Here is a 72,089-nt window from a genome sequence, read left to right as displayed (position 1 = left end):
AGTATTGCCAGTGTAACAGTATAGCTTCCATCCCTCTCCTCGCCGCTAACTGGGCTCGAACCAGGAACACATCGACAACAGCCACCCTCGAAGCGGCGTTACCCATGCAGAGCAAGGGGAACAACTACTCCAAGTCTCAGAGCGAGTGACGTTTGAAACGCTATTAGCGCGCACCCCGCTAACTAGCTAGCCATTTCACATCGGTTACACCAGCCTAATCTCGGGAGTTGATAGGCTTGAATTCATAAACAGCAGAGCTGCTGGCAAAACGCACAAAAGTGCTGTTTGAATGAATGCTTACGAGCCTGCTGGTGCCCACCATCGCTCAGTCAGACTGCTCTATCAAATCATAGACTTAATTATAACATAATAACACACAGAAATATGAGCCTTAGGTCATTAATATGGTCGAATCCGGAAACTAATTATCTCGAAAACAAAATGTTTATTCTTTCAGTGAAATACGGAACCGTTCCGTATTTTATCTAACGGGTGGCATCCATCAGTCTAAATATTCCTGTTACAATGCACAACTTTCAATGTTATGTCATAATTACGTAAAGTTCTGGCAAATTAGTTCACAATGAGCCAGGCGGCCCAAACTGTTGCATATACCCTGACTCTGCGTGCAATGAACGCAAGAGAAGTGACACAATTTCACCTGGTTAATATTGCCTGCTAACCTGGATTTCTTTTAGCTAAATATGCAGGTTTAAAAATATATACTTCTGTGTATTGATTTTAAGAAAGGCATTGATGATTATGGTTAGGTACACGTTGGAGCAACGACAGTCCTTTTTCGCGAATGCGCACTGCATCGATTATATGCAACGCAGGACACGCTAGATAAACTAGTAATATCATCAACCATGTGTAGTTATAACTAGTGATTATGATTAATTGATTGATTGGTTTTTATAAGATAAGTTTAATACTAGCTAGCAACTTACCTTGGCTTCTTACTGCATTCGCGTAACAGGCGGGCTCCTCATGAGGCAGGTGGTTAGAGCGTTGGACTAGTTAACCGTAAGGTTGCAAGATTGAATCCCTGAGCTGACAAGGTAAAAATCTGTTGTTCTGCCCCTGAACAAGGCAGTTAACCCACCGTTCCTAGGCCGTCATTGAAAATAAGAATGTGTTCTTAACTGACTTGCCAGGTTAAATAAAGGTATAAATATATATATTTAAAAAATAATAATAAATTCATCGGCGTCCAAAATTACCGAATCCGATTGTTATGAAAACTTGAAATCGGCCCTCATTAATCAGCCATTCCGATTAATCGGTCGACCTCTAAAAGAGATAGCCTGCAGAGTCTGTCATACTATCCAGGTCTATGGCCAAACAGCTCGAGCTTCTACTTTTAAAAATCCATCTCTCCAGAAATAAATCTCTCACTGTTGCCGCTTGTTATAGACCCCCCTCAGCTCCCAGCTGTGCCCTGGACACCATATGTGAATTGATTGCCGCCCATCTGTCTTCAGAGTTCGTACTGTTAGGTGACCTAAACTGGGATATGCTCACCACCCCGGCCGTTCCTACAATCTAAGCTAGATGCCCTCAATCTTACACAAATTATCAAGGAACCTACCAGGTACAACCCCAAATCCGTAAACATGGGCACCCTCATAGATATCATCCTGGGTCCGCGGTCAAACGATGACCCCTCGTCACTGTCAAACGCTCCCTAAAACACTTCAGTGAGCAGGCCTTTCTAATCGACCTGGCCTGGGTATCCTGGAAGGATATTGACCTCATCCCGTCAGTAGAGGATGCCTGGTTGTTCTTTAAAAGTGCTTTCCTCCCCATCTTAAAACTTCTTGTAACTATAGGGGGTGCTGTTCCGCATTAGCATTTTTTGGTCTCCAAATTAAACTGCCTCGTGCTCAATTCTTGATCGTACAATATGCATATTATTGTTATTATTGGATAGAAAACACTTTCTAGTTTCTATAGCCGTTGGAATTTTGTCTCTGAGTGGTACAGAACTACTTCTACAGCACTTTTCCTGACAGGGAGTCAGATTTCAGAAATTTTGACCCCTGATCTGGGGTCGGTTTTAAGGTGCCTGTAAATGCTATGGAGAAACCGACACTGCCTACGTCTTCCTCTGGGTGTCAGTACGTCATGACGTTTTGAATGGATTCGATTGCGCAATCAGAGCCACTATAAAACAACAAAACGTGGAAGTACCGTCCTTTCCCTTCGCGCGTCTTACGCAAGATGGACATCAGGCTTGCCTCCTTCCAAATGGTTGTTTAGCCAGTAAAATTTCTCCGGTCATGTTTTTACTCGTTATAGTTGTTGAAAACATCATAATGTAGTTAATTTGAACCGTTTTATAGCAATTTATATCCGTTTAGTGCGATTTTGAGGAATTTCTTTGTCGTGCACTTTGAAGCTTTGGGTACGTTTCGGGGTCTCGGTCGATGTTAGTGGACATTTCGAAGGACAGAGGACATCTATCGACCAAAAGAAGATTAGACCCAAGAAAGGATACATTGCCCAAGAATCTGATGGAAAATCACCTCATAGTAAGAAATATTTAATATGATAAATCGTTGTTCTGTCGAAATATTTTAAACGCATAATCCGCCATTTTGTTTGTTATCGCTTCACTTGGCGAACCCTGTATTGCACAGTAAGGATAATTTTAGAAATGTAAATCAGCGGTTGCATTAAGAACTAATTTGTCTTTCGATTCCTGTCAACCCTGTATTTTTTAGTCAAGTATATGATTAGCTTTCGATTAAACTAGATCACTCTGAAAGATGACGTCCGACATTTTGAGCCTTGATTTGCTAGTATTTTCATTGTATAACCACGGTTTTGTATGGCTAAATATGCACATTTTCGAACAAACTCTATATGTATGTTGTAAAATGATGTTACAGGAGTGTCATCGGAAGAATTCTGAGAAGGTTAGTGAAAAAATTAATATATTTTGGCGATGATTACGTTATAGCTCTCTTTGGCTTGAATCGATGCTCTGGTAACGTTTGCACATGTGGTATGCTAACTTATCGATTTATTGTGTTTTCGCTGTAAAACGCTTAGAAAATCTGAAATATTGTCTGAAATCACAAGATCTGGGTCTTTCCATTGCTATGCTTTGTCTATTCTTATGAAATGTTTTATGATGAGTAAATTGGTCATACACGTTGCTCTCTATAGTAATTCTAGTCGAGTTGTGATGGTCGGTGCAATTGTAAACTGTGATTTCTACCTGAAATATGCACTTTTTTCTAACAAAACCTATCCTATACCATAAATATGTTATCAGACTGTCATCTGATGAGGTTTTTTATTGGTTATTGGCTATCAATATCTTAGTTTAGCCGAATTGGTGATAGCTACTGGTGGAGAGAAAAAATGGTGGACAAAGAAATTGTGTATTTTGCTAACGTGTTTAGCTAATAGATTTACATATTGTGTCTTCCCTGTAAAACATTTTAAAAATCTGAAATGGTGGCTTTATTCACAAGATCTGTATCTTTCATCTGGTGTCTTGGACTTGTGATTTAATGATATTTAGATGCTACTATCTACTTGTGAAGCTATGCTAGCTATGCTAATCAGTGTGTGGGGGGGGTGGGGGGTGATCCCGGACCCGGGGTAGAGGCTCGTGAAAGGTTAAATAAGCATGCCCCTTTCAAAAAATGTAGAACTAAGAACAGATATAGCCCTTGGTTCACTCCAGACTTGACTGCCTTTGACCAGCACAAAAACATCCTGTGGCGTACTGCACTAGCATCGAATAGTCAGGAAGTCAGGAAAGCAAAGGCTAGTTTTTTCAAACAGAAATTTGCATCCTGCAGCACTAATTCCAAAAAGTTTTGAGACACTGTAAAGTCTATGGAGAATAAGAGCACTTGCTCCCAGCTGCCCACTGCACTGAGACTAGGAAACACTGTCACCACCGATAAATCCAGGATAATCGAGAATTTCAATAAGCATTTCTCTACGGCTGGCCATGCTATCCACCTGGCTACCCCAACCCCGACCAACAGCTCTGCACTCCCCGCAGCAACTGGCCCAAGCCCCCCCCAGCTTCTCCTTCACCCAAATCCAGACAGCTGATGTTCTGAAAGAGCTGCAAAATCTGGATCCCTACAAATTCTCTTCCTAAAATTATCCGCCGCCATTGTTGCAACCCCTATTACTAGTCTGTTCAACCTCTCTTCCGTATCGTCTGAGATTCCTAAAGATTGGAAAGCAGCTGTGGTCCCCCCCCTCTTCAAAGGGGGAGACACTCTAGACCCAAACTGTTACAGACCTATATCCATCCTGCCCTGCCTTTCTAAAGTCTTCAAAAGCCAAGTTAACAAACAGATCACCGACCATTTCGAATCCAACCGTACCTTCTCCGCAATGCAATCCGGTTTCCGAGCTGGTCACGGGTGCACCTCAGCCACGCTCAAGGTCCTAAACGATATCATAACCGCCATCGATAAAAGACAGTACTGTGCAGCCGTCTTCATCGACTTGGCCAAGGCTTTCGACTCTGTCAATATATCAATGATATATACCTGCTCTTGCTGCGGGTGATTCTTTGATCCACCTCTACGCAGACGACACCATTCTGTATACATCTGGACCTTCTTTAGACACTATGTTAACAAACCTCCAAACCAACCTCAATGCCATACAGCACTCCTTCCGTGGCTTCCAACTGCTCTTAAATGCTAGTAAAACTAAACGCATGCTCTTCAACCGATCGCTGCCCGCACCCGCCCGCCTGACTAGCATCACTACTCTGGACGGTTCTGACTTAGAATATGTGGACAACTATAAATACCTATGTGTCTGGCTAGACTGTAAATTCTCTTTCCAGGCTCATATTAAGCATCTCCAATCCAAAATGAAATCTAGAATCGACTTCCTATTTCACAACAAATCCTCCCTCACTCATGCTGCCAAACATACCCTCGTAAAACTGACTATCCTACCGAGCCTTGACTTCGGCGATGTCATTTACAAAATAGCCTCCAACAGTCTACTCAGGAAATTGGATGCAGTCTTTCACAGTGCCATCCGTTTTGTCACCAAAGCCCCATATACTACCCACCACTGCGACCTGTATGCTCTCGTTGGCTGGCCCTCGCTACATATTCGTCGCCAAACCCACTGGTTCCAGGTCATAAGTCTTTGCTAGGTAAAGCTCCGCCTTATCTCAGCTCACTGGTCACCATAGCAACACCCACCCGTAGCACGCGCTCCAGCAGGTATATTTCACTGGTCATCCCCAAAGCCAACACCCCCTTTGGCCGCCTTTCCTTCCAGTTCTCTGCTGCCAATGACTGGAACGAATTGCAAAAATCACTGAAGCTGGAGACTTACATCTCTCTCACTAACTTTAAGCGTCTGCTGTCAGAACAGCTTACCGATCACTGCAGCTGTACACAGCCCATCTGTAAATAGCCCATCCAACTACCTACCTCATCCCCATATTTGTTTTAGTTTTTCTGCTCTTTTGCACACCAGTATTTCTACTTGCACATCCTCATCTGCACATTCTATCACTCCAGTGTTAACTGCTAAATTGTAATTACTTCGCCACTATGGCCTATATATTGCCTTACCTCCTTCCTTCATTTGCAGACACTGTATACAGATTTTTCTACTGTGTTATTGACTGTACCTTTGTTTATCCCTTGTGTAACTCCATGTTGTTGTTTTTGTCACACTGCTTTGCTTTATCTTGGCCAGGTCGCAGTTGTAAATCAGAACTTGTTCTCAACTGGCCTACCTGGTTAAATAAAGGTGAAATAAAAAATAATCAACAATTTACGACAATCAGATGAGACTGACATGAGGTAAAGAATAATTCATTAATAGAATACTAATTGATCAGATATTAAAATATCTAAAGAGCTATATTCTGAAAATTATAACTTTGTAATCTGAAGATTTTTCATGGTACCCCAACTTCCTAGTAAATTAAATTTACATGATTAGTTTATTCGCGTAATAATTACAGAGAATGTATTTGATAAAATAAGTCTTCACCTTAATGATGCCAAAGACACGACAGTATATATACAGTGGGGAGAACAAGTATTTGACACACTGCCGATTTTGCAGGTTTTCCTACTTACAAAGCATGTAGAGGTCTGTAATTTTTATCATAGGTACACTTCAACTGTGAGAGACGGAATCTAAAACAGAAATCCAGAAAATCACATTGTATGATTTTTAAGTAATTCATTTGCATTTTATTGCATGACATAAGTATTTGATACATCAGAAAAGCAGAACTTAATATTTGGTACAGAAACCTTTGTTGCAATTACAGAGATCATACGTTTCCTGTAGTTCTTGACCAGGTTTGCACACACTGCAGCAGGGATTTTGGCCCACTCCTCCATACAGACCTTCTCCAGATCCTTCATGTTTCGGGGCTGTCGCTGGGCAATACGGACTTTCAGGTCTGGAGACTGGCTAGGCCACTCCAGGACCTTGAGATGCTTCTTACGGAGCCACTCCTTAGTTGCCCTGGCTGTGTGTTTCGGGTCATTGTCATGCTGGAAGACCCAGCCACGACCCATCTTCAATGCTCTTACTGAGGGAAGGAGGTTGTTGGCCAAGATCTCGCGATACATGGCCCCATCCATCCTCCCCTCAATACGGTGCAGTCGTCCTGTCCCCTTTGCAGAAAAGCATCCCCAAAGAATGATGTTTCCACCTCCATGCTTCACGGTTGGGATAGTGTTCTTCGGGTTGTACTCATCCTTCTTCTTCCTCCAAACACGGCAAGTGGAGTTTAGACCAAAAAGCTCTATTTTTGTCTCATCAGACCACATGACCTTCTCCCATTCCTCTGGATCATCCAGATGGTCATTGGCAAACTTCAGACGGGCCTGGACATGCGCTGGCTTGAGCAGGGGGACCTTGCGTGCGCTGCAGGATTTTAATCCATGACGGCGTAGTGTGTTACTAATGGTTTTCTTTGAGACTGTGTTCCCAGCTCTCTTCAGGTCATTGACCAGGTCCTGCCGTGTAGTTCTGGGCTGATCCCTCACCTTCCTCATGATCATTGATGCCCCACGAGGTGAGATCTTGCATGGAGCCCCAGACCGAGGGTGATTGACCGTCATCTTCAACTTCTTCCATTTTCTAATAATTGCGTCAACAGTTGTTGCCTTCTCACCAAGCTGCTTGCCTATTGTCCTGTAGCCCATCCCAGCCTTGTGCAGGTCTACAATTTTAACCCTGATGTCCTTACACAGCTCTCTGGTCTTGGCCATTGTGGAGAGGTTGGAGTCTGTTTGATTGAGTGTGTGGACAGGTGTCTTTTATACAGGTAACGAGTTCAAACAGGTGCAGTTAATACAGGTAATGAGTGGAGAACAGGAGGGCTTCTTAAAGAAAAACTAACAGGTCTGTGAGAGCCGGAATTCTTACTGGTTGGTAGGTGATCAAATACTTATGTCATGCAATAAAATGCAAATTAATTACTTAAAAATCATACAATGTGATTTTCTGGATTTTTGTTTTAAATTCCGTCTCTCACAGTTGAAGTGTACCTATGATAAAAAATGACAGACCTCTACACGCTTTGTAAGTAGGAAAACCTGCAAAATCGGCAGTGTGTCAAATACTTGTTCTCCCCACTGTATATATACACACGTACATACCGACATATTTATTTATACTCCGGACTCTGACATTGCTCATCCTAATATTTCTATTTCTTAATTCCACTCTTTTAGATTTGTGTGTATTGTTTGATATTACTGCACTGTTGAAGCTAGGAACCCAACATTTCGCTACACCTGCAATAACATCTGCTAAACATGTGTATGCGACCAATAACATTTGATTTGAGTAGTACTGTAGACTACTTTATCACCAACCTCAACCCAGAGTCTCTCAGGGCGTTTACAGTCAGTCAACTGACACCCCTATCAGACCACAGCAAAATCACAGTCTACTTGAACAAAGCAATAATCAATCATGAGACATCAAAACCAAACAAACTGCATACTATTAAGACATGCTGTAGATGAAGGAAAGTAGTGTAGAAACCTACCCAAAAACTATTAGTCAACAACAAATGCAATCCCTTTAAGACATCTTCCTGGGCAAAATGTTTCACTGCAATTGTGAAGGTGTTAACCTGGCAGTAGGACGCCTAAACCTAAACCCTTTCAGCTTCCCTATAAAATCATAACATTTCAAGCAGACAACGTAAGAAAATTAACAACAATGACAAATGGTTTGATGAAGAATGCAAAGCCTATGAAAGCAATTGAGAAACCTATCCAACCAAAAACAGACCCATAGAACCTGAACATACGCCTTCACTATAGTGAAACACTAAAACAGTACAGAAATACACTAAGACAAAAGAAGGAACGGCATGTCAGAAGTCATCTCTATGTAATTGAAGAATCTAACCACTTCTGGGAAAATTGGAACATATTAAACCAACAACACGAAGAGCTACAATATCTATACAAAATGGAAACCACTTCTTTTTGCCCTATAACAAAGAACAAATAGCAAAAACATATACAGTACATGATGAATTACAAATCTTAGAAACAGCCATTAAAGACTACCAGAACCCACTGGATTATCCAATTACATTGAATGAACTACAGGACAAAATACAAAAACTACAACCAAAAAAAGCCTGTGGTGTTGATGGTCTCCTAATTGAAATAATAAAATATACAGACAAATTCCAACTGGCTATACTTAAACTCTTTATCATCCTCAACTATGGCATCTTCCCCAATATTTGGAACCAGGGACTGATCATCCCAATCCACAAAAATGTTGACAAATTTGACCACGGCTACTTCCGGCATCCTAGGGAAAATACTCTGCATTATCAAACAATGTCAAATTGGCTTTTTACCAAATTCCCATGCAACAGACCACGTATTCACCCTGCACACCCCAATTGACAAACAAATAAACCAAAACCAAGGCAAAGTGTTGTCATGGTTTGTTGATTTCAAAAAAGCTTGTGACTCAATTTGGGATGATGGTCTGCTGTATAAATTGATGGAAAGTGGTGTTGTGGGAAAAACATAACATAATAAAATCAATGTACACAAACACATAAAATTGGCAAAACAACACACAAGTTTCTTTCTTCAGGGCTGTGGGGTGACACAGGGATGCAGCTTAAGCCCCACCCTCTTCAACATATACAGTGGGGAGAACAAGTATTTGATACACTGCCGATTTTGCAGGTTTTCCTACTTACAAAGCATATAGAGGTCTGTAATTTTTATCATAGGTACACTTCAACTGTGAGAGACGGAATCTAAAACAAAAATCCAGAAAATCACATTGTATGATTTTTAAGTAATGAATTTGCATTTTATTGCATGACATAAGTATTTGATACATCAGAAAAGCAGAACTTAATATTTGGTACAGAAACCTTTGTTTGCAATTACAGAGATCATACGTTTCCTGTAGTTCTTGACCAGGTTTGCACACACTGCAGCAGGGATTTTGGCCCACTCCTCTATACAGACCTTCTCCAGATCCTTCAGGTTTTGGGGCTGTCGCTGGGCAATACGGACTTTCAGCTCCCTCCAAAGATTTTCTATTGGGTTCAGGTCTGGAGACTGGCTAGGCCACTCCAGGACCTTGAGATGCTTCTTACGGAGCCACTCCTTAGTTGCCCTGGCTGTGTGTTTCGGGTCGTTGTCATGCTGGAAGACCCAGCCACGACCCATCTTCAATGCTCTTACTGAGGGAAGGAGGTTGTTGGCCAAGATCTCGCGATACATGGCCCCATCCATCCTCCCCTCAATACGGTGCAGTCGTCCTGTCCCCTTTGCAGAAAAGCATCCCCAAAGAATGATGTTTCCACCTCCATGCTTCACGGTTGGGATGGTGTTCTTGGGGTTGTACTCATCCTTCTTCTTCCTCCAAACACGGCGAGTGGAGTTTAGACCAAAAAGCTCTATTTTTGTCTCATCAGACCACATGACCTTCTCCCATTCCTCCTCTGGATCATCCAGATAGTCATTGGCAAACTTCAGACGGGCCTGGACATGCGCTGGCTTGAGCAGGGGGACCTTGCGTGCGCTGCAGGATTTTAATCCATGACGGCGTAGTGTGTTACTAATGAATTTCTTTGAGACTGTGGTCCCAGCTCTCTTCAGGTCATTGACCAGGTCCTGCCGTGTAGTTCTGGGCTCATCCCTCACCTTCCTCATGATCATTGATGCCCCACGAGGTGAGATCTTGCATGGAGCCCCAGACCGAGGGTGATTGACCGTCATCTTGAACTTCTTCCATTTTCTAATAATTGCGCCAACAGTTGTTGCCTTCTCACCAAGCTGCTTGCCTATTGTCCTGTAGCACATCCCAGCCTTGTGCAGGTCTACAATTGTATCCCTGATGTCCTTACACAGCTCTCTGGTCTTGGCCATTGTGGAGAGGTTGGAGTCTGTTGGATTGAGTGTGTGGACAGGTGTCTTTTATACAGGTAACGAGTTCAAACTGGTGCAGTTAATACAGGTAATGAGTGGAGAACAGGAGGGCTTCTTAAAGAAAAACTAACAGGTCTGTGAGAGCCGGAATTCTTACTGGTTGGTAGGTGATCAAATACTTATGTCATGCAATAAAATGCAAATTAATTACTTAAAAATCATACAATGTGATTTTCTGGATTTTTGTTTTACATTCCGTCTCTCACAGTTGAAGTGTACCTATGATAAAAATTACAGACCTCTACATGCTTTGTAAGTAGGAAAACCTGCAAAATCGGCAGTGTATCAAATACTTGTTCTCCCCACTGTATATCAATGAATTGGCGAGGGCACTAGAACAGTCTGCAGCACACGGCCTCACCCTACTAGACTTTGAAGTCATGTCTACTGTTTGCAGATGATCTGGTGCGTCTGTCCCCAACGAAGGGCCTACAGCAGCACCTAGATTTTCCGCAAAGATTTTGTCAGACCTGGGACCTGACCGTGAATCTCTCAGTAAGACAAAGATAATGGTGTTCCAAAAAATGTCCAGTTGCCAGGGCTACAAATTTCATCTAGACACCGTTGCCTTAGAACACACAAAGACCTATACCTACCTCAACCTAAACATCAGCACCACAAGTAACTTCCACAAAGCTGTGAACGATCTGAGAGACAAGGCAAGAAGGGCCATCTACGCCATCAAAATAACATTATATTTGACATCCCTATTAGGATCTGGCTAAAAATACTTGAATCAGTTATAGAACCCATTGCCCTCCATGGTTATGAGGTCCGGGGTCCACTCAGCAACCAAGAAGTCACTAAATGTGTCAAACACCAAATTGAGACTCTGCATGCAGAATTCTGCAAAAACATCATCCGTATACAACTTAAAAGCCCAAATAATGCATGCAGAGCAGAATTAATATGATACCCACTAATTATCAACATCCAGAAAAGAGATGTTCAATTCAACAACCATCTCAAAGGAAGTGACTCCCAAACCATCCATATCAAAGCCAACACCTACAGAGAGATGAACCTAGAGAAGAGACCCCTCAGCCAGTTGGTTCTGGGGCTCTATTCACAAACTGTACCCACAGAGCCCTAGGAGAGCAACACGATTAGACCCAACCAAATCATGAGAAAACAAAAAGATAATTACTTGACACATTGGAAAGAATTAACCAAAAAACAGAGTACCTGACCACTGTGACTGACCCAAAATTAAGAAAAGCTTTTACTATGTACAGACTCAGTGACCATAGCCTTGCTATTGAGAGGCTGCAGACATTTTTTGGTACCCTTCCCCAGATCTGTGCCTCGACACAATCCTGTCTCAGAGCTCTACGAACAAATTTCTTCGACCTCATGGCTTGGTTTTTGCTCTGACATGTACTGTCAACTGTGGGACCATACATAGACAGGTGTGTGCCTTTCCAAATCATGTCCAATCATTTTTACCACAGGTGATCAATGGAAACAGGATGCACCTGATCTCAATTTCAAGACTCATAGCAAAAGGTCTGAATATTTCTCAAAACCTGTTTTTGTTTTGTCATTATGGGGTACTATGTGTAGATTGATGAGGACATTTTTGGATTCCAACCATTTTAGAATAAGGCTGTCTAAATACTTTCCGAATGCTTCCCATGCCAAGAACGAAAAAGTACAAAAATGTATGCCCTCACTACTGTAAGTCGCTCTGGATAAGAGCATCTGCTAAATTACAAAAAATTCAAATATAATAAAGCCCCTTTGAATCTAATTGAATTGAGAGAGAGAGAGAGAGAGAGAGGGAGGGAGAAAGCAAGAGCGGGAGAGAGATGGAGAGGGAGAGAGAGGGGGGGAGGGGAGCGAGAGAGGGGGGAGAGGTAGAGAAGGAGAGAGCAACAGAGAAAGAGAGCAAAAGAGCAGGAGAGCGCAACAGAGAGAAAGAAAGCAGGGGAGAGAGCAAGAGAGAAAGAGAGCAGGGGAGAGAGCAACAGAGGGAAAAAGAGTAGGGGAGAGAGCAACAGAGAGAGAGCAGGGGAGAGAGCAACAGAGAGAAAGAGAGCAGGGGAGAGAGCAACAGAGAGAAAGAGAGCAGGGGAGAGAGCAACAGAGAGAAAGAGAGCATGGGAGAGAGCAACAGAGAGAAAGAGAGCATGGGAGAGAGCAACAGAGAGAGAGAGCAACAGAGAGAAAGAGAGCAGGGGAGAGAGCAACAGGGAGAAAGAGAGCAGGGGAGAGAGCAACAGAGAGAAAGAGAGCAGGGGAGAGAGCAACAGAGAGAGAGCAGGGGAGAGAGCAAGAGAGAGAGAGAGAGCAACAGAGAGAAAGAGAGCAACAAAGAGAGAGAGCAGGGGAGAGAGAGAGAGAGACTGCTCTAATGCTCTCTGTTTAAATGCTAATATGTGTGGTGGTGATGATGAGTTAAAGGGCTAAAGAGCACATAGTCCTGCTGGTAGGATTTTAGAATAGAGTTCATCTGAACATACTAGAAGGAGGGGAAAGCAGTTTATTGAGGGGAAATAGGAACAGATTTCCATCAAAATATAACCGGTAATAGATAGAACATAATTACACTTTCTCTCGCACACACACACACACACACACACACACACACACACACACACACACACACACACACACACACACACACACACACACACACACACACACACACACTGTCCATCCCTCAGTCTTAGCACGTCCCTCACTGCCCAACACACTAATCTCTCTGAAATCCAATTAATCACTCATTTGCATAAGTCATTATGTCTGTCAGGATGTAGGATGTCGTCAATCTTGGGAAACACACATTCGACCGCCACTCGCTGCCCAAAGTTTATACACGCTAAAACGATTTATGTTTCATTTGGGTTTTGTCTTTGACTAATGATGATTGAGAGTGTTCCTAGCTGAAAATATAATTGGGGCAATGCGAGTTGTTGTGTTTCGGGTTTGCTGAGTTTAGTGTTTTTACTTTGCTATTGTGTAGAATTATGAAGCAATGAGAGGTGTTTGTTTCAGAGATACATCCATATTCAGTTCCTTGCGCCATCATTTGGGACAAATACATGCGCGCGACTAGAGTATAGAAGATGAATGTTCACACCAGGTGTTTTACGACTTCCTTTAGCACTGTATATCAAGAGATAAATCCTACTTCGTTGTGAGGAGTTGTACATAGTATATACCTCAGTGCAGTATGTTAAGACCACATCATATTACGATGGTTGTCACATACTGTATTTGTTTATTACCATAGTAAGGTAACTTCATAAATGAAAACAATCTTTAAAAGCTTAGGAGGGTTGGGAGATGGGACTTGTTATTGAATTCATCCTCAATCTACCAGCCTCAATTACAGCAAATGTTTACTATATTCTTTGTGGACTGGAGGTATCTGCCGTTGATTAACAGAAAGCCCTGGAATAGAAAACATTCATTTTCCAGTTTCCACAGCAAAATCAGAACAGCGCAGGAAACTCAATATCACAACAGCCTTTCTTTTGTCACCTCTGGTCTTTCTTGACAGATGCTGGAGGGAACATCAGTGTGTGTACAGCTGGCTCTCTCTCTAGAGTCATGCTGGATCTAGCAGCATTTGTATGTTTGTTTTAAATGATGGAGCAGACCACAGAGTAGACAACATTTCTCCATGCATTTCAGTCTGAGAACTGAGTGTGTCCTCAGTCCTAGAAGTTTAAAGGTCCATGATTTACCTGTGTTTTATATATATTTCCACACTATGAGGTTGGAATAATACTGTGAAATTGTGAAAATTATAACAATGCCCTTTTAGTGTAAGAGCTGTTTGAAAAGACTGCCTGAGTTTTGGCTTTCCATGGTGACATCACCATGCGGTAAATTAGTTAATAGACCAATAAAAGAGTTCCAAACCTCTCTTCCAATAACAGGATTTATTTGTGTAATTTTTCTCCACTTAGACTACTCCCATACAGTACTAACAAAATTCTTGCTCGAGAAATTGCCCTTTGCAAAGCTTTTTTGTTTTTTACCAGTTTATTCAAAACTATCACAGCGCTTAATGGTTACCCAGAAATTATTTGATATTGAGATAAAAACGGCTACATTGGACCTTTACGGGCATAAGGCCAGGGGATGAGCATCAGAAGATAACTGCAGGCCTCAATCACCAAATCAATGGGAAAGATTGGCACTCTAACATTCAATATCCCCCATCTGCACCCACTGTATTGGTTTGAAGTTTGTTTGTACGGTAACACATTTCTTGTACCCCCGAACAACCTGAGAACCCAACTACATCCCCCACGCTACTTCACTCTCCACTTCCACCTAATGAGTCATTACCTTCCATATACATCTTTCTGCTTCATTTACGCCATTCTTAACTACACAGATCTATCATAGCATTATCCTCCAGTCCTCACTAGCACCTAGCTCTCTCTGTCTGATTTATTTCGATTACCTCTTTGCGTCTCGCCTCTCACTGCAGACGGAAAAGGCACCTTGAACCTTTTTAATTAAGAAACTGTAATTTAAAACTTCATCAGTCCTTACTGCGCGGTGGCCATGACGGGGCCGGAGGATCCGCGGGGCTCTCTGTCTTCAGACGAGAGGGTCATTTTTCAGGTGGGGGTGAAAGGATGCGAATAGGCTAGGTAAATAAGGAGTGGGCGAAGAGTGATGCGCCTTCCCCAAAAAACCACTCAGCAGCGTCGATGTTCAGGGGGTGTTGCTTTGTCAAAGACGAGGCCAAACTTGATTAAAGTTTCCCCTCTTGTTTATTACACACTGGGTGAGCTTGGCGCCATTAATCAAGCTTAAGCATGTGTATGTGTTGTGTGTGTTCGTCAAGCATGCGTGTGGAGAAGAGCCTGAACCCTACTTCCTTCTCTCACTAAAACAACAAAACTTTTCTCACCTTTTAGCAGACATCTAAGCGATTGCTTAACTTCTCTTTTGTCCTTTAGCAGGGGATGATAAATTGTCCTCTAGCTACCAAGGCCTACTGATTTTTGCCCCCCCCCAATTTTTTATTTATTTCAGCCTTGGGTTAAGAATGATAGCTGCATGATAACGTTTGTGGATTGTGGATCAATGAAAAGACCATTCATCACATTCAATACCCAACTCCTTTCCACCTTATTCAGTGACGTTTAGAAAACAGCCTTGGTAACTTGCAGCCTGTAATTCCTCCCTGACACTCAGCCTGGATGCCAGCTTGTCTCTGCTTCAACCAAATCTTTTGTCCAAAGACATTTTGTGCATGAAAATACAAATTACCTCTCATCACTGTTTAGTGACGTCTATACAGTACGATGACCTCGGTGACTCATAACCTGTCTCATTCCATATAACCCTCGGGTCTCATGTTGTCATGGCAACAAAAGGAGTTGGCTAAAGCAGACAGTGAGACAGGCATCCAGGCTGCAGGGACAACGGTTTCAAACCACCACTACTGATTTGATGATCCTCTGACAAAATGGAGCAGCAGGAGAAAGTGGCCGAGACTTATTGATAACGTCCAATCCGCTCTGGTATTCATTGGACTGTGTTTAAAATTCCTCCAATTTGTCCAGTCCGTAACACAATTCTCCACCCCAGTTCAACCTCATGGACAGGCCTATACTTTCCTCTGACAGACAAGCAGAAGTTGATTTGTTTACTTGGCAAAGCTTTATTGAGTGTGATGATGTCATCCATTCTCATACAAAGCCCCAGCCCAGTCTAGCCCAGCTGTGGAGACTGTCAACATCTTTTCCCTCTCCCATCCTGACGAGAGGCCTGCTGATATAAAAAGACTAGCAGTGTCTGAAGATGTAATTCTGAGAAGTCTCTCTAGGGTACGGTGGAAGGCCCATAGCGAAAATCCTTCAATTAACTAACCGCCGACTACAGCTTCATCTAGTGAGGAAAGTCACCTTCAACAATTGAATTATTCTCAAATTAAAACACAATCATCCCATATCAATCAAAATGCATTACCTTTGATCGTTATCTCTGAATGGGTTTAATCTCGTCTTGTACGCGTGCCAAGATAAGTTTCACCCACCATATCACTCATTATCATCATACAGTGAGCATAAGAAATACATCAGAGACCTTTAAACCTTTTCAAGCAAACACACCTTTTGTATTTTGGACACATTTTTGCACACAGCAAAAAAGTATTGGAAGACAAAAATGTGAAGTAGGATGAGGAGTAAGCTGAACAGGCAGTGTGTTAGTCTTGCATAATTCCACTATAAAACAACTACAGTACTTGAAACTCAATCTTCTATGGTCAGTTTATGAAGTTTATGGTCAGGTGCTATGAGGCAAGAGGAACAACATGTAACCCAATCCATGTGGTCAGTTTGTGTTGCTTAAAAGAAATGAATGGCCCACTAAAATTATATATGGATCTTTTCGGTCTGTGACATAAGATATGTTGAAGATTCATTCACTCAGCACCATATGTCCTGTAAATAGTGTTTCTCCTCCCTGAGTCCAGCCAATCTCTTCATGGCATCTAGTTTATCCAGCTGAAGCTCTGCTGATACCATCTGTATCAGGGTTTCGTTCACGTCTTTAGCCATGTTCTTAGCATCACTGTGGGAGCAAAGTAATTAAGTCAGTAAATCCAGATCCACAGCCACTAAAATAATGAACCAGACTATTCCATGGTTTTCCTATTGACATCTTCATCACCACCATCAAAGCTAAGCTCACCCGCAGACGTAGAGGTATCCATTCTCTTTGAGGAGGAGGTTGATGATGTCTTTGGCATGGAGGAGCAGGTTGTGTTGGACGTATCTAGTTCCTGTCTTGGTCTCTGTCCCCATCTGAGTGTCTCGCGAGAAACACACTTTCAGATGGGTCAGGGTTCCTTTACCCACAAACCCCTGCAGCTCCTCTCTGGAGGAAAAAATAAAGAAGTGTGAGCGAGAGCAAGAAGAGAAGAGAAGAAAGAGGAGAAAAGAGAGAGAGAGAGAGAAAGAGGAGAGAGCAAGAGAACAGAGAAGAATAAGAGAAGCGCAAGAGGAGAAGAAAAAGAGAGTTAGTTCAGGGCATGAAAACAGTTTTCATTTCCAAAATAGACAAAAAACAGTCAAGCTCAATAAAGTTCCATCCCAGCCGTGTGTACAAGCCTACGTATAAAAACCACAGGCCACCGATATGTCTTATTTAATGGAAGATAAATGGTCAAATATGGATTTCATAAGCAAGGTCGAGGCCCTCTTATAAGCATATTTTTACAATCAATCCACCTATCCTTGCCACAACACTGTGTGTGTTCCATCTCAATATGTTTTTTAATAGGGCCTTGGGTAGGTAGCAACAGTAAGGTCTACTGAGTTTTCTGAGCCGGTGAAGAACCTTAGCAAGGTTGAGAGGATAGAGAGTAGACAGACAGGCAGACTGGACAACATATGTGGTCTGGTTAAAGGAACTCTGGTGAAGATCGTTTTGCAGTAGCCAGGAGACTTTTAAAAGCTACTTTTAATAAAATAAGGAGACCATGACTAGAATGAGTAAAAATGCAGTAAATACTGCAGGAGAGTAGAGCAAAGGAGATTTATTGTTGTTATTTTCCATTTAGCTCGTTCCTTCTTTCTCGTTCACCTTCATTGGGTTAAATGTTATGTGTTGTTGCTGCAACAACCCCATTACCATGTTAATCTGGATGACTCATTACAAACAATTATTATTATTATATTTTTTTACCTCTGACAGCCCTGCAAATAAATCCCTAGATTACCAAGTATGTTAAACGCAAGAACAGGGTTCTTTAACTGGCGGCCCGCTAGCTGAATTTGGCCCGCGATGGTTTTATTTGGCGCCCCAAGTTTTCTGAGCAAAAAAAAGAGAGAGATTTTTGGGGGTGAATTTTCATTGTTGGACATTAAAAAAAAAAGTTAAAACACCAGGAAATCAGCTCCAAGTGATTTTAATTTTGGAAATTTGTTCTCAAGTATTTCCCATGCATAATAGAGAGACGTGATCATATCCAAATGTAAGCAAGGTTTGAAATTATAAAGTTTTAGTCAAATATTATATCTGTTTGGGCTTCTTGGTGTCAATTTGCACTCTACAAATTATTTGTAATTATGTACCGGCCCCTTGACCATCCGCTCAAGAAAAAAATCATCCCGAGGCTGAATCTAGTTGATAATTCCTGCACTAGAATAACAAGAGAAAAAACAGGAGGGAAGAAAAAAAGAGAAAGAAGAGGGCGTGTGTCCTAGACTGCCCCGTGTGTCACCTAAGGTATCAACTGAGCAGTGATGAGGGTTCACTTCCTGGTTTTCAAATAAAAACAATGAACACTGACCCTTTAACGTGAGGCATTGACTAACAGAAAAGTCTAGGGGGGAAAGCATGACAACATATTCTCTGCAGATATACAGTCAGGTCCAAAATGATTGGAACCCTTGATAAAGATGAGCAAAAAATGACTGCATAAAATACAAATTCTGTAATTCTCCAACTTTGGCCATTATAATTTACTTTGTCTCACAAAATATCTTCCTCCTTGGGCGTGGGGACAAGATCCACATGGGTCCAATACCAGGAAAGTCTACCACTGTTCCATATTTGATGACAAAGATTTGACATGCGAATTACCTCATTTTTATACCCCAGTGAAACAGGAAGCCATGGAAGGTCACAATACAGTTTATTATACTGAGGTCAACTTAAAAAAGTAGAATGTTAATGGAGATTTAATTGTTTGTTTATATTTATAAGAATCTTTAGGGGTGCCAATCATTTTGACAACTATCTTTTTGAGAAAAAAAGTACTTGTTATACAAAATCTCTTTCTCTTAGTATAACATATAATTTCCTCCTTTTTTAGCATACAATATAGCTCAGTATTTGTATTTATTTTATATAGTCTTTTTTTACTCATCTTTATCAGGGGTGTCAACAGTTTTTGGACCTGACTGTATAAGACTTTCATGAGAGACATACAGCATTGCCATTTCCAATTCCTCTCTCTCTCTCTCCTTACCCCTCTATTCTGTTGAATGTCAGGCAATATCATGCAACTTTAATTTCTGTTTGAACGGTTAACATCCTGGTACCAGGGGTCCCACCCACACCCCACTGCGCCATGCTCTTCTCATTGGCCTCAGTCAAACCCTGGTGTGTATTGACAGAGAAAACAGCCCTGGTCCGGTTGTGGGACTCTGGCCCTTAATGGCCCTGAACAAGAGCCCAGTAACCCCATTTCCCTCAGCAGTGAAATCACAATCCATGAAGAGGGAGGGAGTGTACGAGGAGGGAACGAGAGAGGGAGGGTGGGAGGGAAAGGGAGAAAATGAGTGCAAACTGCAGGGGGTCCGAGTGTCTGGTTGCGCGTAACAGACTGGAGGTCAGATTGGTGTCAACCTCTAACACAGATGTTAAATGTTGGGGTTGATTAGGCTGATCCCAGAGCCTGTTTGCTTTTAAAAGAACATTCTGGAATGAACTTTACTCTATAATGTCACACCGAAGATGTCAGGGTTTAGCCTAGGAACACAGGATATATTTAGCATCAAAGGGAACACTTCATTTTTTCTATCAGTTCACATTTCAGACCCCCACTGATGGCTAGTCGGGTTAGGTCAATAAGAGTAATAATAATATTAATAATAAAGAACAATGTGAAACATTGCAGGCTGTTTTGTTTCTGGAGTAAAGATTAATATAATGATTTTATCATGCTGCAAGAGAACATGTTTGAAATATGATGCTGACATGGGTCATTCACACAGTAAACATACAGTTTCATACATAACATGAATCCAAATGTGCCTTCCTACAGTGCAAGAAAAATATTGCTTACGTCTTACCAAAAATGTAGCATTTGGATTTGATTGATACAGCTGTTTCATGCTCATTAGCACATGTTAAATCGATTCAGTCTTCACGGGGGGGCCTCCATTTTGAATTGCCCCAGATAGAGAGACCCACGTTGTGAACAAACACCCATCAGCCCAGGATACCTGGCTGTGAGGATGTTTTTAAAAAAGAGATAGAAGGCGATTTTTCTTTGACCTGTTCTTTCATGATTTCTGCGAAAAATGCACCATTTTGTGATCTAGTCAGAAGACAGCTTTGATTGGTGCACTGACCTTCACATGGCCTTGTGTTGGTAGTGTTATGAGTCATTTGAGGAAAGCTTGGTAGATTTGCATTCTCTGTTAAGTAAGTTTGGTTTGAAATAAAAATGGTTTCAAGTCTTTGGAACTGCAATTGAATCGATTTAAAGTAAGATGGTGCCGACAGATACGGCAGGTCTGTTTCTAGCTCCTAAGCAACTTTGTAGTATTTTGTTTTTTTGTGTGTTATTTCTCACATTATTAGCCCAGAATTTTTTTTGTGTTATTACATAAATCCGGAAAGAACTTTTGGATATCAGAGCACCGGTGACTCACCAGCATTACGACCAGGAATACGACTTTCCCGAATTGGATCCTTGTTTGTACCCCCAGGGCAATTTAACTTATTCCAGAGGCTGCTCCAAACACCACCGGCGGGGAAGAGGTATTCTGAGTGGACTTCTAGTCCGACTCAGGAGGCGTGCACACCATGCACTGCTCCAGAGTATATTACTCGCTAACGTTCAGTCTCTGGATAATAAAGTAGACGAGCTCAGGGCGAGGATCTTCTTCCAGAAAGACATCAGGGATTGTAACATACTCTGTTTCACGGAAACATGGCTCTCTCGGGATATACTGTCCCCATCTATACAGCCATCTGGGTTCTCAGTACATCGCGCAGACAGGAATAAAGAACTCTCCGGGAAGAAGAAAGGCGGGGGTGTATGTTTCATGATTAACTACTCATGGTGTGATTATAATAACACACAGAAACTCAAAACTAGACAAGGAACTAGAATACCTCAATCAAATGCCAACCGTATTACCTCCCAAGATAATTATCTTTGGTTATAGTCACAGTACAGAGACAAAGTGGAGTTGCAATTCAACAGTTCAGTCATGAGACGTAAGTGGCAGGGTCTACAGACAATCACGGACTAAAAAGGGAAAACCAGCCACGTGCCGGACACCGACATCTTGCTTCCAGACAAGCTAAACACCTTCTTCGCCCGCTTTGAGGATAACACAGTGCCACTGACGCGGCCCGCTACCAAAGACTGTGGGCTCTCCTTCCCTGAGGCCGACGTGAGTAAGACATTTAAAACGTGTTAACCCTCGCAAGGTTGCCGGCCCAGATGGCATCCCTAGCCGGATCCTCAGAGCATGCGCAGACCAGCTGGCTAGAATGTTTACGGACATATTCATTCTTTCCCTATCCCAGTCTGCTGTCCCCACTTGCTTCAAGATGTCCACCATTGTTCCTGTACCCAAGAAAGCGAAGGTAACTGAACTAAATGACGATCGCCCCATAGCACTCACTTCTGTCATCATGAAGTGCTTTGAGAGACGAGTCAAGGAGCATATCACACCCTCATAGATCCACAGACGACGCAATCGCCATTGCACTGCACACTGCCCTATCCCATCTGGACAAGAGGAATACCTCACTGACTATAGCGCAGCATTCAACACCATAGTACCCTCCAAGCTCGGGGCCCTGGGTCTGAACCTCGCACTGTGCAACTGGGTCCTGGACTTCCTAATGGACCGCCCCTAGGTGGTGAAGGTAGGAACCAACACCACCACTTCGCTGATTCTCAACACAGGGGGCCCACAAGGGTAGATGCTCTGCCCCCTCCTGTACTCCCTGTTCACCCTTGACTTCGTGGCCACACATGCCTCCAACTCAATCAACTCAATCATCAAGTTTGCATACGACACAACAGTAGTAGGCCTGATTACCAGCAATGACGAGACAGACTACAGGGAGGAGGTGAGGGCCCTAGGAGAGTGGCGCCAGGAAAATAAACTCTCACTCAACGTCAACAAAACAAAAAGAGCCGATTGTGGACTTCAGGAAACGGATGGAGGGAGGGAGCATGCCCCTATCCACATCAACGGGACCAGAGTGGAAAAGGTGGAAAGCTTAAAGTTCCTCAGCGTACACATCACTGACGATCTGAAATGGTCCACCCACACAGACAGTGTGGTGAAGAAGGCTGAAGAAATTTGGTTTGGCCCCAAAGACCCACAAACTTTTACAGATGCACAATTGAGAGCATCCTGTCGGGCTGTATCACCGCCTGGTACGACAACTGCACCACCCACAACCGCAGGGCTCTCCAGAGGGTGGTGCGGTCTGTCCAACGCATCACCGGGGTCAAATGACCTGCCCTCCAGGACACTTAAAGCACCCGATGTCACAGGAAGGCCAAAAAGATCATCAAGGACATCAACCACCCGAGCCACGGCCTGTTCACTCCCCTATCATCCAGACGGCAAGGTCAGTACAGGTGCATCAAAGCTAGAACCGAGAGACTGAAAAACAGCTTCTATCTCAAGGCCATCAGACTGTTAAACGGCCATCACTAGCAGGATTACACCCGGTTACGCAACCCTGCACCTTAGAGGCTGCTGCCCTATGTACATAGACATGGATTCACTGGTCACTTTAATAATGTTTAAATAAGGTTTACATACCTCATATGTATATACAGTATTCTATTCTTCTGTATTTTATTCAATGCCACTGACATTGCGCAATCTAATATTTATATATTTCTGAATTCAATTATTTTACTTTTAGATGTTTGTGTATTGTTGTAAATTGTTTTAGATACTACTGCACTGTTGGAGCTAGGAACACAAGCATTTCGCTACACCCACAATAAGATCTGCTAAATACAGTTGAAGTCGGAAGTTTACATACACTTAGGTTGGAGTCATTAAAACTCGTTATTCAACCACTTCACAAATTTCTTGTTAACAAACTATAGTTTTGGCAAGTCGGTTAGGACATCTACTTTGTGCATGACACAAGTAATTTTTCCAACAATTGTTTACAGACAGATTATATCACTTATAATTCACTGTATCACAATTCCAGTGGGTCAGAAGTTTACATACACTAAGTTCACTGTGACTTTAAACAACTTGGAAAATTCCAGAAAATTATGTCATGGCTTTAGATGCTTCTGCTAATTAACACTATTTGAGTCAATTGGAGGTGTATCTGTGGATGTATTTCAAGGCCTACCTTCAAACTCAGTGCCTCTTTGCTTGACATCATGGGAAAAATCTAAGGAAATCAGCCAAGACCTCAGAAAAAAAAATGTAGACCTCCACAAGTCTGGTTCATCCTTGGGAGCAATTTACAAACGCCTGAAGGTACCACGTTCATCTGTACAAACAATAGTACGCAAGTATAAACACCATGGGACCACGCAGCCGTCATACCGCTCAGGAAGGAGACGTGTTCTGTCTCCTAGAGATGAACGTACTTTGGTGCGAAAAGTGCAAATCAATCCCAGAACAACAGCAAAGGACCGTGTGAAGATGCTGGAGGAAACAGGCACAAAAGTATCTATATCCACAGTAAAACGATTCCTATATCGACATAACCTGAAAGGCCGCTCAGCAAGGAAGAAGCCACTGCTCCAAAACCGTTATAAAATAGCCAGACTATGGTTTGCAACTGCACATAGGGACAGAGATCGTACTTTTTGGAGAAATGTCCTCTGGTCTGATGAAACAAAAATAGAACTGTTTGGCCATAATGACCATCGTTATGTTTGGAGGAAAAAGGGGGAGGCTTGCAAGCCGAAGAACACCATCCCAACCGTGAAGCACGGGGGTGGCAGCATCATGTTGTGGGGGTGATTTACTGCAGGAAGGACTGGTGTACTTCACAAAATAGATGAGGATGGAAAATTATTTGGATATATTGAAGCAACATCTCAAGACATCAGTCAGGAAGTTAAAGCTTGGTCGCAAATGGGTCTTCCAAATGAACAATGACCCCAAGCATACTTCCAACTGAAACTGAACTTAAAAAGCGTGTGCGAGCATGGAGGCCTACAAACCTGACTCAGTTACACCAGCTCTGTCAGGAGGAATGGGCCAAAATTCACCCAACTTATTGTGGGAAGCTTGTGGATGGCTACCCGAAACGTTTGACCCAAGTTAAACAATTTTAAGGCAATGCTACCAAATACTAATTGAGTGTATGTAAACTTCTGACCCACTGGAAATGTAATGAAAGAAATAAAAGCTGAAATAAATCCTTCTCTCTACTATTATTCTGACTATTCACATTCTTAAAATAAAGTGGTGATCCTAACTGACCTAAGACAGGGAATTTATACTTGGATTAAATGTCAGGAATTGGGAAAAACTGAGTTTAAATGTATTTGGCTAAGGTGTATGTAAACTTCCGACTTCAACTGTACAGTGGGGCAAAAAAGTATTTAGTCAGCCACCAATTGTGCAAGTTCTCCCACTTAAAAAGATGAGAGAGGCCTGTAATTTTCATCATAGGTACACTTCAACTATGACAGACAAAATGAGAAAAAGAAATCCAGAAAATCACATTGTAGGATTTTTAATGAATTTATTTGCAAATTATGGTGGAAAATAAGTATTTGGTCACCTACAAAAGTTTCTCAATACTTTGTTATATACCCTTTGTTGGCAATGACAGAGGTCAAACGTTTTCTGTAAGTCTTCACAAGGTGTTCACACACTGTTGCTGGTATTTTGGCCCATTCCTCCATGCAGATCTCCTCTAGAGCAGTGATGTTTTGGGGCTGTTGCTGGGCAACACGGACTTTCAACTCCCTCCAAAGATTTTCTATGGAGTTGAGATCTGGAGACTGGCTAGGCCACTCCAGGACCTTGAAATGCTTCTTACGAAGCCACTCCTTCGTTGCTAGGGTGGTGTGTTTGGGATTATTGTCATGCTGAAAGACCCAGCCACGTTCCATCTTCAATGCCCTTGCTGATGGAAGGAGGTTTTCACTCAAAATCTCACGATACATGGCCCCATTCATTCTTTCCTTTACACGGATCAGTCTTCCTGGTCCCTTTGCAGAAAAACAGCCCCAAAGCATGATGTTTCCACCCCCATGCTTCACAGTAGGTATGGTGTTCTTTGGATGCAACTCAGCATTCTTTGTCCTCCAAACACGACGAGTTGAGTTTTTACCAAAAAGTTCTATTTTGGTTTCATCTGACCATATGACATTCTCCCGATCTTCTTCTGGATCATCCAAATGCTCTCTAGCAAACTTCAGACGGGCCTGGACATGTACTGGCTTAAGCAGGGGGACACTTCTGGCACTGCAGGATTTGAGTCCCTGGCGACGTAGTGTGTTACTGATGGTAGGCTTTGTTACTTTGGCCCCAGCTCTCTGCAGGTCATTCACTAGGTCCCCCCGTGTGGTTCTGGGATTTTTGCTCACCGTTCTTGTGATCATTTTGACCCCACGGGGTGAGATCTTGCGTGGAGCCCCAGATCGAGGGAGATTATCAGTGGTCTTGTATGTCTTCCATTTCCTAATAATTGCTCCCACAGTTTATTTCTTCAAACCAAGCTACTTACCTATTGCAGATTCAGTCTTCCCAGCCTGGTGCAGGTCTACAATTTTGTTTCTGGTGTCCTTTGACAGCTCTTTGGTCTTGGCCATAGTGGAGTTTGGAGTGTGACTGTTTGAGGTTGTGGACAGGTGTCTTTTATACTGATAACAAGTTCAAACAGGTGCCATTAATACAGGTAACGAGTGGAGGACAGATGAGCCTCTTAAAGAAGTTACAGGTCTGTGAGAGCCAGAAATCTTGCTTGTTTGTAGGTGACCAAATACTTATTTTCCACCATAATTTGCAAATAAATTCATAAAAAATCCTACAATGTGATTTTCTGGATTTTTTTTCTCATTTTGTCTGTCATAGTTGAAGTGTACCTATGATGAAAATTACAGGCCTCTCTCATCTTTTTAAGTGGGAGAACTTGCACAATTGGTGGCTGACTAAATACTTTTTTGCCCCACTGTATGTGACCAATAAAATTGTATTTGATCTAGTGTCATATCTACTGTATTTCTCTTTATGGGTGTGTGAGCTTTGTAACACTACAGTGTAAAATATACCCTCCATCCAACGATATGCCCCATCCCAGCTAAAAGCTCCGCCGTCCCTGTGTACGTACCAGTGTTGCTCAGTAGCCCATACAGTAGGGGTCTGGAACAGGCGGCCCGTGGGGCAAAACTGGCCCGTGAGTGATTTATTTTGGCCCACCAACGTATTTAGTAAAAAATATATATATATTTAAATATATATATATATATATATATATACAGTGGGGAGAACAAGTATTTGATACACTGCCGATTTTGCAGGTTTTCCTACTTACAAAGCATGTAGAGGTCTGTAATTTTTATCATAGGTACACTTCAACTGTGAGAGACGGAATCTAAAACAAAAATCCAGAAAATCACATTGTATGATTTTTAAGTAATTCATTTGCATTTTATTGCATGACATAAGTATTTGATCACCTACCAACCAGTAAGAATTCCGGCTCTCACAGACCTGTTAGTTTTTCTTTAAGAAGCCCTCCTGTTCTCCACTCATTACCTGTATTAACTGCACCTGTTTGAACTCGTTACCTGTATAAAAGACATCTGTCCACACAATCAATCAAACAGACTCCAACCTCTCCACAATGGCCAAAACCAGAGAGCTGTGTAAGGACATCAGGGATAAAATTGTAGACCTGCACAAGGCTGGGATGGGCTACAGGACAATAGGCAAGCAGCTTGGTGAGAAGGCAACAACTGTTGGCGCAATTATTAGAAAATAGAAGAAAATAGAAGAAGTTCAAGATGATGGTCAATCACCCTCGGTCTGGGGCTCCATGCAAGATCTCACCTCGTGGGGCATCAATGATCATGAGGAAGGTGAGGGATCAGCCCAGAACTACACGGCAGGACCTGGTCAATGACCTGAAGAGAGCTGGGACCACAGTCTCAAAGAAAACCATTAGTAACACACTACGCCGTCATGGATTAAAATCCTGCAGCGCACACAAGGTCCCCCTGCTCAAGCAGGCGCATGTCCAGGCCCGTCTGAAGTTTGCCAATGACCATCTGGATGATCCAGAGGAGGAATGGGAGAAGGTCATGTGGTCTGATGATTCAAAAATAGAGCTTTTTGGTCTAAACTCCACTCGCCGTGTTTGGAGAAAGAAGAAGGATGAGTACAACCCTAAGAACACCATCCCAACCGTGAAGCATGGAGGTGGAAACATCATTCTTTGGGGATGCTTTTCTGCAAAGGGGACAGGACGACTGCACCGTATTGAGGGGAGGATGGATGGGGCCATGTATTGCGAGATCTTAGCCAACAACCTCCTTCCCTCAGTAAGAGCATTGATGATGGGTCGTGGCTGGGTCTTCCAGCATGACAACGACCCAAAACACACAACCAGGGCAACTAAGGAGTGGCTCCGTAAGAAGTATCTCAAGGTCCTGGAGTGGCCTAGCCAGTCTCCAGACCTGAACCCAATAGAAAATCTTTGGAGGGAGCTGAAAGTCTGTATTGCCCAGCGACAGCCCCGAAACCTGAAGGATCTGGAGAAGGTCTGTATGGAGGAGTGGGCCAAAATCCCTGCTGCAGTGTGTGCAAACCTGGTCAAGAACTACAGGAAACGTATGATCTCTGTAATTGCAAACAAAGGATTCTGTACCAAATATTAAGTTCTGCTTTTCTGATGTATCAAATACTTATGTCATGCAATAAAATGCGAATTAATTACTTAAAAATCATACAATGTGATTTTCGGGATTTTTGTTTTAGATTCCGTCTCTCACAGTTGAAGTGTACCTATGATAAAAATTACAGACCTCTACATGCTTTGTAAGTAGGAAAATCCGCAAAATCGGCAGTGTATCAAATACTTGTTCTCCCCACTGTATATATATATACACTGCTCAAAAAAATAAAGGGAACACTTAAACAACACAATGTAACTCCAAGTCAATCACACTTCTGTGAAATCAAACTGTCCACTTAGGAAGCAACACTGATTGACAATAAATTTCACATGCTGTTATGCAAATGGAATAGACAAAAGGTGGAAATTATAGGCAATTAGCAAGACACCCCCAATAAAGGAGTGGTTCTGCAGGTGGTGACCACAGACCACTTCTCAGTTCCTATGCTTCCTGGCTGATGTTTTGGTCGCTTTTGAATGCTGGTGGTGCTTTCACTCTAGTGGTAGCATGAGACGGAGTCTACAACCCACACAAGTGGCTCAGGTAGTGCAGCTCATCCAGGATGGCACATCAATGCGAGCTGTGGCAAGAAGGTTTGCTGTGTCTGTCAGCGTAGTGTCCAGAGCATGGAGGCGCTACCAGGAGACAGGCCAGTACATCAGGAGACGTGGAGGAGGCCGTAGGAGGGCAACAACCCAGCAGCAGGACCGCTACCTCCGCCTTTGTGCAAGGAGGATTAGGAGGAGCACTGCCAGAGCCCTGCAAAATGACCTCCAGCAGGCCACAAATGTGCATGTGTCTGCTCAAACGGTCAGAAACAGACTCCATGAGGGTGGTATGAGGGCCCGACGTCCACAGGTGGGGGTTGTGCTTACAGCCCAACACCGTGCAGGACGTTTGGCATTTGCCAGAGAACAGCAAGATCGGCAAATTCGCCACTGGCGCCCTGTGCTCTTCACAGATGAAAGCAGGTTCACACGCACATGTGACAGACGTGACAGAGTCTGGAGACGCCGTGGAGAACGTTCTGCTGCCTGCAACATCCTCCAGCATGACCGGTTTTGCGGTGGGTCAGTCATGGTGTGGGGTGGCATTTCTTTGGGGGGCCGCACAGCCCTCCATGTGCTCGCCAGAGGTAGCCTGACTGCCATTAGGTACCGAGATGAGATCCTCAGACCCCTTGTGAGACCATATGCTGGTGCGGTTGGCCCTGGGTTCTTTCTAATGCAAGACAATGCTAGACCTCATGTGGCTGGAGTGTGTCAGCAGTTCCTGCAAGAGGAAGGCATTGATGCTATGGACTGGCCCGCCCGTTCCCCAGACCTGAATCCAATTGAGCACATCTGGGACAACATGTCTCGCTCCATCCACCAACGCCACGTTGCACCACAGACTGTCCAGGAGTTGGCGGATGCTTTAGTCCAGGTCTAGGAGGAGATCCCTCAGGAGACCATCCCCCACCTCATCAGGAGCATGCCCAGGCGTTGTAGGGAGGTCATACAGGCACGTGGAGGCAACACACACTACTGAGCCTCATTTTGACTTGTTTTAAGGACATTACATCAAAGTTGGATCAGCCTGTAGTGTGGTTTTCCACTTTAATTTTGAGTGTGACTCCAAATCCAGACCTCCATGGGTTGATAAATTTGATTTCCATTGATAATTTGTGTGATTTTGTAGTCAGCACACAACTATGTATAGAAAAAAGTATTTAATAAGAATGTTTCATTCATTCAGATCTAGGATGTGTTATTTTAGTGTTCCCTTAATTTTTTTGAGCAGTGTACATATTTATTTGTGGGGGATTTTAGTTTTGGGTAAAAAAAAAGACTGTAAAAAATTCAGCAAAAAAACTGTTTAATTAATTTAGGAAATCTGTTGAAAAGTATTCCCACAAATAAAAAAAGAGACATAAACGATAGTGTCTCGATGTAATCAAGGTATGATTTGAAAATACAATCTCTTATTGGGCTTAGTTGGTTAATTCGCAATGTACAAATTATTCTAATTATGTCCGGGCCCCCCGACCATCCGCTCCGACAAAAATCGTTCCGAGGGTGAATCTAGTTGCCTATCCCTGCCATACAGTGTAGTTCTAGTGAGACATACTGTGTCTCTGTGGTCCTATGTGGCAGCCAGACCATAATCCTGTCATATGAAGTTTAAAGTCTTGTCCTTCAAGGTCCAATCTCACTGCCTTCTCTATCATGCCACAGCCGTCAAGGACACAGAGGAAGTGACACGTTCCATGGAACCACGCTGTCACAGAACAGCCTCACTCAGACAGTTTGTTTACATGATGATCTGCACTCTGATTGTAGGAAAAGTCCAAGGTCACCAAGCTAGACTTTGGGGATGCATGGGTGCGTCCGAAATGGGATCACACTCCTTATATAGTGCACTACTTTTGACCAGCGCCCATAGGGAATAGGGTGCCATTTGGGAAAGACCCAACGTTTGTCAGAATGACACTCACCTAAACAGGAAGTCTCGATCTCTCTGGCGACAACCGAAGAACAGCCAGGTCTCACCAAACTCCGCCTCCGGGTTTTCCTCCCTCTCCTTCTCCCTGAAAGACAAAAAAGGAGAAAATAAATAAATACACAAGAGAGCTCAAAGCCCAATCAATAAAAACACAGAGAGAGAAGACGGGACAGTCCTTGCTCACAACAGAGGTGAAATGGAGCAGTGACTCTGCTGTATCTATCTCTCTACAACACCAATAGAGTAGAGTGCCACAATTACCTAATGCATGGATGGGAATGACACAGTACAGAGGGGACACGAAAAGTACACGCTGAAAAAAAGATGGATCACACTCCACAACGCATGAAAATGACAACACGAACTTGAGTAGGCCGGCGTCCGTATGTGTCAATGTTATCCAATAGTACATAGAGTATCCAGCCAAATACAAAAAAAAAATTGCCAGCCAGGTGACTATATTTTCTGCCTAAGGAGCTCGATTTTGGTGTCAAAATGGCTTGATTCCATCCAAAACACAGTGAAATTATTGAATCCTTTATTGAGTTTACCTCACAGATTGGAACAATTTGTTGTAGTATTGTGTAGGACGACATGACTTTACAATTTAAAATTAATGAAAATGTATGAATTCAGTTTATTGTTAGATGTTTTGGATATCGTCTAGGTCAAGGCCTATATGCTCAGGGCCTTGTTTCCCGATAGCGATGAAAGGTTCACGAGTGTTTAACAATGCAGCTTTCCTACAACAGTAGAAGATGTAACATGTGTTTCCCTAAACACCACGCAGAAAGCATGTGTCAACATGGATACTGCGCTGCTCTCTGACCAGATTTCTCCATTCAAATCTTACCCTAACATTATAATTATAACCTATAATAATGCACTCAATCACAGATTTATTTGGCACATGAATGCGCACGTTGTTACACATCATGAAATATATTGAGCCTACAAATAGAACATGTATTACAATATATTTGAAATATATAGGCCTATGTAGCCTATGGGCGTACTGTATTCATATTTTTATGCAGTCATCTCGGTTTTTATTTTATGTTGATCCTTCGCTTCAAATGCAAAGACATTGGTAACTTTGTATTTGCAATGAACGTCGTTCCCAAGTTATCGGCGGTCACAGAGAGACTGATAAACAGCTTGATTATACAGGGCCTTCAGAAAGTATTCATACCCCTTGACTTACTCCACATGGTTGTGTTAGAGCCTGAATTCAACATGGATTACATCAATATGTTTCTCATCAATCTACACACAGTACCCCATAATGACAAAGTGAAAACATGTTTTTAGAAATGTTTGCAAATGTATTGAAAATGAAATACAGACACTCATTTAGATAACTATTCTCACCCAAGTCAATACATGTTAAAATTACCTTTGGCAGTGATTTCAGCTGTGAGTTGTTCTGGGTAAGTCTCTTAAGAGCTTTGTACACCTGGATTGTACAATATTTGCACATTATTCTTTTAAGAGGAAATCCTTTGGTTTACTTGTCCCGATAAGATATAATAGACATATAAGCAAGTTGCATGATTTATGAATGGCAAAGCGATCAGGGCCGGATTACCGAACAGGCAGACAAGGCACGTACCCCGGGGCTCTCGACCTCCAGGGGGTCCCTAACCAATTGTTGCTTATTTTTTTAGTTGTAGGCCCCCTGGAAGTTGGTGTCTCAGGGACCCAAATGCAGTAGTCCGGCCGTGAAAGGGATATAGGAGATCGACTTTGTGTAGTCAGTTCGACACCTTTTATGAACTAGTCAACTTACTGTTTAGCTGTCAAAGCACAGTAAAATAGCCTACTATGCGCCATGACTTCATGTGGCTGGCTACGTGAAACACGCAAAAGAAAATAAATGAATGTGCCAGAAAACAATAATTAGGCTAAGTCGTGGATTACGACTCATCATTACCACTTACATTATATGGGACATTCACGAGCATCATGCTTTCTCTCTCTTCCGTGTACATTTTTTGGACTGCAGCAGACTGTGTTCCCCTATCACCGCTTGCTTTGTGACTGACAGGCAGCCTATCCTATCAATAGATCGCTAGAAGATGCATATAGTTCATTCTAGCGGGAGAGGGCACTATGGACTAGCGAATTGAAACTTTTAAATGAAAGGAAGCCTAGCTAATATGAGGTGGAAAAAGTAACAGTCTGAAAATGATTGTAACCATCTGATTAGCCGACGGCCGGCGCGAATGGAAAAAACTGATGTGTGTGTCTAAATCTCCCCCCTGCACATATGCCCCGCTTCTATAAAAGTGATTACTCCTGTGGCCAACGAGTCTGGCAGGGCTTCCAGAATCCTTTGCACCGAGTTGGCACAAAGACACAAAACACTGAGGCGGTGTGATGCTATCTACACTGCACACCTGCTGTGGGGGGGTGACAGCTCTCTACTGATCACACACACACACACACACACACACACACACACACACACACACACACACACACACACACACACACACACACACACACACACACACACACACACACACACACACACACACACACACACACACACACACACACACAAACCTTTACTAACGCATCAGTCATCTGGCCATCTAAAAAGGTCAAGCGCCATCACCATGCCCCATCTGGGCAGAGAGAGAGGTGACAAGAGAACAACTATTCAGAAAGGACTAGAGAAGAAAAGCTGGAAGAAGGATGGATGGAGTTCTCATCTCTTTGTGGAGAGTTGCAGTAGTCAGAGGCCCTCAAGGATAAGATGTTACTTCCTGGGTTTAAGACCTAACCTATTCACATCCACAGAATGAGTCATTGTGAGGGGACTGACTGACATCACATTTCTCATTTCCTAAAGCGGTGTGAATTGAAACTCGCTCTGGATGACGATGACAATGTTTTGTAGGAAAAGGACTGGTAATTCACAAGCAAAGTACAGTCGATAGCTTTTCACAAGACCCCTGGATATGACATAGGCCTTTTCTCTGTCATAGCATTCGGACTCCTGAGTCTGGTTCAAGAGGGAATTTTCACAATGTGCCGATGGCGCCGACAGAGATGGTCGCTTCGCGTTCTTAGGAAACTATGCAGTATTGTTTGTTTTATGCATTATTTCTTATATTGTTATCTTAAATCTTAAATCTTATTACATACAGCCGGGAAGAACCGACGTGAGTAACATACAGCCGTGGCCGACGTGAGTAAAACATTTCAAGGTGTTAACCCTCTCAAGGCTGCCGGCCCAGACGGCATCCCTAGCCGCGTCCTCAGAGCATGCGCAGACCAGCTGGCCGGTGTGTTTACGGACATATTCAATCAATCGTTATCCCAGTCCGCTGTTCCCACATGCTTCAAGAGGGCCACCACTGTTCCTGTTCCCAAGAAAGCTAAGGTAACTGAGCTAAACGACTATCGTAGCACTTACTTCCGTCATCATGAAGTGCTTAGAGAGACTAGTCAAGGATCATATCACCTCCATCCTACCTGACACCCTAGACCCACTCCAATTTGCTTACCGCCCCAATAGGTCCACAGACAACGCAATCGCAATCACACTGCACACTGCCCTAACCCATCTGGACAAGAGGAATACCTATGTAAAAATGCTGTTCATTGACGACAGCTCAGCATTTAACACCATAGTACCCTCCAAACTCATCATTAAGCTCGAGACCCTGGGTCTCAACCCCGCCCTGTGCAACTGGGTCCTGGACTTTCTGACGGGCCGCCCCCAGGTGGTGAGGGTAGGAAACATCTCCACCCCGCTGATCCTCAACACTGGGGCCCCACAAGGGTGCGTTCTGAGCCCTCTCCTGTACTCCCTGTTCACCCACGACTGCATGGCCATGCACGCCTCCAACTCAATCATCAAGTTTGCGGATGACACTACAGTGGTAGGCTTGATTACCAACAACGACGAGACGGCCTACAGGGAGGAGGTGAGGGCCCTCGGAGTGTGGTGTCAGGAAAATAACCTCACACTCAACGTCAACAAAACAAAGGAGATGATTGTGGACTTCAGGAAACAGCAGAGGGAGCACCCCCCTATCCACATCGACAGGACAGTAGTGGAGAAGGTGGAAAGTTTTAAGTTCCTCGGTGTACACATCACGGACAAACTGAATTGGTCCACCCACACAGACAGCGTTGTGAAGAAGGCGCAGCAGCGCCTCTTCAACCTCAGGAGGCTGAAGAAATTCGGCTTGTCACCAAAAGCACTCACAAACTTCTACAGATGCACAATCGAGAGCATCCTGTCGGGCTGTATCACCGCCTGGTACGGCAACTGCTCCGCCCACAACCTTACTCTGGAGAGTAAGGCTCTCCAGAGGGTAGTGAGGTCTGCACAACGCATCACCGGGGGCAAACTACCTGCCCTCCAGGACACCTACACCACCCGATGTCACAGGAAGGCCATAAAGATCATCAAGGACAACAACCACCCAAGCCACTGCCTGTTCACCCCGCTATCATCCAGAAGGCGAGGTCAGTACAGGTGCATCAAAGCAGGAAATTATGTAAAAATGTACCACTAGCCACTTTAAACAATGCCACTTAATATAATGTTTACATACCCTACATTACTCATCTCATATGTATATGTATATACTGTACTCTATATCATCTACTGCATCTTGCCATCTTTATGTAATACATGTATCACTAGCCACTTTAAACTATGCCACTTTATGTTTACATACCCTACATTACTCATCTCATATGTATATACTGTACTGTATACCATCTACTGCATCTTGCCTATGCCGTTCTGTACCATCACTCATTCATATATCTTTATGTACATATTCTTTATCCCTTTACACTTGTGTGTATAAGGTAGTAGTTGTGGAATTGTTAGGTTAGATTACTTGTTGGTTATTACTGCATTGTCGGAACTAGAAGCACAAGCATTTCGCTACACTCGCATTAACATCTGCTAACCATGTGTATGTGACAAATAAAATTTGATTTGTTCACCCCACTATCATCCAGAAGGCGAGGTCAGTACAGGTGCATCAAAGCTGGGACCGAGAGACTGATGGCCTTGAGAAGCTGTTTTTCAGACTGTTAAACAGCCATCACTAACTGCCAACATACTGACTCAAATCTCAAGCCACTTTAATAATAAAAAATTGGATGTAATACATGCATCACTAGTCACTTTAAACAATGCCACTTTATATAATGTTTACATACGATACATTATTCCTCTCATATGTATATACTGTACTCTATACCATCTACTGCCTATGCTGCACGGCCATCGCTCATCCATATATTTATATGTAGACATTCTTATTCATTCCTTTACACTTGTGTGTATAAGGTAGTTGTTGTGATTGTTAGATTACTTGTTAGATATTACTGCACGGTCGGAACTAGAAGCACAAGCATTTCGCTACACTCGCATTAACATCTGCTAACCATGTGTATGTAACCAATAAAATTTGATTTGGAGATGTGGAGAACCTTGACTGGACAAGGTTTCTGAATGCTCCGATTCTGAGCATTCCAATAAGTCTCATGAAGCTTCCCTTGGGTAAGCAGACCAAACAAGTGACATCATCCACTATTGTCAATCTGCAATTCCTGAGTAAAAGTCAGTAAACTAATTTAACTGGGCTCGTCTTCTCTTCCCTCTAGGCCTAGCCTCACTCACCCCTCCACACAAGGAGCAAAATCAATAGGAAAAACATGGCCTCCAATTCTATCACATCTCTGCCCAGAACACAGGCCCCGAGGGATGCAGCATCACAATATTACAGCCAGATACTCCATTTTGGGTTCAAATAAGGTAGTTGCCTTTCAGATGAACAGGAAGCAGGGGAAACTGATTCAGCAGGAGCAAGGTCTCCTCTGCAATTTTTCATGTTCAATGGGGTTTGATGCTCAGCGTAAGATGGTGTTGTGAGAGATTTAAGAGACTGTGATAAAATGTGCCTGTACGCGATGATTCCAGGAAGTGCCACTGAGCTATGATTACTGATGTTTAACATGCCCTATTTTCAATGCATTCAACTGAATATGGCAAACCTATGGAGAGCAGTTTACAATAACAAAAACTCTACCTGTCGTCTGATGAACAACCTCAATTAATAATGTCAATCATACCTCTTGTTGCACTGATGAATGAAAACAGCATGCTACCCTGACTGTTTAAGATTTGTAACAACCCAGCCTGATCCTCAGGTAAGGTCATCCTGCTCCATTACTCATCCTTAAGCTCAGACATGGCTAATCAATATCAGACAGCCGGAGGTCTCCAGATCCCACTGAGACAGTTATGACCCTTCAACCGCTCGCTCTCTCTTTTGCTTCCGTGGTTACAAAGTGGCACAAAGTACTTTTCAAAACATCCATTGATTGACAGAAGCAGACAGAATGAGGGAAGGGGGAGGGGAGCGGGAGCGACGGAGAAAAGAGGAAAAATTGAAGTGTCCCCATGATGTTTTTGTTGCTTAAAAGGAGGCACCTTCAGGTTTTGTTGGTGATAAAGCATCCTGCTGTCAAAATGAACGTTGTTATCTCTTATCAAAGCACAGCATCTGGGGTAAACGCCTTGTTTGGAATCTTAATTCGGGTACTGTACAAAGCTTTCCTCGTGACAGGTTTTACAATCTGCCAGAACTATGGCAGGGGACATAGAGGTGAAGAAGGAGAAAGAGTGAAGGAGAGAGAGAGGAGAAAGACAAGCAGACTACTAGAGAAAGAGAGCAAGACAGACAGAGGGGGGGTGGGGGGCATGAAGAGACGAGGGAGAGAAAATAAAAGAGAGAGAAGAGAGACAGGTACACTGAAAGATCGGTTTGCCCCAGCGTCTTCCTCGCCTTCCAGCAGTGAAAAGCTTTATATAGAGAAAAGGACTGTCTATGGAGGAGCACAAAGGAGAGAAAAGCGCTGTCAGACTGCACTTAAGAGGCGAGAAGCTGCCTTTCTACAGCAAATCATCAGGGCTTACTGAAGGTTGCTATGTACCATCACTACCATGTATGTTACTGATTGGTGTTATTGTAGACATTAAACATTTTCAGAATGCTAGAGTGGAATGTCCCAGTTATATCAATCAGGTTTGAAAGAAGGTACATCATGTAACTTGATAGCTATGTAGTCTGGAAAACCTTTCACATGTAAGAGGACGCTTAATGTAAGATTCCATGCCCATGATGGCTTGACTCTGAAGTTAAGCAGGATTGATCCTGATCGGTCCATGGATGAGACCAGATGCTGCTGGAAATGCTGTTGGAGGGCCAGTAGAAGGCACTCTTTCCTCTAGTCTAAAAAAGATCCCAATGCCCCAGGGCAGTGATTGGGGACATTGCCCTGTGTAGGTTGCCGTCTTTCAGACGGAAAGTTAAACGGAATGGATGTCCTGACTCTCTGTGGGCACTAAAGATCCCAAGGCACTTATCGTAAGAGTAGGGGTGTTAACCCTGGTGTCCTGGCTAAATTCCCTATCTGTTCCTCATACCATCATAGCCACCTAATCATTCCATATTGGCTCATTCATCCTCCCTCCTCTCCCCTGTAACTATTCACCAGGTCGTTGGTGTAAATGATGTGTTCTCGCTCAACTTACCTGGTACAATAAGGGTTCAGTAAATAAACAATGACATTCCACACAAAACCAACATTGAATTTGCAGTCCCATACTACACTAAAGAAGCCTACTAAGAAAAATAGAGAAACACACACTGGAGAGCATCTTTTCTCCAGGTGGGACATTGCTAGCTTCTTCTTGGTCAAGGCTAAAGCCTGGGATGTGCCAAGAAACATTGATTTCTTTAGTTGGTGACAAGTTAATGGAAAAGCTTTAACGTGAACTAATGCACTGAACAGCAGGAAGTGATGTCACTGAACGTTGTATGAGAGAACACTCCCTATCACGACCTTGACATTTGGGGTAGTCGGACTAGCAACATAAGTCATTCATCAACCACACACACGTTGGCGTAGTTGGCGGGTGGCATGTGACCGTGTCATGGTAGGTGTTAGACATTCATCAGTCCTGTGGAGGTGGTGTCCTGCAGGTGCAGACAACAGACAGCTCTCCCCACTGAGAAACATCAGTCACCTTCTAGAACATTCATCACAATGCAGTCCCAACACAAACACACCAGCCATTAACCACCAACACAGCGTCACCTTAATACACCCACACACACACATGATTAACCACCAAACAGCATCACCTCAGAATACTGCCACACACACACGCCAGTGAATACCAAACAGTGTCACGTCAGAAGACATCAGAGAAACAAGACAACTGGAGTTGACTGGTAAACAGCTGAGTTGTCAGGAGCTGTCAAGTCACTGTCTGAATCATTGAGGTATAAAAGAACAGTCTGGATGAAACATTCAGGCCAGCAAAGTGTTTCAATATGGAAACAACTTTATTCGTACTGTCACAATGACGAGTGATACTGGGTATTCTAGGTGTATAAAAAGAATCAAACCGGATATAACTTTATTTAGACAGAGTCCTAATAACATGGTGTAAGATGTTAGTAGGATGTTGGTGTAAGTAGATCTATGGGGGTCATGACATTTTGTGTAAGCTGTAGGCTTGTTCATTTAGCAGACAAGATACGCTTATAAGTCCCGTGCCATTATATGATTTTATAGTAAGACTACGACAATTGAACTTAACTGAATAAAATAGAAATGATATTTTTCCCATTCCGGAGCGAGTGCAAATATGAAGTGGCTATGTTGAGCGTAAAAGTGACCATTTGAAACAGGTCCTATATGCTAGATTTAGAGTTATTTGGCAACTTTAGTTGTGAATGACATAAACCTTAGAATGTCTTAGAAATCTAAACATATATGGGCTGCATGATGCGTCTATAGGCTATTGATGATTTGATAAAATAGCAAAAAAAGCTTGCGTTCCATGCCTTAGACTGCACACGCTGTTCTCTCCTCTAGGAAGGGTATCATATTTTCACTATTCTCAATTTAATCTTGTCTTTACTAATATGTCAAATTAGTTTCGATTTAGAATTGTCCATTATCATACGGGCAAGAACAGGGGCAGGGGGGAAAAAGACACGTCATCCATATGCACTCGAATAGTGAAAGGAGGCCGCATACCCGCTGGTTCGTTTTTCAGGCTATTCCGATTATCTCCAGCCCTGTTGTGGCATTTAGCCAGTGCTTAATTTGGAAAACCTAGTGAAATCTGTTTGGGAACATCAATAGTAACATGTATTCACAACTAAACCTATTTCATTCAACTGTTGACATTCCCTCTTTCTGTATTAAGGAGAGAGAGGAGATGGAAACACATGGTGGTGAGATATTATGTAGCTAAAAGGTCATGTGTCAGCCTATTAATTATGAAAATATATATTTTTAAATCCCCCATTACTAGGCTATTCAAAATCAAATACACTAAGTGTAGGCTTAGCCATCCCGCACAATCAATGAACCAGCATAGGCCTATGCATATGCATAAACTCTAATATGCATATGGGTGTGGGTGTTTTGAATGAATCATCACCTTAGAAAGCCCTGCCCATTTCATTGTGTTAAGCTTTGAAACAACATCCACAACGACCATGTTTTCCACTCAGTTTCAACCTGTTGTTGAACTTCTTTTTTCAAATTGATCAATCACAGTGAAGTGAGTTTTAAAAGGATGATACTGTTTTGATGATAAGTGTTTGATGTGATTTTCCATTGCATTTGCATTGCTGTTAGATGGACAACAGAGCCCTGAGTACCAGGCCATTAGGACCTGATGGAAGGACAGTATAACCCTGAATACCAGGCCATTAGGACCTGATGGTCGTTAGTGAGTTGGGTACTAACAACACATGTCCAGAGTGCATACTAGGAGGTTACCGTGACTCAACGATCATGTGGAATTTTACTGCAGTGACTGCCGGTGTGGCGGTAATACAGTCAAGGCAACAGCCCTAGGTGTAAGATGATGTTAGTAGGCTTAGCTACCACAAATGACTCACAAAGTTAATCTTGTCAAATTACACCAAGCAGCACCTTTTACAAGCCATTATTTATGTATTCCATCATTGTTAACAGCTGGTCTTTTACAAGGCACACGCGTGTGCGCGCACACACACAGATGTACACACGTTCACACACTCGCACACAGGTCAATATTGCTTTTACACCTCCACAGTAATCACCAGCTATGATTTACATTAATGACACACAGACGGTCTACTGGTCTCTCTACATTCAAATCAATACGTCTCCATCGGCCAGTTTGACCCATAACTGTTCATTAGAGTCATAAACACCAGACAGACAAACTGCAGCTCTGGAATGGCTTGACTTATTACCTCAGTGGGATGTTGCCCTTAGGCACAGATCTAGGATCAGCTTACCTTCTCCAAATCCTGACCTTAACCTTTAGGGGTAGAATGCAAAGCTGACCTTCGATCAGCATTTAGAGGCCAGGCAATTTCCTCCTACAGGTAGTTTAAGTGAAGTAGAAGTGTTAATCACAGCCATGTCTGCAATATTACTACCACCATTAAACCACCATCCAAGACATTTTGGAAAGAGAGTGTGGGGAATCTTTGATGGGATCTATTGTAAATGATTATGGAGATTACTGATCCAAGAATCCAAGATGGCGTAGCAGTCGGATGTGTCTTTGTCCTGTCTTGTCCCGTGTAAATAGTATTCGTATTTTTCGTATACATTTCGTATTTATTTTAATTTCACTTTCCATCTAGGAACTGAATATACATTCCTACATTCCGCCTCACCCAATGTGGTACGGACCTGCTATTTTTTATATACTTTAGAACCGTAACCACAATCAGAAGCTAGCCAGATAACTAGCTACTAGCTAGTAGTCAGTTAGCCACTGCTGCGGTCTTCGCCCTTAACTCGGACACAGCCAGCTTCAATACCGGGCCGATACCTGCCAGTCTGCAAGCGCGATATCAACCCAGAGCATATAGGACTGCTTTTTCTCTACCACATCACTGGATTCCTGACGCAAGCTCTGGACAATTACACCGTATTATCACAGCTAGCTAGCTGCAACCGAGTGGCTACTACTGGCTAACACCTCTGTCCCGAAGCAAGCACCAGTTAGCCTTGAGCTAGCCTCGAGCTAGGCCCATCTGCCGGCTAGCTGCAGCGCGATATCAACCCAGAGCATATAGGAATGCTTTTTCTCTACCACATCACCGGATTCCTGACGCAAGCTCTGGACAATTACACCGTATCATCACAGCTAGCTAGCTGCAACCGAGTGGCTACTACTGGCTAACACCTCTGTCCCGAAGCAAGCACCAGTTAGCCTTGAGCTAGCCTCGAGCTAGGCCCATCTGCCGGCTAGCTGCAAGCGCGATATCAACCCAGAGCATATAGGACTGCTTTTTCTCTACCACATCACCGGATTCCTGACGCAAGCTCTGGACAATTACACCGTATCATCACAGCTAGCTAGCTGCAACCGAGTGGCTACTACTGGCTAACACCTCTGTCCCGAAGCAAGCACCAGTTAGCCTTGAGCTAGCCTCGAGCTAGGCCCATCTGCCGGCTAGCTGAAGAGCTAGTGCCACTGCCACTGCCACGAAGCTAGCACCAGTTAGCAAACACTATTCTACAATTCACAACCTCTCTTTCGCCATCGCCATCTGGCTTGGATTCTCTGTCGACACAACCACGTCTGAGCAGACCCCCTCCGTCTGAGCAGACCACCCCCCGGGCTACTAACTTTACACGCCGCGTGCTAGCTTAGCGGAGGCCTCCTCTGCTCCATCTACGGCTGCCCCCTGGACACTATGATCACTTGGCTACATAGCTGATGCATGCTTGACTGTCCATTAATTCACGGTACTCCATTCTGTTTATTTGTGTCTTATCTGTCGGCTCTGTGCTTTAACTCAGGATCTGTGTGTAGTTAATCCGACCCTCTCTGCCTAGTCATCGCCATTTTTACCTGTTGTTGCTGTGTCAGACTAGCACCCTGTTATTGCTGCTGTTATCTTACCTGTTGTTTTAGCTAGCTCTCCCAATCAAGACCTGCAATCACTTTATGCCTTATTGTATGTCTCTCTCAAATATCAATATGCCTTGCATACTGTTGTTCAGGCTAGTTTTCATTGTCATTGTTTTGGTTTGCAATGGACCCTGTAGTTCCACTCTCCGTACCTCTGATACCCCCTTTGTCCCACCCCCCACACATGCGGTGACCTCACCCATTGAGACCAGCATGTCCAGAGATACAACCTCTCTTATCATCACCCAGTGCCTGGGCTTGCCTCCGCTGTACCCGCGCCCCTCCATACCCCTGTCTGCACATTATGCCCAGAATCTATTCTACCACGCCCATAAATCTGCTCCTTTTATTCTTTGTCCCCAACGCTCTAGGCGACCAGTTTTGATAGCCTTTAGCCGCACCCTCATCCTACTACTCCTCTGTTCCTCGGGTGATGTGGAGGTAAACCCAGGCCCTGCATGTCCCCAGTCACCCTCATTTGTTGACTTCTGCGATCGAAAAAGCCTTGGCCTCATGCATGTCAACATCAGAAGCCTCCTCCCTAAGTTTGCCTTACTCACCGCTTTAGCACACTCTGCCAATCCTGATGTCCTTGCCGTGTCCGAATCCTGGCTTAGGAAGGCCACCAAAAATTCTGAGATTTCCATACCCAACTATAACACTTTCCGTCAAGATAGAACTGCCAAAGGGGGAGGAGTTGCAATCTACTGCAGAGATAGCCTGCAAAGTTCTGTCATACTTTCCAGGTCTATGCCCAAACAGTTCGAACTTCTAATTTTAAAAATTAATCTCTCCAGAAATAAGTCTCTCACTGTTGCCGCCTGCTACCGACCCCCCTCAGCTCCCAGCTGTGCCCTGGACACCATCTGTGAATTGATCGCTCCCCATCTAGCTTCAGAGTTTGTTCTGTTAGGTGACCTAAACTGGGATATGCTTAACACCCCGGCAGTCCTACAATCCAAGCTTGATGCCCTCAATCTCACACAAATCATCAAGGAACCCACCAGGTACAACCCTAAATCCGTAAACATGGGCACCCTAATAGACATTATCCTGACCAACCTGCCCTCCAAATACACCTCTGCTGTCTTCAATCAAGATCTCAGCGATCACTGCCTCATTGTCTGTATCCGCCACGGGTCTGCGGTCAAACGACCACCCCTCATCACTGTCAAACGCTCCCTAAAACACTTCTGCGAGCAGGCCTTTCTAATCGACCTGGCCCGGGTACCCTGGAAGGATATTGACCTCATCCCGTCAGTTGAGGATGCCTGGTCATTCTTTAAATGTTACTTCCTCACCATATTAGACAAGCATGCTCCGTTCAAAAAATGCAGAACCAAGAACAGATATAGCCCTTGGTTCACTCCAGACCTGACTGCCCTCGACCAGCACAAAAACATCCTGTGGCGAACTGCAATAGCATCGAAGAGCCCCCGCGATATGCAACTGTTCAGGGAAGTCAGGAACCAATACACGCAGTCAGTCAGGAAAGCAAAGGCCAGCTTTTTCAAGCAGAAATTCGCATCCTGTAGCTCTAACTCCAAAAAGTTCTGGGATACTGTAAAGTCCATGGAGAACAAGAGCACCTCCTCCCAGCTGCCCACTGCACTGAGGCTAGGTAACACGGTCACCACCGATAAATCCGTGATAATCGAAGACTTCAACAAGCATTTCTCAATGGCTGGCCATGCCTTCTTCCTGGCGACTCCAACCTTGGCCAACAGCCCCGCCCCCCCCCGCTGCTACTCGCCCAAGCCTCCCCAGCTTCTCCTTTACCCAAATCCAGATAGCAGATGTTCTGAAAGAGCTGGAAAACCTGGACCCATACAAATCAGCTGGGCTTGACAATCTGGACCCCCTATTTCTGAAACTGTCCGCCGCCATTGTCGCACCCCCTATTACCAGCCTGTTCAACCTCTCCTTCGTATCATCTGAGATCCCCAAGGATTGGAAAGCTGCCGCGGTCATCCCCCTCTTCAAAGGGGGAGACACCCTGGACCCAAACTGTTACAGACCTATATCCATCCTGCCCTGCCTATCTAAGGTCTTCGAAAGCCAAGTCAACAAACAGATCACTGACCATCTCGAATCCCACCGTACCTTCTCCGCTGTGCAATCCGGTTTCCGAGCCGGTCACGGGTGCACCTCAGCCACGCTCAAGGTACTAAACGACATCATAACCGCCATCGATAAAAGACATTACTGTGCAGCCGTCTTCATCGACCTGGCCAAGGCTTTCGACTCTGTCAATCACCATATTCTTATCGGCAGACTCAGTAGCCTCGGTTTTTCTAATGACTGCCTTGCCTGGTTCACCAACTACTTTGCAGACAGAGTTCAGTGTGTCAAATCGGAGGGCATGTTGTCCGGTCCTCTGGCAGTCTCTATGGGGGTACCACAGGGTTCAATTCTCGGGCCGACTCTTTTCTCTGTATACATCAATGATGTTGCTCTTGCTGCGGGCGATTCCCTGATCCACCTCTACGCAGACGACACCATTCTATATACTTCCGGCCCTTCCTTGGACACTGTGCTATCTAACCTCCAAACGAGCTTCAATGCCATACAACACTCCTTCCGTGGCCTCCAACTGCTCTTAAACGCTAGTAAAACCAAATGCATGCTTTTCAACCGTTCGCTGCCTGCACCCGCACGCCCGACTAGCATCACCACCCTGGACGGTTCCGACCTAGAATATGTGGACATCTATAAGTACCTAGGTGTCTGGCTAGACTGCAAACTCTCCTTCCAGACTCATATCAAACATCTCCAATCCAAAATCAAATCAAGAATCGGCTTTCTATTCCGCAACAAAGCCTCCTTCACTCACGCCGCCAAACTTACCCTAGTAAAACTGACTATCCTGCCGATCCTCGACTTCGGCGATGTCATCTACAAAATAGCTTCCAACACTCTACTCAGCAAACTGGATGCAGTTTATCACAGTGCCATTCGTTTTGTTACTAAAGCACCTTATACGACCCACCACTGCGACCTGTATGCCCTAGTCGGCTGGCCCTCGCTACATGTTCGTCGTCAGACCCACTGGCTCCAGGTCATCTACAAGGCTATGCTAGGTAAAGTGCCGCCTTATCTCAGTTCACTGGTCACGATGGCTACACCCACCCGCAGCACGCGCTCCAGCAGGTGTATCTCACTGATCATCCCTAAAGCTAAAACCTCATTTGGACGCCTTTCCTTCCAGTTCTCTGCTGCCTGCGACTGGAACGAATTGCAAAAATCTCTGAAGTTGGAGACTTTTATCTCCCTCAACAACTTTAAAAATCTGCTATCCGAGCAGCTAACCGATCGCTGCAGCTGTACATAGTCCATCTGTAAACTACCCACCCAATTTACCTACCTCACCCCCCATACTGCTTTTATTTATTTACTTTTCTGCTCTTTTGCACACCAGTACCAGTATCTCTTCTTGCACATGATCATCTGATGATTTATCACTCCAGTGTTAATCTGCTAAATTGTAATTATTCGATTTATTGCCTACCTCATGCCTTTTGCACACATTGTATATAGATTCTCTTTTTTTCTACCATGTTATTGACTTGTTTATTGTTTACTCCATGTGTAACTCTGTGTTGTCTGTTCACACTGCTATGCTTTATCTTGGCCAGGTCGCAGTTGCAAATGAGAACTTGTTCTCAACTAGCCTACCTGGTTAAATAAAGGTGAAATAAAAATAAAATAAAAATTAATGCAAAACCTTGATTAACTACCACTCGACATCACAGTTAACACTTGATTTGGTGACACACTCATCAAAGCTGAAACACTTCCTGTTGCGTCATGGTTGTTATAGCAGCCTGGTGATTAACATATTTACTCAGAGAGTAAGCTTCACAATAAGTTTGTCATCAAAACATAAACAACACACCAGTTCCACTAATCAGACAAACAAGCATCACTTATAACAGAAGAGTAGCCTGGGAGGGTTAGTATGAATCCTCCATCTTTGAGAGCTGTACCTTTGTTGTAGGAAACCAATGAAGGGTGCGACGCCGGTGCCTGGTCCAATCATGATGAGGGGTTTTGAGAGGTCAGAGGGCAGGCGGAAGGAGCAGTTCTCACGCAGACTAACATGGACCTGGGGTCAAACGTAAAAAAGTGTTACGGTGTGTCACACGTGCACACATACACAGGTTACTCCTCTACTCACCTTAGGGAGGGCTGGGGTGCTGGAGGGCTGAGCCTTCCTAGGGTGCAACAGAATGGGGTCGACGAGGTCAGAGAGCCAACCAGTACACAGGCCCTGCCTCCCCATGGGTCTCCAAGTGCATGCTGGAAACTCTATGACGTTGAACACAAAGTGCAGCCGACCTGGGTGTCTCATACTGGAACTGGAGGAGAGAGGGAGGGAAAGAGGAGAGAACGGAAGGCAAAGTGAGAGGGGTTATAGCAAGGCGAGTGTGATTTATTTTAGAATGCATTGTTTTGAATTATAATGACCCAACCGAAGCCGGGCTGGTTGTCCACTTTGATGCCTCGCTCAATTAGAACGTGTCTCTATTTTTGCATTTTATCGCTGGAACACAAAACTATAAAAATGGCATTATTAATTTTTTCCCAAGCTCATTTAAATTGGAAGATGAAGCTAAGGGTTGGGGCTTTACCATACATGCTAAATTAGACCAATTCATCCACTTACAGAAACATCGCTAGCAGCAAAGATGATTGGAAATATCGTGCTAGCATACAGTCACTCCTCTGCCTGTCCTTTCCACCCGCCTAGCTCCGCTTGCTTCGCCCGCCCCCTTTTGGTGAGTCTTTCACTTTCGTGTACAATCTTGTTGTAACAATAAAGTATTTGCCCCCTTTCTGATTTACTCTATTTTTGCATATTTCGCAAAAGTTGAGAAATTTAGAAAGGGGACAAATACTTTTTCACAGCAACTATAAGTGCATTTTAGCAGACGCTGTGGCTGACTGTATACCATAGCAAGGAAGTAAGAGTTCTGTTGGTGCACCACTCATTAGGCTATGGAAATAAGTGTGAAAGTTAATGTGATACATCATTAGATACTGTAGATGTGCTACAATAGGTAGATGAAATAGGGGATGCTATACTCTACATTGCACAGAGTAAACAAGCCTTTGGTTCTCATCCACAAACACTAACTGTACCCTCTCTCTTTCTTTAATATCCGCCTCTTTCTCCCTCTTTCGCTTATTCCTCTCCATCTAGTGGATTGCTCTCTCACACATTTTGATTTCTCTTCCTCCCTCTCCCTCAATCTTTCTTCCCCCTCTCTGATTTTCAGTCTTCCCATTCTGCAGGTCTCTGGGGACCTCTATTGACCACAGCATCAATGATGCAGCCTCCTAATGCTCCAGCTGCATCTGATCGACTACAGTCCTCCCACCAAAGCACGCACACACCGTAAAAAATAAAAACACACAGCTTCAGACAAACACACACACACAACTAATGAGCATAGGAAACCAGTGTTGACATGTTTAAAATGGTACTAATGGACAGTAATGTAAGTGATAATGTAATGGTTTCCCACTCTCGTTTGTTATGTGTTAGTGTGTGTGTGTGTGTGTTAATCTGAATACTTGTTAGTCTCGTGGCAAGGAAACAAAACACAATGCCGATTTAACTTATTTTAGGAAAACAGCCCTAATGTTGGAAAACAAAACATCATTATGTTGTCATCCAGAGTCACATTTATTTATTTTCCAAGCTATAGCACATCATATTTTACATATAGCAGGTTTGTAAAGGACCAAAGAGTCTACTTCGTGTTTTTATATTGCAATACTGGCATCGTCCCGGCCATAAGATAAACATTCTGCTATTGACCTGAACCTCTACTGTGAACATCGGTTTGCCTTCACAACAGACCAACATCCACATAACTACATTCAATGTGCATTCACCCATTTTAGGTTTGTTTGATTTGGATCACAAAATGAAGAAGCAAAGTATGCGCCTGGGTTAAACATTAGGAAAACTATGAAATACTGTAGGAACTACGAGACCAGCTTACCTTGCCGCTGAGTACGGTCTTGGTTGCAGTTTAGGCAAATGTTCTGAAAGAAAAAGGAAAACAACTGGTGGAAGCATATTACCTCTGATGTTTCCTTCATATCACTATTACCTCTGATGTTTCCTTCATATCACTATTACCTCTGATGTTTCCTTCATATCACTATTCCTGCCTGATGTTTCCTTCATATCACTATTCCTGCCTGATGTTTCCTTCATATCACTATTCCTGCCTGATGTTTCCTTCATATCACTATTCCTGCCTGATGTTTCCTTCATATCACTATTCCTGCCTGATGTTTCCTTCATATCACTATTCCTGCCTGATGTTTCCTTCATATCACTGTTCCTGCCTGATGTTTCCTTCATATCACTATTCCTGCCTGATGTTTCCTTCATATCACTATTCCTGCCTGATGTTTCCTTCATATCACTATTCCTGCCTGATGTTTCCTTCATATCACTATTCCTGCCTGATGTTTCCTTCAAATCACTATTCCTGCCTGATGTTTCCTTCAAATCACTATTCATGCCTGATGTTTCCTTCATATCACTATTCCTGCCTGATGTTTCCTTCATATCACTATTCCTGCCTGATGTTTCCTTCATATCACTATTCCTGCCTGATGTTTCCTTCATATCACTATTCCTGCCTGATGTTTCCTTCATATCACTATTCCTGCCTGATGTTTCCTTCATATCACTATTCATGCCTAATGTTTCCTTCATATCACTGTTCCTGCCTGATGTTTCCTTCATATCACTGTTCCTGCCTGATGTTTCCATCATATCACTATCCCTGTCTGATGTTCCCATCATATCACTATCCCTGTCTGATGTTTCCATCTATATCACTATCCCTGTCTGATGTATCCATCTAGATCCATATCCCTTGTCTGATGTTTTCATCATATCACTATCCCTGTCTGATGTTTCCATCTATATCACTATCCCTGTCTGATGTATCCATCTAGATCCATATCCCTTGTCTGATGTTTCCATCTAGATCACTAACCCTGTTGGATGTTTCTATCTACACTGAAGGTCAAATGTTTTTGAACACCTACTCATTCAATGGTTTTTCTTTATTTTTACTATTGTAAAAATACATCTACATTGTAGAATAATAGTGAACACATCAAAATTATGAAATAACACATATGGAATCATGTAGTAACCAAAAAAAATTATTATATAATATATTTGAGATTTTTCAAATAGCCACCCTTTGCCTTGATGACAGCTTTGCACACTCTTGGCATTCTCTCAACCATCATCACCTGGAATGTTTTTCATAAGTCTTGAAGTAGTTCCCACATAAGCTAAGCACTTGTTGGCTGCTTTTCCTTCTCTCTGCGGTCCAACTCATCCCAAACCACCTCAATTTGGTGGAGTCCAGGTAATCTGTATTAGTAGTGGCTTCTTTTAAGCAATTTGACCATGAAGGACTGATTCACGCAGTCTCCCCTGAACAGATGATGTTGAGATGTGTCTGTTACTTGAACTCTGTGAAGCATTTATTTGGGCTGCAATGTCTGAGGCTGGTAACTCTAATGAACTTATCCTCTGCAACAGAGGTAACTCTGGGTCTTCCTTTCCTGTGGCGGTCCTCATGAGAGCCAGTTTCATCATAGCGCTTGATGGGTTTTGCGACTGCACTTGAAACTTAACGTTTTTGAAATGTTCCATATTGACTGACCTTCATGTCTTAAAGTAATGATGGACTGTCGTATCAAATCAAATTTTATTAGTCACATGTGCCGAATACAACAGTGAATATTACAATGAAATGCTTACTTACGAGACCCTAACCAACAATGCAGTTTCAAAAAAATACAGAAAGAATAAGAGACAAAAGTAACAAGTAATTAAAGAGCAGCAGTAAAATAACAATAGCGAGACTATATACAGGGGTGTAGTGATACAGAGTCAATGATACAGAGGCAACGGTTAGTTGAGGTAGTATGTACATGTAAGTAGAGTTATTAAAGTGACTATGCATAGATGACAACAGAGAGTAGCAGTGGTGTAAAGAGAGGGAGAGGGGCAATGCAAATAGTCTGGGTAGCCATTTGACTAGATGTTCAGGAGTCTTATGGCTTGGGGTTAGAAGCCTCTTGGACCTAGACTTGGCGCTCCGGTACCGCTTGCCATGCGGTAGCAGAGAGAACAGTCTATGACTAGAGTAGCTGGAGTCTGACAATTTTTAGGGCCTTCCTCTGACACCGCCTGGTATAGAGGTCCTGGATGGCAGGAGGCTTGGCCCCAGTGATGTACTGGGCTGTACACACTACCCTCTGTAGTGCCTTGCGGTTGGAGGCCGAGCAGTTGCCATACCAGGCAGTGATGCAACCAGTCAGGATGCTCTCGATGGTGCAGCTGTGAAACCTTTTCAGGATCTGAGGACCCATGACAAATCTTTTCGGTCTCCTGAGGGGGAATAGATTTTGTTGTGCCCTCTTCACGACTGTCTTGGTTTGCTTAGACCATGTTAGTTTGTTGGTGATGTGAACACCAAGGAACTTGAAGCTCTCAACCTGCTCCACTGCAGCCCCGTCGATGAGAATGGGTGCGTGCTCGGTCCTCCTTTTCTTGCAGTCCACAATCATCTCCTTTGTCTTGATCACGTTGAGGGAGAGGTTGTTGTCCTGGCACCACACGGCCAGGTCTCTGACCTCCTCCCTATAGGCTGTCTCAGGTGAGCAATAGTTCGAGACTTCCTTAGATATCGAAGACCAGCTGTTGTTTACAAAAATACATAGTCCGCCGCCCCTTGCCTTACCAGTCGCCGCTGTTCTATCCTGCCGGTACATCGTATAACCAGCCAACTGTATGTTGATATTGTCATTGTTCAGCCACGACTCCGTGAAGCATAAGATGTTACAGTTTTAAATGTCCCGTTGGTAGTTTAATCTTCTTCGTAACTCGGCAATTTTATTCTCCAAAGATTGCACGTTTGCTAGCAGAATGGACGGAAGTGGGGGTTTATTCGATCGCCTACGAATTCTCAGAAGGCAGCCCACCCTTCGACCTCTCTTTCTCCAACTCCTCTTCATGCAGATCACAGGGATCGGGGCCGGTTCCCAAGGAAGCAGTATATCCTTCGCGTCGGGCTCGTCAGAGTTGTGAAAGGAAAAACGAATTCTGCTAGTCCGTGGTGAGTAATTTCAGTCTGGATGTCTAGAAGATCTTTTCGGTCATAAGAGACGGTAGCGGCAACATTATGTACAAAATAAGTACAAAAATAACAAACAATGCAAATAAACAAACAAAAAAACAATCGGCTGAGGGAATGTAAAACGTCTGCCTTCTTCTCCGGCGCCATCTTACACTTTGCTTATTTGAGCTGTTCTTGCCATAATATGGACATGGTATTTTACCAAATAGGGATATCTTCTGTAAACCCCCCTACCTTGTCACAACACAACTGATTGGCTCAAATGCATTAAGGAAGAAATTCCACAAATTAACTTAAGGCACACCTGTTCATTGAAATGCATTCCAGGTGACTACCTCATGAAGCTGGTTGAAAGAATGCCAAGAGTGTGCAAAGCTGTCAAATGCAAAATGGTGACTATTTGAAGAATCTCAAATAAAAAATATATTTTGATCTGTTTAACACTTTTTTGGTTACTACATGATTGCATACGTGTTATTTCATAGTTGTGATGTATTTTCTATTATTCTACAATGTAGAAAATAGTAAAAATAAAGAAAAACCGTTGAATGAGTAGAGGTTCTAAAACTTTTGACCGGTAGTGTATATCACTATCCCTGTCTGATGTTTCCATCTAGGTCACTAAGAATGGAGGAATGGGAGGAGGACGCTACTAAGTCCTATTTTCTCAGCGCACACACCGGTTTATTTTAGGGCATACTTCTGTATTCATTAAATCTAAAAGTTATACACTTGTGAGCTCCCTAGAGTGCAGATCTGGTGCCTGTGGGATGGAGCTAGTTAATGTCCACCTTATTTCAATGTCAGCCGTAAAGGTGCCCTCTTTTGGGGTAATTTGGTGTCTGGCCATGAGGCCTCTGAGGAATATGGTGCAGGAAAATAGTTTCAGTTAAATTGTATACTAAAATGAGTAATATCAGTGGTTAGGGAACGATAAAAAAATATTTATCAATTTTCATCTGCTAAATTACCCTCAAACCCACTCAAGTAGAGAACGTAATTTACACTACACCATATGCACCAGCTCTAGGAGTTCTGACAAAAATGAAATGTTTTTCCCTTCAACCCTAAGGTATCCCAAACAGCTGGACAGAAAGAGGAGAGAGAGAGACAGTCTGTAGAGTGTGCGAGAGAGACAGTGTCAGAGAGACGCAGAGAGAGAAAGAATCAAAACAGCTGGACTTCTCTCTTCTACAGTAAACAACTCCGGGTGTATCACTGAGAAATGTGGTACCCAGCACCCCCAGGCACCGCTGGAATTATATCACTCCCTGCCATCCCCATTTCCTCAGTGACAGGTTTAACATGCCCATTAACAGTCTCATTCCCTTTCCGTTTGTCTACAGCTCGGCCATACCTCGGAGTTGACAGCTGACTTTCGATCACTGACTATGACAACATGTCACAACTGGGGGACAATTTATGCATCACTGGGAGAAGGAATCTGATGCATATCACAAGATATTCCTTTAATATTTTGTAGTAGTGTGAGATTTTTCACGCCATGAGTGACAGCTCATTTTTTGTTGTAAAAAAAATAATTTAAGAAAGTCTGTTCCTTCAGGTTTTTGGCCATTGCACAGGAGTCACAATGAGAAAGCATAACCCCAAAGTGGATAACTATTACAAATCACCTATTTATCCAACCTTTACATTCCACAGCATCTGTAGCTAGCGAATGATTAGGCGCAAAGCTTTTAAACTCACTCAGTGAAGCTAAATGGGGAGTGGCCAGTAAATGTGTTAACACCGAGACACTGTCAGAGCAGTAGTGATCGTTAACCCCTGGCTTGCCCTGCCCTCCACAGCTCTGTAGCTCTGTCCCTGTCAAATGTAGGACAGTCAATGACAGGACTCCAGCAACAGCTGGTGGCCCCAAAACGCTTCCACCAGCACATTCTTCACCAACCGTACTAATGTCCCCATTTACAAATGGCCAGATTTCTGCATTGCTCGGTTCCACTACTGGAAAGGTGCTGCAGTTAGCAAAAGGGCCCAAAATAACTTTGACATTGGATATTAAGCTGTGACACAGCTCTTTTGAGGGAGTACACTGGAAAGTACAAGTGCAAGTAGGACAAATAACAGTTCCAGTCAAAGCATTATTTATGAATATTAGATTGCTTAGATTACTTGTATGTATTCATCTGATATAAATGCCCTTTCCCATAGGCTAAAACAAAATCTACACAAGTCATCATCAGAGCAATTCTAGGCCTTATGCCATGAGAGACTATAATGCCAGACTGTCTGCAGCCAACAGTTCTCCATGTCAGGGGCGACCAAATGGTGAGTCAGGAAGCACTGGTGGGTCACAAGAATAAGAATATGCCATTTAAAAATGTCCTTTTTGAAGTCACAGATAACAAATTGATTGAAGCAATGCAGGAACATTGGTTTGGTCATTTGGGATTCAGTAAAATGTATGAAAAACCCAGGTGGAGTAAATAAAAAAAAAGGTTAAAAAGAAGGAAAAGAGAGTGAAGTAGGGGAAAAACACTATGTACAATTTGACTGAACCTGCATTTACTGAAGCTATACTGCCCTCTGCTGGATAGAGAAATAGCCGTACCTGCCTGTATTGGTGATCATTCGAAACTAGAGCCATGTTTTGTGACATGTAAATCAACGCACTCAGATTAGCTCAAACATTATGACTGACAGGAGAGGGAGTGAGTTCTGACCTATGAGAAGACTGAGAGGGGGTTGGCAGGCAGGAAAAGCCCTGAGCAGGTCCAATAGTCCGAGGCTGGAGTCTCTGACATAGAGGTTGTAGTCAGCTGATCCCTGTTTACTACACAGCTCCTGTAGTCTCCTCCTCTCGCCACTGTCTTCTGTACACTCTACCAGGGAACGAAGAAATGCCTGGAGGGGGGGGGAGAAAGAGAGAGAAAGAGAGAAAGAGAAAGAAGAGAAAGAAAAGAAGAGAATAGTATCAGATAGATTAAGCCTAATTCTAGACAAAAAATTTAATAGTTTTTTAAAATAGTTTTTCAGTCTAGTATTTCGCTTAATCTGTGTCCGGAAAACCACCCCATACACACAATACAAAACAGAGATTTCACACAGTTACATCTGGCCGACTAGTCAGGTTGTTTCTGCATTCAACAATGTTACATTGCCACCTTGCCAAACAAGACAATGAAAAGTTGGCAGAGGCAGGCTGGCACCCAGGCTACATTCCTGCAGCCTACTGTACCTGCCAACCCTGCTACCTTAGGTGTCTGCCAAACATGCTCCGTAGAAGATAGACTAAAGGGAGTCTTTGTCCTACTGCAGTGCAGTAACCTTTCACAGTCAGGTTTGGGTTCTGAACTGGGTAGTTCAGGTATAGAGCGTGAATGCAGAAGGGACCTTCTTAGGGACAGTCCTGAGCTCCAGACTCCAGGTGAGCATGTAGGTTAGAGTGCTGTTCTCTGGGATGTAGGAGGGGAGATGAGCAGCTGGAGGGGAAACAACACAATCAACTTTACATCCATTACAGATGTGAGTAGTTACATGCAGTTTTATATAGTTTAAATGTCATGACTAAATCGCAATGATACATACATATATATATATATATATATATATATACACACACACACACACACACATATATAAATACATACACACACATATACACGGAAGTTTACATACGATTAGGTTGGAGTCATTAAAACTCGTTTTTCAACCACTCCACAAATTTCTTGTTAAACTATAGTTTTGGCAAGTCGATTAGGAGATCTACTTTGTGCATGAGACAAGTAATTTTTCCAACAATTGTTTACAGACAGATTATTTCACTGTATCACAATTCCAGTGGGTTAGAAGTTTACATACACTAAGTTGACTGTGCCTTTAAACAGCTTGGAAAATTCCAGAAAATGACGTCATGGCTTTAGAAGCTTCTGATAGGCTAATTGAAATCATTTGAGTCAAATGGAGGTGTACCTGTGGATGTATTTCAAGGCCTACCTTCAAACTCAGTGCCACTTTGCTTGACATCATGGGGAAATCAAAAGAAATCAGCCAAGATGCTGGAGGAAACAGGTACAAAAGTATCTATATCCACAGTAAAACGAGTCTTATATCGACATAACCTGAAAGGCCTCTAAGCAAGGAAGAAGCCACTGCTCCAAAACCGCCATAAAAAAAGCCAGACTACTGTTTGCAACTGCACATGGGGACAAAGATTGTACTTTTGGAGAAATGTCCTCTGGTCTGATGAAACAAAAATGGAACTGTTTGGCCATAATGACCATCGTTATGTTTGGAGGAAAAAGGGAGAGGCTTGCAAGCCGAAGAACATCACCCCAATCGTGAAGCACGGAGGTGGCAGCATCATGTTGTGGGGGTGCTTTGCTGCAGGAGGGACTGGTGCACTTCACAAAATAGATGACATCATGAAAAAGGAAAATTATATGGATATATTAAAGCAACATCTCAAAACCTCAGTCAGGAAGTTAAAGCTTGGTCGCAAATGGGTCTTCCAAATGGACAACGACCCCAAGCATACTTCCAAAGTTGTGACAAAACGGCTTAAGGACTACAAAGTCAAGGTATTGGAGTGGCCATCACAAAGCCCTGACCTCAATCCCATAGAAAATGTGTGGGCAGAATTGAAAATGCGTGTGTGAGCAAGGAGGCCTACAAACCTGGCTCAGTTACACCAGCTCTGTCAGGAGGAATGGGACAAAATTCACCCAACTTATTGTGGGAAGCTTGTGGAAGGCTACCCGAAACGTTTGACCCAAGTTAAACAATTTAAAGGCAATGCTACCGAATACTAATTGAGTGTATGTAAACGTCTGACCCACCGGGAATGTGATGAAATAAATAAATTATTTTGCCATTTCACATTCTTAAAATAAAGTGGAGATCCTAACTGACCAAAGACAGGGAATTTTTACTCGGATTAAAGGTCAGGAATTGTGAAAAATTGAGTTTACATGTATTTGGCTAAGGTGTATATAAACTTCCGAATTCAACTGTACGTACCTACCTACCTACATACATACATACACATGTATGTATGTACATACACATACATACATACATGCATACATATACAGTCGTGGCCAAAAGTTTTGAGAATGACACAAATATTAATTTTCACAAAGTCTGCTGCCTCAGTTTGTATGATGTCAATTTGAATATACTCCAGAATGTTATGAAGAGTGATCAGATGAATTGCAAAGTATCTCTTTGCCATGCAAATGAACTGAATACCCAAAAAACATTTCCACTGCATTTCAGCCCTGCCACAAAAGGACCAGCTGACATCATGTCAGTGACTCTCTTGTTAACACAGGTGTGAGTGTTGACGAGGACAAGGCTGGAGATCACTCTGTCATACTGATTGAGTTCGAATAACAGACTGGAAGCTTCAAAAGGAGGGTGGTGCTTGGAATCATTGTTCTTCATCTGTCAACCATGATTACCTGCAAGGAAACACATGCCATCATCATTGCTTTGCACAAAAAGAGCTTCACAGGCAAGGATATTGCTGCCATTAAGATTGCACCTAAATCAACCATTTATCGGATCATCAAGAACTTCAAGGAGAGCGGTTCAATTGTTATGAAGAAGGCTTCAGGGCCCCCAGGAAAGTCCAGCAAGCAAGAAGCCACTTCTCTCCAGGAAAAACATTAGGGACATACTGATATTCTGCATAAGGTACAGGCATTGGACTGCAGAGGACTGGGGTAAAGTCATTTTCTCTGATGAATCCCCTTTCCGATTGTTTGGGGCATCCGGAAAAAAAGCTTGTCCGGAGAAGACAAGGTGAGCGCTACCATCAGTCCTGTGTCATGCCAAACAGTAAAGCATCCTGAGACCATTCATGTGTGGGGTTGCTTCTCAGCCAAGGGAGTGGGCTCACTCACAATTTTGCCTAAGAACACAGCCATGAATAAAGAATGGAACCAACACATCCTCCGAGAGCAACTTCTCCCAACAATCCAGGAACAGTTTGGTGACGAACAATGCCGGGGAACAAAACATCGATATTTTGGGTCCATGGCCAGGAAAATCCCCAGACCTTAATCCCATTGAGAACTTGTGGTCAATCCTCAAGAGACGGGTGGGCAAACAAAAACCCACAAATCCTGACAAACTCCAAGCATTGATTATGCAAGAATGGGCTGCCATCAGTCAGGATGTGGCCCAGAAGTTAATTGACAACATGCCAGGACGAATTGCAGAGGTCTTGAAAAAGGGTCAACACCACAAACATTTACTCTTTGCATCAACTTCATGTAATTGTCAATAAAAGCCTTTGACACTTATGAAATGCTTGTAATTATACTTCAGTATTCCATAGTAACATCTGACAAAAATGTCTAAAGACACTGAGGCAGCAGACGTTGTGAAAATTAATATTTGTGTCATTCTCAAAACTTTTGGCCACGACTGTACACACACACAAACATTACCAGTCAAAAGTTTGGACACTCCTATTCATTCCAGGGTTTTTCCTTTATTTTACTATTTTCTACATTGTAGAATAATAGTGAAGACATCAAAACTATGAAATGACATATATAGAATCAAGTAGTAACCAAAAAAAAGTGTTCAACAAATCAAACATATATTTGAGATTTTTCAAATAGCCACCCTATACCTTGATGACAACTTTGCACGCTCGGCATTCACTCAACCAGCCTCATGAGGTAGTCACCTGGAATGCATTTCAATTAACAGGTGTGCCTTGTTAAAAAGTTAATTTGTGGAATTTCTTTCCTTCTTAATGCGTTTGAGCCAATCAGTTGTGTTGTGACAAGGTAAGGGTGGTATACAGAAGATAGCCTTATTTGGTAAAAGACCAAGTCTATATTATGGCAAGAACAGCTCAAATAAGCAAAGAGAAATGACAGTCCAGCATTACTTTAAGATATGAAGGTCAGTCAATGCGGAAAATTTCAAGAACGTTTCTTGAAGTCCAGTCGCAAAAACAATCAAGCTCTATGATGAAACTGGCTCTCTCCGCCACAGGAAAGGAAGACCCAGAGTTACCTCTGCTGTAGGGGATAAGTTCATTAGAGTTACCAGCCTCAAAAATTATAGCCCAAATAAATGCTTCACAGAGTTCAAGTAACAGACACATCTCAACATCAACTGTTCAGAGGGGACTGCGTGAATCTGCCCTTCATGGTCGAATTGCTGCAAAGAAACCACTACTAAAGGACACCAATAAGAAGAAGAGACTTGCTTGGGCCAAGAAACACAAGCAATGGATATTAGACCGGTGGAAATCTGTCCTTTGGTCTGATGAATCCAAATTTGAGATTTTTGGTTTAACCGCCAAGTCTTTGTGAGACGAAGAGTAGGTGAAAGGATGATCTCCACATGTGTGGTTCCCACCGTGAAGCATGGAGGTGGTGGTGTGATGGCGTTGGGGTGCTTTGCTGGTGAAACTGTCTGTGATGTATTTAGAATTCAAGGCACACTTAACCAGCATGGCTACCACAGCATTCTGCAGCGATACGCCATCCCATCTGGTTTGTGCTTATTGGGGCTATAATTTGTATCTATCACTCCAGGCTATCACACTATCACTCCAGGCTGTGTAAGGGCTATTTGACCAAGAAGGAGTGATGGAATGCTGCATCAGATGACCTTGCCTCCACAAACCACCCGACCTCAACCCAATTGAGGTGGTTTGGGATGAGTTGGACCCCAAAGTGAAGGAAAAGCAGCCAACAAGTGCTTAGCATATGTGCGAACTCCCTCAAGACTGTTGAAAAAGCATTCCAGGTGAAGCTGGTTGAGAGAATACCAGTGTGCAAAGCTGTCATCAAGGCAAAGGGTGGCTACTTTGAAGAAGAAAGAAAGATATATTTTATTTGTTTATCACTTTTGTGGTTACTACATGATTACATATGTAGTTTTGATGTCTTCACTATTATTCTACAACGTAGAAAATAGTAAAAATAAAGGAAAAAGTTAGGTGTCCAAACTTTTGACTGGTACTGAATGTGATACTATAAACACACAATGTCCCTGTCATGTGTATGACAAGAGAAAACAGCATACCTTTCTTCTTGGTGTCTTTGCGCAGTGAGAGCTGGACACGGTGGCTCCTCTGGTCCTGCAGGCACAGTCTCTGGAGAAGCTCCCCCACCTCGGAGGCTCTGTTTGGGCAGAGCACGTCAAGCGAGTCCCCAGGCTGGTAGGCCATCGGATGGGCCTAGGTACACAGAGGAAAGGATGGAGTAAAGAAACTAGTTGAACCATAATTTTGAACTACTGACCAATATATTTGGTCTCTGCATGAAACTACACTAAGTGTACAAAATATTAAGGACACCTGCTCTTTCCATGACATAGACTGACCAGGTGAATCCAGGTAAAAGCTATGATCCATTATTGATGTCACTTGTTAAATCCACTTCAATCTGTTTAGATGAAGGGGAGGAGACAGCTTAGAGAAGGATTTTAAGCCTTGAGATAATTGAGATATGGATTGTGTATGTGTGCCATTCAGAGAGTCAATGGGAAAGATACAAAATGTAAGTGGCTTTGAACAGGGTATGGTAGTAGGTGACAGGCGCACCGGTTTGTGTCAAGAACTGCAATGCTGCTGGGTTTTTCACTATCAACAGTTTTCCGTGTGTATCAAGAATGGTCCAACATCCAAAAAGGGCATCCAACCAATTTGACACAACTGTGGGAAGCATTAGAGTCAACATGGACCAGCATTCCTGTGGAACGCTTTCGACGCCCTGTAGAGTCCATGCCCCGACAAATTGAGGCTGCTTTGGGGAAAAGTGTGGGGTGCAACTCAATATTAGGAAGGTGTCCTTAATGTTTTGTACACTCAGTGTATATAGTAAGAAACACCTGCCACTCACTGAGATGTCCAGCTCTATCAGAAGGGCTGTTTTAGCCGAGTCATCTCTGGTCAACTGGACTGCCCTGGAGATCGGAACCTCGTGTAGGGTTTCCTTACTGACCGGAGCACTGGTCTGGGGGGGTATGGAAAGAGTGGTTGGGGATGTTAGAATTCAAACAAATATGAATGAGATGTAAACAATTTCATAGTGCCAAAAGAACCCAGTATTACCACAACCCACCTCTTTTTCTATGGTGGCTTCCTGGAGCGTGACATCCAGGTAGGGTGGAGGCAGAGCCGGGACATTGAGAACAGACTCAGACAGTGGGGGCAAGGAGCATGTCAGAGAGGCCTCTACAACAGCAGAGGGTGCTCCACTCTGTGTCTCTAACACTGACTTGGGATCAGTGACAACACCATCTAGTTTAGGAGCAGTCCTATTGTTGCTGGTCAATGACACTGGTCTAACATCAGTAACTGCACTCCCTGTCTCAGAGGCTGCTTCTGTAACATTTAGAGAAGCTGATTTGGGCTCAGTCTTAGTACTCTCTGACTCCACTGCTGTTCTGAGTGAGTCAGAGCTCTGAGGTTCTGATTCGTTAAGACTCATGAGGTGGAGTTTGACATCTGTCGCTGACAATTCGGGTGTTTCGTTCAACGATGCTCTCAGGTCCCTTACATGGCCATCCCTCTCAGGCTGAGGGGTGGCCATCTTGGATAACGCTCCTCTGATGGCCTCCCACAGTCCTTCAAGCCAGGGGTCCAACACCAACTCAAGCCTAGACACACACACACACACACAGTTTGGATTAAGAGTTAAAGTATTAACATGGGAAACCCACTAAGAGACCACCGCAAACTGAAGCCTGGACAGAAAGCAAAGTCCACTCAGACTCAGAGATAAGCAGTGTGAAGGATCCAAAAGGGTAATGTGCCACATACCACAAATGAGGTGACACGAGGTAAATGGGAAAAGTACATTCAAAGGGTGTCTGTATTGGTACCACTTTTATTGCTACTGATTTAAGAAGACATTGTGCCCCTACTTTAAAGCTTCTTAGGTGAGTGCCAGGACTTGATGAGTGTTTCTCATACATCAACATGTAAAAAAAATTAAAAGACCTTGGGCCTTACCCTACACCATCATCTGCATGTCCTGTTGCGTAGAAATGTTTTGCACCAAGTTCCTGTAGACGGCCATCAATAGTCTTCCCACAGTTGCAGAAATTTTCATAGTTTGTATCACCCAGAGCTGGAGCACAGACAAAAACAAGATATTGATCATCACACATAACATATCAATGAATCTGTTATTTTAAAGCCATCAAATAAGATAAAGATGAAGGTAGTAGCAATTAATCTCAGCACTAGGCATTTAGTCTTAGGCACACCCTAATCTGCTGTGGACAGACCATTTCAACATAAATGGTACCGTAGAACTGTCTTTATACTATGGCCACACCAATTGTGAACGAGCAGGGTTTTTCATCACTGGTTACTTGGACAAATCCTGATTTCACAGGTGTTAGCATCTTTCGAATTTCAAAAGGGGAGGGGACATTTGTCCCATACACTTGCCCCTAACTTGCAAAGAGAGAGGGTGGAGCTCCTCGTTCCAGTTCTGCTCCACATTCTAGCATCTCTTGATCTATTTTCTCAACATGTATGGACCTGGAACTTAATCGAGCACCTGACCAATTACGCAAGAATTTAGTTCTGGGTTAACCAAGATTAGGCACACACTCCATTCTTACCTATAAGAGCATAGCAGAGGTGTGAATAGTGGTCGCTGGGCAGGGTCTTTTTTTTTATGTTCTTCACAAACTTCAGGGCTGTGTCTGGTGGGTCCCCATCCCCAGTGGTAGACACAACAAACACCACAGGTGCACTCTCCTTCTCCAAGTTAAACTGAGGGGAGACACAAAACAGGATCAGTATTCATACCAGAGCCGAAAAGACCAGTGGTAACAACAACTCTGCCACAAATGCAATGATATGGACTTAGTTTTGTTCCTTAGCAGCTTGATAGTAGTTTACCACTGTTGTAATCATCAGTGTTGTGCCCATATTGGAACACAAGCCAGGGTTGGTTAACAATATTTTGTCAACTTTACCTTCCCTCCTTCACTCAAACAGTAGATGTCAACAACCAGTCCCCTCTCCTCAGCCTCGTCAGCTATCCCCTCGGCTATGGACTGCGCCTGGCCTTTCTGAGACCCGTACAGAACCAGGAACCGTGGCTTCACCTCACAAGGCATTCTGCTGGACAAGTGGAAATAAAATAAGTCAGTGTAACTTCACGTTACAACAAGCTGTTACAGTGAGTGTATCATATATATATATATATATAATAACTGTTGTGGCAACATTGTCACCGTTGTCAACAACAAAACATTCTGCAGACATCGACATGCTGGATTGAAAACTGAGAAACATCATCCATGACACTGATCCTTCCATCTCAACAGACTACACACCAACCAAATAAAACTGTGAATTCAGAAAATATCATCATCCTCTAAAGGTCCACGACTGACTGCATGTCATTATCGTACATACACAATCGGAGAATTGAAAAGTTAGTTGCAGATCCCCGTGGAACTACTTTTCTAACATTGTAGAAAATACATAACTGAACACGTTCAACGCCTTACAAAACTTACCCGGAAGTTACGTCACGTTTGACGCACGGCACGTTGTCACCCCAGCAAGAAACAACCTGTCCCTGTGTATAAATGTACAGAACTATTTGTATGTACTTGGATTTGTGCCCATGTATTTATCAAACGTATAACATAACACGAACTTATTCTCTCTGCTATGAGAATGCTTTTGGAGAACAGCTCTCTGTAACTCAATGAGATTCGCTTATCATCCAACTGGTCTGCTAGTAAAACTGCCGAGTGCTAGTCTTCCAGCACTAGACAGTGGCCAGAAACTAAACTCAGTAGCGGAGCTAGAGATCGTTTATTCAGTGGAGCCAGAGAGGAAGAGAGGAGGCCCAACTGCAGAAAATCTGTCTCCCTCCATCAGGTGGCGTTTTTTCGTTGTTTCGCCCGCCAAGCAATGAGTTTTTGTAAGGTCAACAACTAAAATTAATGGCTTATTGAGGTTTATTTGATCGAATATAAGTTTCGTAATGCTTAAGTTGTTAAGAGTGTACTGTTATAAGTAGGACATGTGACATCCAGGCAACTTTGAGAAAAAACACTTTATATCAGAGTTGTTGAGATGGCTATGGATAGGCCTATTCATGACATGATGAGGCTAGTAGTATAGCGTCCAGTGGCGGTCGGTGCCGTTTAAGATGAGGGAGGACGATTTTTTTTGTCATTCATATTCTATTCACTCAGTTCAATGTAATAACAACAGGTGTAGGCTACTACTTGATACTCTGATTTTCCCTTTATCCATCATGGGGTTTCTACAACCTAGCCTATGAATTAAAGTTTACAACGTATGTGCACACAGGTCGAGATAAAAATGTGAAAAAATATTGTCACCATATTGGCTAAAGTGACATTATAGTCAACATAGCTAATAGAACTAACCCGTTAGTAAACCTGCCACAATCATGCAGTAACGTTACAGTATACAGTCAGTAAGCAGTTTAGTACTTACAACGGCGGGCCCCGGTGGCAATACATTTGTAAAACCAAAAGCTTACCTTGACTTGGAAGAGTTCCAGTATTGTGTTGGATAGTCATAGCACATAGTTTGAGTAGGCTAAACTAGCTAACTGCATTTGCTAGCTAAGTCAATTAAACTGAAAGTGAATTTAAAAAATGACAAAATCTCTATCTCGCTTCTCCTTCTTTTTGGAAGAAATTAATTTGTTCAAAACTGTTCAACTATTGTCTTTCTCTCGCTTTGAGACAACTACTCACCTCATTTTATGCACTGCGATGCTAGCTAGCTGTAGTTTATGCTTTCATTACTAGATTAATTCTCTGATCATTTGATTGGGTGGACAACATGTCAGTCCATGCTGATAGGTTGGAGGACATCCTCCGGAAGTGTCATAATTACTGTGTAAATCTATGGAACAGGGTGAGAACATGAGCCGCTTAGGTTTTGTATTGAAGTCAATGTACCCAGAGGATGGAAGCTAGCTGTCCACCGGCTACACCATGATGCTACCCTACAGAGTGCTGTTGAGGCTACTTTAGACCTTCATGGCAAAACAGTGTATTTTAATCAATTATTTGGTGACATGTGAATATATGTAGTATATTTTTTTTATCTAAAAAGGATCACTTTTAAAATGTTTTGCTTTTTATTATATTTTATTAAATTCGCTGAGAAGGATGGTCTTCCCCTTCCTCCTCTGAGGAGCCTCCACTGATAGAACACAGGTAGGAGCCTCCACTGAGGAGCCTCCACTGATAAACACAGGTATTAACAAGAAAATACTCAAACATACAAAAAATATAAATAAAAAAATGTAGTGCAATTGTATTCACTCTGAAAATATCTTAATATAATGATTCAGGAAGATGTTATTCTTGTTGTTATTCACTAGGGTTAATGTTTTAATAAGATAATTAAATTCAATCAGAAAAAAATTTTAATTTTGGTATAGAATTTTGGAATTTTTGATTGTGTATAAAAATATTAACAATCATTTCAGTGGTCTTGTTATCATTGCAATAGTAACATATTATACCTTTCATGTCAAAAACATAGGCAGTGTTCATAATGGTAAATAAGTATTTTGCAAGGTTTTCCCAAAATTCTGACACAAATTTACATTCAAAGAACAAGGGAGACAGATTCTCACCTTCTTTTTCACAGAAAACGCAGATATCATCAATAGCCACAAATTTGGATATCATAGAATTACATGGATATATCTTATGTAAAATTTTGAAGTGCACTTCCTTAACTTTGTTTGGTATACAGTATTTGTAAGGCCTTAACCATGCATTTTTCCAGACAATGTCAGGAATAAGCATATTCCAGAAAAACTTACCTCTCGGTGTAAGTTGGTTTTGTGAATGAAGAATTTGTCTTATATATTTATTACAACAAGATCTCTCAAGTAAGCCCACGCCTTCCAATCTGAGTTCTGGATAAACTTTGTGATCATTCCCAAAATTAATGACTTTTCATAAGTGTAGTTAGACCACTGGGAACGGCTTTGATCACAGAAAGAAACTCTTTCAATGTTATAAATTGTTCATATGTGAAAATATTACCCTTGTTGTCGAAAATATCAAGAACAAAGTCAATATTCCTCTCATGCCAGCTGGGGTAGAACAATGACTTATTCCTTACAGTTATGTCTGAATCATTCCACAAACAAGCTTTATGTGGGGGAAAATTGTGCAGGAAACATATTTCCCAGGCCATTAAAGCTTGTTGGTGAAACCTAGCCAATTTAGCAGGTAATCTTTCAGGAATATAATTACATTTCAGTAAAAATTAAAGACCTCCCAATTTATTAAACACATTATTTGGAATGAAATACCATATTGAATCAGTATTGATCAAACATTTTTTCAACCAGTTTATCTTGAAAGTGTTATTTATGTCAACAAAATCCAACACTTCTAGACCGCCTTCAGCTCTTTTGTTAGAAAGGACAGATTTTTTTAGTTTGTGAGACTTATTTTTCCAGATGAAGTCAAGAAAGGTCTTATTAATCTCTTTACAAGTAGCTGGATTTACACATAACGATAATGAGCAGTACACAAAACGAGACAGTCCCTCTGCCTTGGACAGAAGTACTCTCCCAAGTATAGAAAGATCTCTTTGTAGCCAATTATTAAATATATTTTTAGTTCTCTTAATTTTAGGACTGAAATTCAAATGTTGTCTGACTAAGTGGTTTTTTGACAGATCTATTCCTAAATATTTAACACAGTCCTTTACATAAATATTTTCTATTTCTTTATCATCAGAGTCAAATAAACATAAGATTTCACATTTAGAAACATTCAGCATTAATCCTGATGCAATAGAAAATGCATTTATAGTATTAAGGGCATGGGCGACCTGGTCTTTGTCTCTTAAGAAAAGAGTAGTATCATCAGCCAGTTGGGAGATTTTGATTTCTTTGTTAAAAATGGTTAAGACATACAAATTTGCATTATTCAGAATATCTAGAGATAGAAGTTCCACAACCAAAATGAATAAAAATGGCGAAATTGGGCATCCCTGTTGTACACTTCTGTTGATACTGAATCTTTTGGAGGTATTAAGTAGCACAGAACTATTTATATCTTTGTAAAACATGTGAATTACTTTAATAAAATGTTCACCAAATCCAAAAAGTTTAAGAGACCTAAAGAGAAATTCATGTTCAATTGTGTCAAAGGTTTTACAGAAGTTCAAAAATAGGACAACCGCATCTGAGTCAATTGCATCTGAATAATCTATAAGGTCCAAGACTAAACGAATGTTAGTTTATGTGACGGCCCTTCATAAATCCTGTTTGAGTCTCATTTATAATGGTATCTATTCCTTTCTTTAATCTTTTGGCATAAACCAGAGCAATCAATTTGTAATCAACATTTAATAAAGTAATTGGCCTCCAATTGTCAATGAGAGAAGGGTCTTTATCGGGCTTCGGAATCAATGAAATAAGGCCCTGTTTCATAGTGGAGACCATTTCCTCATTTTTAATGCAATCTTGAAACATATTGAAAATCGGGTCTTCTAGTAACTCCCAAAACTGTCTATAGAATTCAATTGACAGGCCATCAGGGCCAGGTGATTTCCCGCTAGTTTTAAACTCTCTTTAGCTGAGTATTTTCATCACCCCTGGTTTCTTAACTTCAGCACCAAACGATGTATCTAAAGCGCGAGAAAACAAGACGAGTAAAAATAGTGAGATCGCGAGACTGGAAGAACCGATTTGGCAACGTGATGAAAGGAATTTTGGTGATTTCTAAAACATTTCATGAATTCAAGCCGTTTATGCACAAAATCTGTCTCAACACGTTAATTGTATAAAAGGCAAACGAAATATATCTTCACAATATACTTTTAAAAAATCGAATCATTGAATGTAATATCAACTTCCCCCTTTTCCTACTTGGTCTCGCCCTCCCCGCCCCGAGATCCTTCTAGAAGTCGCCAGCAGACCAGTGTGACCAGGTGCCTACCAACACTCCACTATTTCACCAGTGAAAGTCTGAATTTCATCCGTGGACACTTCTAAAGTGTCGCCGTCTTTCGGGCAATATGTCCGCTATGGGGCAACTCGCATTCGATGAGTATGGACGGCCGTTCATCATCATCAAAGATCAGGATAAGAAGACTCGCTTATCGGGCCTTGACGCACTGAAGGTACAATGGATTTAGCAAGTCAGCTAGCATGTCACTTCATTCATGCGTCAGGATCTTGTCAAGGCAAATGCAGAACACTTGCAACTTCAGACCCACTTGTTTAGCTAGACAGTTGGCTAGCTAGCGGCATTATAACATTACGGGCCAATGCATATGTTTAGTTCATGTTGTAAAAGTTTGCTAGCTAGCTAGAAAGTTGTAACGTTATTTTTATGGCTAGCTAGCAACTGCATGCTAGTCTGCCCATGTGCTTATTTTCTGAAGACGCCACAGTGAGGCGCGGCTGGTTGTCAAATAAACAATGGAATTCGCTAGATAACATGCCACCAACAGTTCTGTGTTTATCACTTATGAATAAAGTCCAAGAGTTATTTTTTTGAACATGCAGTCATGACATAGCTAGGTAACGTTGGTAAAGTAGTTTAGCGACACAGTTAGTTGAATAGCCTAACTTAGCTGACAATATTTGGCAGTTGCTTCTTGGCAATTAACGAGGAATCTTGATCGTTAATTTCATTTTCACGGACATGGCCATCTAGCCAGTGGGTCCCAGAGATATCTTGATTTTATTTGGTTATAGTTTGACTCCTGCAGAATCCCAGCCTCAGTGAAGAAATAAACGAATGTCCTTTTGTGTTGTGCAGTCTCACATCATGGCAGCAAAGGCAGTTGCCTCAACGCTGAGGACCTCTCTAGGACCAAACGGTAAGCCCGAACAAACACAGACACACTGAAGCTTATTTATTAGATTTTATTTAACTTGGCAAGTCGGTTAAAAACATCCCTTATTTACAATGATGGCCAAACCCTAATGATGCTGGGCCAATTGTCCACTGCCCTATGGGGCTCCCAATCACGTCTGGTTGTGATACAGCCTGGAATCGAACCAGGGTCTGTAGTGACGCCTCTAGGACTGAGTGCCACTTGGGAGCCACATTCGTAAACAGAGCTATAAAGGAACTTCTAGTATTGGTGTGTGCCCAATCCCTCTGATTACTCAACACAGTAATGGCTACCTAAAGTTACACATTCATCGTGTAGTACATTTGATTGCCCACCCCCTTCATTTTTCCTCTTCCTACAGGTCTGGACAAGATGATGGTTGACCGGGATGGAGAGGTGACCGTCACCAATGACGGAGCCACCATCCTCAGCATGATGGATGTGGACCACCAGATCGCCAAGCTCATGGTGGAGCTCTCCAAGTCTCAGGACGACGAGATCGGAGACGGGACCACCGGAGTTGTTGGTACGGGACCCTACAGATTTGAGTCTCTGATTGGTCTGACTCATTAGCTTACTAAATAAACAAATGTGGTCTCTTGCATCGCTATCCTATTATAAAAATTGGATTGTACTCTTCTCCTGGTTCCTTTTTTTGGAGCTAATCTGGACATTGGATTAATGTTGCTCGACGCTGCTCCTCCCCTCCCTTACTCCAGTCACTCTGTCCCCAGTTAGGGTTCTGGCATTGACGGGATACAGCAGCATGGCTTTCTCACTTCTCTCATCTAGGAACTTAATCTTACATGGGGCTTATGAGACAGCTGATCATTTCTAAAAGCCATGCTCAATTCTTTCTATGATAAGCTTATGTTCATCAATGCAAAATCATATTGGTACACATCCTAACTTACTCATCTCCCCTCTCCAGTGCTGGCTGGTGCTCTCCTGGAGGAGGCAGAACAGCTGCTGGACAGGGGCATCCACCCCATCCGTATCTCTGACGGTTACGACCAGGCCGCCAAGATCGCCATCGCGCAGTTGGACAAGATCAGCGAGACCTACCCATACGACCCCAGCAACACGGAACCACTCATCCAGACTGCCATGACCACACTGGGATCCAAAGTGTGAGTCTCACTGGCAGTTAGTGTTTTTTGTGGTCATCATGGCAACTTTCAAGAATTTCATTAATGGTCCAGCTAGCGGTTGCCTTTTTTTTTGCATGTCTACTTCTATTTTTATTTTTAATGGAACCATACAGTCTTTGCACAAAGATGAATGATACACAAATTGATCTGGCCCGTATGGAAAGTAGGATTAAGTTATTATTTGTGAACCTGGTCATTGGTTTCATAAGTTCTCATACAGATTTCTCTCCCCATCTTCCCTTTCTCAGGATCAACCGCTGCCACAGACAGATGGCGGAGATTGCAGTGAACGCCGTCCTGACTGTGGCGGACATGAACCGTAAGGATGTGGACTTTGAGCTGATCAAGATGGAGGGCAAGGTGGGAGGCAAGCTGGAGGATACCCAGCTCATCAAGGGGGTCATCATAGACAAGGAGTTCAGCCATCCTCAGATGCCCAAGGTACACACCACACACAGCTCAGGATAGTTTAATGTAATAGCATTGACATTTAGGTTAGCATGACCTTCATCAGAAGGTAGTGGTACCTTATCCAAGGTACAAACCCAGTCATACAGTTGATACAAACAAGGGTCATGTTAGCACACCTCAGATCCAACAGAGTGTAAACTAGGACCGACTGGATCAGTAACTCCTCTTCCCTTCCCTTACTCCAGTCACTCTGTCCCCAGTGGAGTGGTCTGACATTGACAGGGGATACAGCACCACGGCTATCTCGCCTCTCTCATTTAAGACATTCACCTTAAATTAGGCTTGTGAGAGAGCTGACAATTTCTGTAGATTTAGAGGTATTATTTTTTGTCCATCCAAGTCTGAAGCACCCACTATTTCTTAATTGTATTTAGCCAGATAAATGCTCTTGTACAGTAATTGCCTGTACTCTTTTCCCCTCAGCTCCTGAAAGACACAAAGATGGCCATCCTGACCTGCCCGTTTGAGCCCCCTAAGCCCAAGACCAAGCACAAGCTGGATGTGACCTGTGTGGAGGAATACAAGGCCCTGCAGAAGTATGAGAAGGACAAGTTCCTGGAGATGATCAAACAGGTCAGTTACAGAAACTTTAGGACTTCATATTTCTCTATAGCACAGCTGCATACTGTTAATTCCAGCCATTCAGTCTGGACAACTTAAATATGTGTATATGAAGTTCCCCTTATCTCCTTGAATTTAATCTAATGGAATATGATCTAATCTATAAAATATATACTTTTGTTTTTTTAAACCAGATAGTGGAGTTAACTGAATAATTTGGTGAAATAACATGAATGTGTCAAATGTAGTATTTAAAATAATTTTTCCAGATCAAGGATACCGGCGCTAACCTGGCCATCTGCCAGTGGGGCTTTGATGACGAGGCCAACCACCTGCTGCTGCAGAATGAACTGCCTGCCATTCGCTGGGTCGGAGGGCCTGAGATCGAGGTGATACGTGCACCGTCACACACAAACTACATACAGACATCTTGCCATCTACCTACAAAAAGTTATCAGGGGGGTTCGCCAAAGTATTTCTGAATCGCTAACTTCACTGTTTTCTCCTCCCTCAGCTGATTGCCATAGCGACAGGGGGCCGCATCGTGCCTCGGTTCTCTGAGCTGACTGCTGAGAAGCTGGGCTCAGCCGGTGTCGTTAAGGAGATCTGCTTTGGCACAACCAAGGACCGCATGCTGGTTATCGAGGAGTGCAAGAACTCCAGGGCAGTCACCATCTTCATCCGTGGAGGAAACAAGATGGTGGGTGGACTGGTAGTCTGCTAATGTTGTGTTAAGCGATTATGCTGAGGCAACTGATAATCTGTTAATGTAGACAGCTGTATCTTTAGGTCACAGATGGACACTTCCTGTACCTAAGTGTACAGGCTTTCATTGCAGCCCAGAAGTAACTGTTTAATTTCCCTGTCAGATCATTGAGGAGGCTAAGCGTGCGCTGCATGATGCACTGTGTGTCATCCGTAACCTGGTCAGAGACAACCGCATTGTGTATGGGGGCGGAGCCTCTGAGATTTCCTGTGCCCTCGCTGTCAACCAGGCTGCTGACAAGGTAGTGTGTACACACACACACACACACAGTATCAGGTGAAAGATTAAAACCTTGTATTTGACTGGTATCAAGAGTGTGCCTCGGAGTAACAGTAATAGCCTGATGATTATTCTGAAACAAAGCAATGTGCTCATACCTCCATCTCTCTGCAGTGCCCGTCCCTGGAGCAGTATGCCATGCGTGCATTTGCTGATGCCCTGGAGGTGATCCCCATGGCCCTGGCAGAGAACAGCGGGCTCAACTCCATCCAGACCATGACAGAGGTCCGCGCCAGGCAGGTCACCGAGAACAACCCCGCCCTGGGCATCGACTGTCTGCACCTCAACACCAATGGTAAGGACAGACTCACAACTTGTCAACTGTAAATTTTTG

General features: G+C 43.0%; 2 protein-coding genes and 1 non-coding gene across 6 annotated transcripts in view; 2 read left to right on the top strand and 1 right to left on the bottom strand.

Annotated features, from left to right (window-relative positions):
- Nucleotides 1-16,412: 16,412 nt before the first annotated feature.
- LOC139583618 (methionine synthase reductase-like) lies at nucleotides 16,413-63,176 on the bottom strand. 4 transcript variants are annotated; one of them, XM_071414893.1, is made up of 15 exons: nucleotides 62,887-63,176; nucleotides 62,626-62,770; nucleotides 62,266-62,419; nucleotides 61,646-61,763; nucleotides 60,753-61,290; nucleotides 60,531-60,644; nucleotides 59,713-59,866; nucleotides 55,051-55,139; nucleotides 54,381-54,561; nucleotides 48,520-48,562; nucleotides 46,686-46,866; nucleotides 46,495-46,613; nucleotides 30,515-30,607; nucleotides 17,130-17,315; nucleotides 16,413-17,009 (listed from the first exon to the last, which is right to left on the bottom strand). In XM_071414893.1, the coding sequence occupies exons 2-15, from the start codon at nucleotides 62,767-62,769 to the stop codon at nucleotides 16,865-16,867; spliced, it is 2,259 nt and encodes a 752-aa protein (XP_071270994.1). In that variant the 5' UTR covers nucleotide 62,770; nucleotides 62,887-63,176; the 3' UTR covers nucleotides 16,413-16,864. The 4 variants fall into 4 exon arrangements, with proteins under 4 accessions (XP_071270994.1, XP_071270992.1, XP_071270993.1 ...); XM_071414891.1 differs by having other exon boundaries at nucleotides 62,626-62,773; nucleotides 63,071-63,170; XM_071414892.1 differs by having other exon boundaries at nucleotides 63,071-63,170.
- Nucleotides 63,177-67,557: 4,381 nt separating this feature from the next.
- Nucleotides 67,558-72,089, top strand: part of LOC139583620 (T-complex protein 1 subunit epsilon) — a 5,130-nt gene continuing 598 nt past the window's right edge. Inside the window, exons 1-10 of the mRNA XM_071414894.1 lie at nucleotides 67,558-67,804; nucleotides 68,449-68,509; nucleotides 68,889-69,053; nucleotides 69,459-69,657; nucleotides 69,927-70,119; nucleotides 70,573-70,722; nucleotides 70,980-71,099; nucleotides 71,225-71,410; nucleotides 71,580-71,717; nucleotides 71,870-72,050. Coding sequence (XP_071270995.1) covers nucleotides 67,700-67,804; nucleotides 68,449-68,509; nucleotides 68,889-69,053; nucleotides 69,459-69,657; nucleotides 69,927-70,119; nucleotides 70,573-70,722; nucleotides 70,980-71,099; nucleotides 71,225-71,410; nucleotides 71,580-71,717; nucleotides 71,870-72,050 — 1,498 coding nt within the window. The 5' untranslated portion in view covers nucleotides 67,558-67,699. The remainder of the gene's footprint in view (nucleotides 67,805-68,448; nucleotides 68,510-68,888; nucleotides 69,054-69,458; nucleotides 69,658-69,926; nucleotides 70,120-70,572; nucleotides 70,723-70,979; nucleotides 71,100-71,224; nucleotides 71,411-71,579; nucleotides 71,718-71,869; nucleotides 72,051-72,089) is intronic.
- On the top strand, nucleotides 70,315-70,450 carry LOC139583887 (small nucleolar RNA SNORA49). The gene has a single exon (XR_011676646.1). It is a non-coding gene; the product is annotated as a small nucleolar RNA SNORA49 (small nucleolar RNA).

This window comes from Salvelinus alpinus, chromosome 8 (assembly GCF_045679555.1).
Source record: "Salvelinus alpinus chromosome 8, SLU_Salpinus.1, whole genome shotgun sequence".
NCBI classification, from domain to species: domain Eukaryota; kingdom Metazoa; phylum Chordata; class Actinopteri; order Salmoniformes; family Salmonidae; genus Salvelinus; species Salvelinus alpinus.
This window is presented reverse-complemented; position numbering and strand designations above follow the sequence as displayed.

Excerpts from the sequence above, each read along its gene's own strand:
- LOC139583618 (XM_071414890.1), bottom strand. The coding sequence starts at position 63,026 with ATGATGATATTTTCTGAATTCACAGTTTTATTTGGTTG. Across the intron at positions 62,774-62,988 it reads TTCACAGTTTTATTTGGTTG|CAGAATGCCTTGTGAGGTGA; the intron begins GTGTGTAGTCTG and ends CCACTTGTCCAG. Across the intron at positions 17,316-30,514 it reads GATCGAGACTTCCTGTTTAG|AGAGGAGCTGCAGGGGTTTG; the intron begins GTGAGTGTCATT and ends TTTTTCCTCCAG.